At 45.8% G+C, this 71,327-nt stretch overlaps 2 protein-coding genes and 3 long non-coding RNA genes across 5 annotated transcripts in view; 1 reads left to right on the top strand and 4 right to left on the bottom strand.

Annotated features, from left to right (window-relative positions):
• The window catches only part of Apold1 (apolipoprotein L domain containing 1), a 6,127-nt gene extending 4,622 nt beyond the window's left edge, over positions 1-1,505 (bottom strand). The window contains exon 1 of the mRNA XM_005072873.4: positions 749-1,505. The gene's annotated coding sequence lies outside the window, so the exon portion shown is untranslated. The remainder of the gene's footprint in view (positions 1-748) is intronic.
• Positions 1,506-16,407: 14,902 nt separating this feature from the next.
• LOC121139677 lies at positions 16,408-23,304 on the bottom strand. The gene is made up of 2 exons (XR_005876574.1): positions 23,120-23,304; positions 16,408-21,466 (listed from the first exon to the last, which is right to left on the bottom strand). It is a non-coding gene; the product is annotated as an uncharacterized LOC121139677 (long non-coding RNA).
• Positions 23,305-25,462: 2,158 nt separating this feature from the next.
• Positions 25,463-49,077, bottom strand: LOC121139675. Its single transcript, XR_005876572.1, has 3 exons — positions 48,944-49,077; positions 26,130-26,280; positions 25,463-25,896 (listed from the first exon to the last, which is right to left on the bottom strand). It is a non-coding gene; the product is annotated as an uncharacterized LOC121139675 (long non-coding RNA).
• A 38-nt stretch (positions 49,078-49,115) lies between these two features.
• On the top strand, positions 49,116-50,409 carry LOC121139676. Its single transcript, XR_005876573.1, has 2 exons — positions 49,116-49,211; positions 50,208-50,409. It is a non-coding gene; the product is annotated as an uncharacterized LOC121139676 (long non-coding RNA).
• A 2,443-nt stretch (positions 50,410-52,852) lies between these two features.
• On the bottom strand, positions 52,853-57,789 carry Cdkn1b (cyclin dependent kinase inhibitor 1B). The gene is made up of 3 exons (XM_040743427.1): positions 56,797-57,789; positions 56,150-56,280; positions 52,853-54,139 (listed from the first exon to the last, which is right to left on the bottom strand). Exons 1-2 carry the CDS (start codon positions 57,269-57,271, stop codon positions 56,159-56,161), a joined length of 597 nt encoding a protein of 198 aa, XP_040599361.1. The 5' UTR covers positions 57,272-57,789; the 3' UTR covers positions 52,853-54,139; positions 56,150-56,158.
• Between the last annotated feature and the right edge of the window lie 13,538 nt (positions 57,790-71,327).

Below are 71,327 nucleotides of genomic sequence, written 5' to 3'. Positions count from 1 at the left end.
CACATCTCTAACCCCAGTACTTGGGAGACAGAAGCCACCAGGTCCTTGAGAGGCCAACCTGGTCTAAATATTGAGCTCTAGGCCATCCAAGGCTACATAAAAAGTGCCTGTCTCAAAGCAAAGCAGGAAGGGGGTAAGGGGAATAGCAACTCCCTGAAGTCTTCCTTGGGCCAAGTCAAATTAAAGCCAATAAAAGGTAACTAATAGAGAAAGCTGGACATACCAGGGTAAAAGTTCATCTGTCCTGGTTGCCAGAGACCCCCATTTTCATACTCACTAGACTTTCTGCCATTCAGAATGTCTTAACAGTGTCAAATTGGTCACAGAAAGGGCATGTCAAAACTAAAATATCAGGACAGAAGTTACCAAATATTTTGATATCTCTCCATTTGTTGTTGTTTTTAAAGACAGGATTTATACAGTCCAAGTTAGCCTCAAACCCCTGATCCTCCAACTTCCACCTCCTGAGTGCTAGGATCCCAGGCTTGCCTCCGCTGGACTTGCACAGCCAGAACTCAGTTAGGATGGAGGATTTTAGAGACAGGCTGCGGATCCAGCTCATGCTTCCCAGGGCCCTGGGAAGAGCCCTGGTCTCCTGACTCAGGGGTCCTTGTTGACCTCCATGAGCCATCTGGCCAGTAAGAAGTTTTCAGGTAAAAAGAAACGAAGGGGCAAAAGTCGCTCCAAAAGAGTTGACCCCCATGTCACCAGTCCATTACAGACACATCCCCTTGAACTCCCCACTTACCCTTCACTCTGGACTCCAGGAAGAAGAGTAGGAGGCCGTTTCTGGATGAGCGTGCTTTATAGTCCCTGGGAACCAATGACCGCTCTGGGAAAGCCTTGTTTCATTCTGAGAAGCTGCCATTTCCTGCCCTGACCCCTGGTGCCTTCAACCAGGAAATGACATGTTGGAAAATGAACCGCTAGCAAAGCACACCCCGTGTTTAGGAAATGAACATTGTGTGTTCGCTTTCCCCTCCAAACGCAGGAAGAGAACCACAGGCTCTTCCCCAACTTGAAACAAGTGCTGTCATCTCCCAGGGGGGATACCCTGCCTTTCCTCTCCTGAGAATAGCTACTGACGCCATCGGCAGGCTTTCCCACATGCCCCAGGCTGCCCAATTATAGTATGTCTTTGAGAAGACTCCATCAGAGAATCATTTTTTAAAAAAGAAATAGGAGGGACTGGAGAACTCAAACTACAATTGATAGAGTCACTCATGGTTCATTTCAAAGAGCTTTGTGACTCTATGAGTAGCTGAAACATGTGACCCACTTAAGAAAGGCTGCCAGTACCGAGGAGTGCCTAAGAATCCAAGGCCACACCCACAGGAAGTGCTGCGTGCAGTTTGGGGCATCTCCAGCTGTGGAGAAGACACAGGAGGTCTCAGAAAGGGCACACACGAAGGCCAAGTGCGTCAGAAAAATCACTGGGGTCAAGCTGCACACCGATCTAATTATACACTTTCCATGCAGCGGAGAGACGATGGCTTCCGGGGTTTTCATCCGAAGCACGGACGGTAGCTCACATGACAGTTCAATAAGTGGATTCTATCTGCAGGCTCCGCAGCAAGGCCTAAAGGGCAGTTATCTGTTATAGATAATGTGGGCAGGAAAATGAAGGCATCTCCTGTGCGTTTGCCCAGCACCAGATTGTGGAGATACACCATATCTATCCCTGAAGCAGTCAGAGGTGGGTGGACCTTAACCGGGAAACTAGTCATAAGGCGGGGGGCCCCAATACAGGATCCTTTGTCTGACACTGTCGATTTCAGATTAGGAAGGCCAAACTGGTTTTCACTTAATGACTCATGTCTCCGGCTGGGGTTATAGTGGATTGGCTGGAGTTGTAATGTATTAGCGTGCAGGGGCCCCTGGATTTTACTACCCGCACCTCATAAACTCATCGTGGTGGCCCACACCTGTAATCCCAGCACCAGAAGGTAAAAGCATGAGGGTTAGACATTCAGGATCACCCTCAGATACATAACTAGTTGGAATCCAGCCTGGGCTATGTGAGACCCTGCTTCCAAAAAAAAATCCCAAAACCTTCCTGGTTCCTGAAGTCTTTGGTTTTGTTTCTGTGAAGTGGGGTCCCACTATGGAGCCCTGGCTGGTCTAGAACTCATTAAGTAGACCAGGTTGTCGTTAAACTTGTGTTGATCCTCTTGCTTCTGCCTCATTCGGAAAATTTCAATAGCTCTATCATAGAGGAACAAGTTTAAGCCCCTTGCTTTCATGTCAACAATCTGTGTCAGAGCAATGCCCCTTGTTTTTACCCTCTGCTGCTCTTGAACTTGATCAGTGTGAATCTAGTCCATGTCCGAGCATTCTTGTTATAGCTCCTAACAGAGTAAACATAACCTCAAGAGAGGTGACCTCAGTGTCTGCTTGTATTTTTGAAATAAGAGGCAGGACGGCTGGGCATGGCGGCACAAGCCTGTAATCCCAGCACCAGGAAATCTGAAACATCATAGTTGCTAAGAATTCAAGGTCAGCCCAGGCTGTAGAGTGGAACTCAGAAGCACTGGGGACCTGAGTCCAAGCCTCAGAAGCAAATGTCACCGGCAGCCTGCTTCATGAGCTCTGTCTCCTCCAACAGCAAGTTGTTCCCTTGCCTACACACACACACACACACACACACACACACACACACACACACACACACACGCACGCACACGCACACACACGCGCACACACGCACACACACGCACACACACGCGCGCACACACGCGCACACACACGCGCACACACACGCACGCACACACGCACACACACGGTGGGGGGAGGCTCGTTTTCCTGTTAGCCCCATTGCTTTGGGCAGCACCTCAGGGCAGGGGTGTGCTCAGACCTTGGAAAAGCAAACCACAGAGGATAAAGAGGAGCTGGGGTCCTATGATAATCGCCTTCGATGGCGTGTCCCCACACACACCAGACAAGCACAGCCCTCTCATTAGACCCAGCCCCTAAAAGCTCCACCCCCCTGCAACAGTGCCATGCTGGAGACCATGGACCTTTAACTCAGGGGCCATAGAAAATCAGCTATGCAGTGAGGCCCCATCAGACTGGCCTACACAGAGTTCCAGGCCAGCTTTAGGCTGTGATATGTGATCCTGCCTCAAAGAACCAAGAAGAGGAGGAGGAAGAGGAGAAAAATAAAGGGTTCTAGAAGCAGCTGGGCATGCCTTTAATCCCAGAGGACTCAGGAGGCTGAAGCAAGTGGATCTCTATGAGTTTGAGGCCGGCCTGTTCTGCGTATCAAGTACTAGGCCTGATAGCACAACACACACTCTCTCTCTCTCTCTCTCTCTCTCTCTCTCTCTCTCTCTCTCTCTCTCTCTCTCTCTCTCTCTCACACACACACACACACACACACACACACTTTGCCCATACACATAAATTCATCCTGGTTAGGTTTTTGTCAACTTGACACCACACAGGCTCGTCTGGGAAGAAGGAACTCAGACGGTGGGTGGGGCACTGTCTTGTGTAGTGATTGATGGAGAAGGCTCAGCTCACTGTGAGTGGGTACCATTCCTGTTCAGGTTCCTGGTCCTGGAGTGCATAAGAAAGAAATGTGGCAAGCAGGGGAGCCAGTGAACCTCATTCCTGTGTGGCTACTGCATCGACTGCTGCCTTGAGTTCCTGCCCGGACATCCCTGGGTAGCAGAGGACAAGAGGCTAGAAACCCGGTCCCCTTTATTGTCTTTGGTCATGGTATTGCATCATAGCAATAGAAACTCTAACTAAGACATTCATATACACACAAGCACACACACAAAATAGAAACCCTAACTAAGACAGTCACATACACACAAGCACACACACAAAATAGAAACCCTAACTAAGACAGTCATATACACACAAGCACACACACAAAATAGAAACCCTAACTAAGACAGTCATATACACACAAGCACACACACAAAATAGAAACCCTAACTAAGACAGTCACATACACACAAGCACACACACAAAATAGAGTGCTGGAACACATCTGTAGTTGTGCACTCAGGAGGCAGAGGCAGAAGAATATCAAATCTGAGACCATTCTGGTTTCATAGTTAAGATCTGGGTAGAGTGGGGGAAGAAGACAAAGATGAAAATGGAGAAGAAGGAGGAGGAGGAGGATGAGGAGGGGATGAGACAAAGATGAAAATGAAGAAGGAGGAGGAGGAGGAAGAGGAGGGGATATGGCTATTTTCGTAACAATGTTAACGAGAAGTTGACTTAAATATCTCTTTGGAATATGCTACCTGGTAGATAACATAGAGTACTTATTTTAAAGGCTTTTTTTTATATTGTGTGTGTGTTTGTCTGTGTCTTTACAGGTCTGTGCATATGAGTACAGCACCTTTGGAATCCAGAAGACGTCAGATCCCCCTGGAACTGGAGTTACAGGCTGTTGTGAAGCAGATGCTAGGTACCAAACCCAGGTCCTCTGCAAGAGCAACATATACACCTGAGCACTGAGTTGTCTCTCCTCACCCCCTGAAAACAGATGTGGGTTTAAAAAAAAAAAAAGGATTTATTTATTATTTATACAGTGTTCTGCCTGCAGGTTTGCCTGCAGGCCAGAAGAGGGCACCAGATCTCATCATAGATGGTTGTGAGCCACCATGTGGATGTTGGGAATTGAACTCAGGACCTCTGGAAGAGCCAGTACTCTTAATCTCTGAGCCATCTCTCCAGCCCAGTGATGTTTTATTTTGTTGTTGTTTTCTAAGACAGGGACTCACTATGTAGCCCTGTCTGGTTTCAGACAGAGATCTGCCTGCCCCTGCCCCTGCCTCTATTGGGACTAAAGATGTAAGGTACAATGTCCAACGTTTGCTTTGTTTTTCCGAGTCCAGGTCTCAAGCAACTCAGGCCAGGCTCAAACTTACTGTATAGCAGAGGATAGCCTTGAAATCCTGATCCTCCTGCTTCTACCTCCTAAATGCTCGGATTCCACGCCTGTGCCGTCACACCTCCTTCTGCACAATAATACTTCAGGGTAGGTGGATTTCATGAGATCGCAACTGTTGCTGTCATAAAGGGATGGAATCTTACAGGTCCCAAAACACCCAGAGAACTGAACTGCAGTCATTTTCATTTTTTCCATACTGGCCTCTGATCTTTATTACTGTGCACACACACATCCTTAAATGCTAGTGTGGGTTCTTTTTTCCACTTAACGTTCCTGCCAGTACATAACTCTCCATGTTGACAGTTCTCACCTCTGTCATTTTTAATAGCTATATAATAATCCCATTGTTTGCTCAGTCACTTCCCTGTTAGACACTTGAACTGCTTCCAGCTTTTCACTGTTATAACTACAGTTGCCAGGACATCTGTGTACATTTTCCTCTTTGAATTTTTTTTTCATCTAGGGGAGTATTCACAAAGGGGAAAGCCGGGAGGGAGGGTGGATGTCCGTCACATGTTACTGTATTTCTGTTCAAAAGAGCCAATCACTGTGTGATCTGCCTTGCAACGGGAGGCTTTGACAACTCACAATTTTCTTTTGTTGATGTTTGATCTGGTTTATTTCAACTCCTCTAATGTGGATAGAGCACCCCCTGTAGGCCAGACATAATTCTAGATTCTGCGCTTGAAATGTTAAGTAAGATATGGCCCCTGCTTTCTTTTCTAAGAGACAGACACAAACCAGATCATTACAATTTGGCATGAAAAGTACCAGAGATGTGTGCAGGAGAAAAATAAAATAAAAATAAAACAAAAAACCCATGGAAAAAGTGGGCACTGTCTAGAAGCTCTGGTATAGAGCTGAGCCTGGACAAAAAGTAGTTGGAGGAGGGGACCAGCTCCTGGAGGAAAAGACAGCAGAGGAGTGCCCAGGGCATTACAGGTGTTAAATCCTGCTGAGCATAGAGGCGGAGCTGGGAACGCAAAGGGAATGGAGTTGATGGTCTCAACAGAAGCCAGGTTGTGATGCCTTGCTGGATGAAAAGTCACCAAAGGTGCCTCAGCTGTGGCCTTGAGTTGCCTTTGACATCTTTGTCAACTGTGTGGACATAACTAAAAGCCAGAAGGCAAGCTAAAAGCGTCTTGACTGTTGAAGCAGCTGGGACAGACTCTCTGGATTGGATAGCGCTGATAAGATGCAGCAGAAAGGACAAAGGACCTGGCATGTGTTAGGTCAGATGTGGTGGCAGACACTTGTTGTCCCAGTACTTGAGAGAGGTGGAGGCAGATGGACTGGGAGTTTGAAATCTTCCTCAAGATACACACATGCGCAGGCATGCACATGCGTGTGCATGCACACACACACACACACACACATGCACACACATGAATGCAAAGTTGACTACCCGGGACTGGGAGTGGAATTCAGTGGGTACAGCGCTTGCCTAGCATGCACGAGGCCCTGGATTCTACCCCAGCACCGTACGCACTGGCCTTGATGCACACCTGCAATTCCAGCAATGGGGAGTAAGGAGGATCAGCAGTTCAAGGCCAGCACTCGTTATACAGTGGATTTGAGGCCAGCTTGGGATACATGGGAACCTGTTCCCCTTGCCCATCTCTTATTTCAGGAATCTCACTTGGGTCATATGTAAAGCCTGTGTTCACTTGCAGCACCCATCTACTTGCACTGTATGGGTCAATAAAGCCATATGGCTACTAAAACGTAAAAGGGACAGGAAGCTATCTTCCTCCTATGGCGAGAGGTAAGCAAGGGAAGTCCCTCTGCCGAGTGCCTGCCTGATAGACAACAACCCCAAGACGAACACAAGACCACCACGCGCCACCACCGTCTTGTGGGCACACCTCCTCTTCAGGCATTTCTTCCGAATCTCAGCCTTTATGTGGATACAGCAAGAAGCTCACTCTGGCTAATGAAAGTGAAGTACACTGGTGTCTAAAGGCATAGTCAAGAACGGAAAAGCTGAGTGTAGTGGCCCATACCTTTAACCCCAGCACCTGGGAGGCAGAGGTAAGAGGATCTCTGTGAGTTCAAGGCCAGCCTGGTCTACAGAACAAGTTCCAAGGCAGCCAGGGCTACACAGAGAGACCCTGTCTCAAAAAAAAACAAAAACACACACACAAAGAAATGAAGGAAGGAAGGGAGACAGGGAGGGAGGGAGGGAGGGAGGGAGGGAAGAAGGAAGGAAGAAAGGAAGGAAGGAAGGAAGGAAGGAAGGAAGGAAGGAAGGAAGGAAGAAGGGAATGTACCAGAGTCATGGAGACTCCAGAAGCTGGAGGACAGTCTGTATGGGTTCCACTGACCAGCTGTCGTCAGTCTTGTCCTCAAATTAGTATAAAAATCCAGGTTCTTGGGGGCTGGAGAGGTGGCTCAGAGGTTAAAAGCACTGGCTGCTCTTGCAGAGGTCCTGAGTTCAAGTACCAGCAACCACATGGTGGCTCCCAACAATCTGTAATGAGATCTGGTGTCATACAGGCAAACAGAACACTACACTGTGTACATAAATAACAAATAAATAAACAAATAATCCAGGTTCTCAGAGTGACTACTGGGTCTGTGCTCGGCAGGGTGAAGAAGAAAATTACAGTGAGGGTCATACATTAGAGAAAGGCAAAACGACAATTACAGAAACTATCCAGTGTTTTTTACACTAATTTGACTCACCTGGATCTTATCCAATTCTTCTCCAAGCTGATTATCATTTTCACCACTTTTTATATAAAAATGCTCTGTATACATTTTATTGTCAGGTTTTGATTTGTTGCAATTATTCATTACTTGGTTTATGTTTATTTATATTGTCTTGAGGTTTTGCTTTGTTATAATATGGTTTTATTTTTTCTTTTCTTTTTAAGGATTGATGTTTTTTATTTTAAAATTTGTGCATATGTAGGGGGACCATATGTGCTTGTCAGTGCAAGTTCCTGTGGTGTCCAGAAGAGGACTGAACTTCAATTGGGTTGGACAGCCTGGAGCTGAAGTTACAGACCACTTGACATAGGTACTTGGAATGAGACGGGTCCTCTGCAAGATTAGTACTCGCTCTCAACAGTGAGCCACCACTCCAGTCCCTGGTTTTGATTTCAGTTTGTTTTTGTTTTGAGACAGGGTCTCATGTAGCTCAGGTTGGCCTTGAACTGGATAGCCAAGACAGACCTCAAGGACCTCACTTTATACAGTGCTGATGACCAAATCATGGACCTCTTACAGGATGTGTAAGCCGTCTACCAACTAAGCTACACCCTCAACCCTTTATTTTGGTTTGTGGAGACAGAATTTTGCTATACAGCCCTAGCTGTACTCAAACCAGAGACAATCATACTACCTCAGCCTACTGAGTACGGGGATTATAGGCATGCACCATCAAATCTCTGCAATTCATCTATTTTAAATTCCATGATGCATTTTGGAAATCACTGCTCCAGAGCCAGGGTTGGTGGGACACAACTGTAATTCCAGCATTCCAGGAGGCTATGGCACGAGAATAACTCGAAGTTGAAGGCAAGCATAGGCTACAGGGGCTTGTCTCAAAAAGCAAAGAAAACTAAGCATGCCAGGATTTGTAGTTTTAAAGCAAGAGTGTACCGTCATTGAGGTGTGTGTGTGTGTGTGAGAGAGAGAGAGAGAGAGAGAGAGAGAGAGCTGAGAGCTCTGGTATACATGCACGTGCCTGCACACACATCTTTTTTTTTTCTTTAGGGAAATCTGACCCCCAGGGTAATTCAGTTGTCCCAGGCTCCCTAACGTAATCAAGGGAAGGCAGTTTAAGTTTACCTCCCTCCCTCTCAGGTGTGCACAGCTGCACAGAACACCTGGGAGCCTGTCGAGGAAGCACACATTTTATCATTAGTAAACCAGCGTGCCCCATGGGCTGAGCTGCAGCATATGGAGTTTGCCACGCCCCTCCCCCCCCCAGGTGCCAGAAAGACTCCAGCTGAGGGCACAGCCCTCCCCGCCCATAACAAGCCTCTTATCTCCCGGGACACTGAGAAAAAATTAATTGTGTCTCTTGGTTTCCCAGGCTCACATTATCTTGCAAGTTCACAGACACATGCAGTAGTCATTGCTCCTATAACACCTGCTTGTCTTGTATCTACAGAGGCATCATAAATCTTCAACTGTCCCTCAATGTGTAGACTCTTTAAATAGTTTCATTTATTGCCTGTCTCTTAGGGGTGAGATAACATTGGATACTGGTTTTCTATTGTAACTTTGCTAAGCCTATTATTTTTTAGACAGGGTCTCACCATGTGGACTTCTTTTCTTTCTTTTTTTCTTTTTCTTTTGGCTTGTTTTTGAGACAGGGTTTCTCTGTGTAGCCCTGGTTGTCCTGGAACCCACTCTATAGACCAGCTTGGCCTCAATTCACAGAGATCCGCCTGCCTCTGCCTCCTGAGTGCTGGGATTAAAGGTGTGAACCGCCACCTCCCGGCTGGAACCAATTTTTAATACAGGGATTAATTTGCTTTTCTTATGTATAGGAGCAGTTGTTTAGGATTGGTTGGGTTTTGGTTTATATATTTCATTTTTTTGAGACAAGGTCTCTGGTAGCAAAGACTGGCCTCAGGCTAGCCTCAAACTCACTGTGTGGGTGGAGATGACCTTAAACTCCCGATTGGCTCCTCTACCTTCCAAGTGCTAGGATGACAGGGTGTTCATGTCTATAAAGTGCTGGAATGCAGCCAGGACCATGTGTCTGCTAGACAGGCATCTACCAACTAAACTGCACCCATGGGTCTCTTTGGTTTTGTTTGGCTTTTTTGAGAGAGAATCTCCTGTAACCTGGGCTAGTCTGAACTTGCTGAGTGGCTTCTGGCAGCCCAGAGCTCACGGTCCCAGGCTGACAGCCCTCATCAGCCGTTACAGCTTCACTCCTCCTTCTGCTCCCTGTCCCGTTACCATCTAAACACTGATCTAGGTAGGCTTCCTTCACCAAGCATACCTCCTCCTGGCTCCTCCCTACCTCCAGTGCCGGCTTCTGGAGTCCCTCTTGGGATAACCCCAGCCACAACCCCACTACTTATGCCTCCTGGGGCTATAAGACACACACACACCCTCCTCTGCTTGCCCCAAGCAGCAGGAACTCAAGTCTCTGGACATCCTCATTTTCACCTATTCCCACCAGCTGCAATGTCCTACCGAGGGGCTTCTGAGACGCAGCTGCCTCACAATGGCCTGCATGGTTTAGGACTCTCCCCTGCTGGTCCTCCAGGCTGGAACTCTTTGGAGTCAAGGGGGTGGTCAGCCATCATCTGGACAGACTCCTGGGATGTCTCATACTGGGCCTTTTCCAGTGGACAACCCCGCCGGGATCTCCCATGGTCACCCATGTCCCACCCCTTCATGCTGTACCAGTGGACCTTCTCTGCTGATGCCTTCTCGAGGATACACTGGCCTTTCATGACCCCTTCCTAGAACTATAGCCCAGTACCCGTCTGTCTACCCAGACTCACTCCACGTTCCTCAATCCTGCCTCGTGGCCAAGTTCAGGGCCCCATTGCTGAGTGAATGGTCACCTTTCTCTCCCTCTTATATCCTCCCTGTATCATCTTCATTTCTTGGGCTAAATTAAAAGAAGAATGTTGTTGAGTGTTTTGGAAGTTCATTGAGAAAATACAATTATACTTCTTATTTACAAGACAAACAAATCAAGGGCTGTCTCAGAGGTCAAGATCACGTGTTATTCTTGGAGAGGACCCAGGTTGGGTCACCGGCACCCACGGTGGCTCACAACTGTCTGTGACTCCAGTTGCAGGGGTTCAGTGCCCTTCTCTGGCCTCCACAGCCCCCAGTCATACGTGTGGTACGAATGTAGTACATACATACATACATACAGGCAAAATACTCACATGAATAAAGTAAAATAAGTAAAATCTTTGTTTTTTCCTGAGATGAGGTTTTACTGTGTAGCCCTGGCTGTCCTGGAACTCACTCTGTGGACCAGGCTAACCTCCAACTTAGACATCCCCCTGCCTCTACCTCCCAAGTGCTGGGATTAAAGACATGCACCATCACTGCCTGGCTAAATAAAAATTTTTAAGAAACAAATGTTTGTTTCCTGGGATACTAGTGAAAAAAAAAAGAAAGAAAGAAATGCAACAACAAAAACCCAAACAAACCAGACTGTTGTGGAATATTATTTTAAGATATGTTACCTTTGTGTATGCTGTGGACCATTTACTTTAATGGTGCAAAAGATGTGTTGCTTTTTTTTTTTCAAGACAGGGTTTCTCTGTATTGTTTTGCAGGCTATCCTGGAACACACTCTGCAGATCAGGCTGGCCTCGAACTCACAGAGATCCGCCTGCCTCTGCTTCCAGAGAGCTGGGATTAAAGGCGTGCGCCACCAATGCCCGGCTGTGCTGCATTATCTTGCATTAGTTTAACCCTGTGAAACTGTGCTACTTTGCCTGTCCAAAACACCTGATTGGCCTAATAAAGAGCTGAAAGGCCGACCGCTGGGCAAGGAAAAGGATGGGTGGGGCTCGTAGACAGAATAAATAGAAGGAAAAATCTGGGAAGAGAGGATCAAGGAGCAAGAAAAGAAGGAAAGAGGACACCAGGGGCCAGCCACCCAGCCACCCAGCCACCCAGCCACCCAGCCACCCAGCCACCCAGCCACAGAGTAACAGTGAAAGTAAGATATGCAGAAGTAAGGAAAGGAAACGTCCAGAGGCAAAAAGTAGACTGGGCGTTTAATAAGTAATAATAAGCCTCCGTGTGATTTATTTGGGAGCTGGGTAGTGGGCCCCCAAAAAGCCAAAGAGTAAAAAGTAAATCCAACCAGCTCCACCAGACAAAACAAACAACAACAAAAGCCCCACACCCAAACCAAGGTAGAAGAGGAGTGACACTGGAGGTTGACCTCTGGACTCCATACATGCTTGTGACATGCACGCGTGCACATGGACAGTCCGGCGTGATGGTATACTGTTTGTCTCTAAGCACCTGGGAATTGAAAAGAAGAGGACCAGGAATTCAGGGCCATCCTGATGACCTGAGCTAGATCCCCTGAACACTTGGCATTGTGTTCACCCTCTGAGTCCTGGAAAGCAGTTCATGAGAGTTGGTTCTCTCCATTCTCCATTTGGTCATCAGGCTTGGCAACAAACACATTTACCCAATGAGTCATCTCACCGATCTCATAAGTATGTGTATTTCAAGTGTTACTGTTATTTTTCCTTTATGAAAATAACACATTACACATTCATATGTGATTTTTTTTCCACAAAAAGTATATGGCACAGTACTGGGGGGGTGTGGCTTGGTGGTAGCACGCTTGCTCAGCATGTGGGAGAACCTGGGCTGAACCCCAAACTCTGAGAAAAAAGTGGAGGGGGAGACATTGCAATAAGCAAGTTTGGAGCCAACCTGAGCTACATAGTGAGACCCTGTCTCAAAAACAAAGAAATAGAAATATGTTCATTTGAACCATTTCTGAAAGGGGCCCTTTTTGTTAAGACAGTAGTTCAGGTTAGCCTTGAACCCTCAACCATCTTCCTGTCTCAGCCTCCCAAGGGTTGAAGTTACAAGTGCAATCTACCAGACCACATAATTGCTAGCATCTTCTCTTTTGAACAGTATTCCAAAACGATACTTGTCTCTGTTGCTCATAATAGGGACTGGGTTATGATTCATTTGTCCAGGCCTTTATTGAGAAACAAATATCACATTTTCAATTGCTTTACTACAAATAATAGTTCAAGGATATCCTTTTGTGTGGATTCTCATGTTTTGCTTGCATGCATGTGGGAGTACCACATGCATGCCTGGTGCCCAAGGAAATCAGTAGAGGAAGTTGGATTCAAGCCAGCTAGGATTATATTAGCAACACCTAGCCTCAAAACAAAACACACAGAGAGAGAAATATCTAAAATTTAAATTCATTAATGTAACTCAACTTAATAGAGATTCAGCAATTTCCTCTCCTGGGGACACAGAACTAATGAGCAAGAAGCAAGCTTCAGCTACAGCCAAACATTCATATTTAAGCCATTAATCCAAAAGAAATCATGGATATTTTTAACCCCAAAATAAATGTGTCTTTATGAGAGTTTCTGAATCTTATAGCTATTCAGACAGTGTAATCCTTCAACCAGCTTTCTGTCAAGCAGAGAGAACAATCGCTAACTGTTTGAACTAATCTGACCAGAAAAGGTTACAGTGGTTTCTAACTGTGTTGGATTAAGCACATGATTAAAAATAAAACCTAAAGAATATCCTGATGATAAGTTTTAGAGAGTGTTCATATAATAGACAACTTCTGTTTGGGACCCAGATGCCAAGACATTTGCCACCATAATTCTAACTTTAAGTTTACAGGTTTAGTAACTCAAAAGTGCCTTCCAAAAGGACTGGGCAGGATTGCTGTCTTTAGCATTGTTTGTAAGAAACGGAAAGCGATCTAAATTCCCGTTGCTCAGAAGAGGGCCTGGGGGGCATCCAAAACATGGAATGTTGTGTTGCTCACTGTTTAATGTGAGTGTGTATGCACACTCACACATGTGTGGGCAGGTGCTGTGTGCCTGTGGAGGTCAGCAGGTGACAGTCAAGGTCCTAGTTTCCTGTCTGTTGCTGTGAGAAAATAAAATACCTTGACGAGATGTAACTTAAAGGAGAAACTTATCTCCCCAGAGTTTAGTTTAGCTCACAATTCCATGTTCTAGTCCATCTCAGCAGGGCGTCGAGGGGTGGGGGACCTAAAACATCTGGTGATGTGGAATCCACCGGGAGAGTAGAGGAAGCTGCATGCATGGATGCTTACTGCTCAGCTACCTTGGTCTAACTCGGTATCGAGGGCTCATAGCCCCGAATGATGTAGTCCACACTAAGGTGGGATCCTCCCACAAACACGCCCACAGACCAGCCTGGTCTAGACATCCCGCAGGGAGACTTCCTCCCCACGTGATCCTAGGCTGTGTCCTGATGGCAGTGAAAGCTGCCAACACAACATATGTCTTCCTCAGTTTCTCTCCACCTTAGTTGTTGAGACAGGGTCTCCTCCTGAACCTGACACTTTTGTCTGGTGAACCCCGAGGCTCCTCTTGTCTCCACCTGAGCAGGGCTTGAAGTTCTGGCGCGCCCTTTAAGGGGCTGGGCATTAAGATCGGGTCTTCGTGCTTTCCTGGCAAGCGTTGTGCAGATTAAGCGATGCCTACAGCTTTGTTGTCGCTGTTCTGAGACAGGACCACGTGTAGCACAGGCTAGCTTCGAACTTAAGGATGGCCTTAAGCTTCTATTCCTGCCTACAATCTCCCAAAGGCTGGATTTATACTTCCAATTTTAATATTTTTTAATTTTTATTTTATGTACATTGGTGTTTCGCCTGCATGTATGTCTGTGTGAGGATGTCAGATCCTGTGGAACTGAAGTTACAGACAGTTGTGAGCTGCCTTGTAGGTGCTGGGAATTGAACCTGGGTCCTCTGGAAGAACAACCAATGCTCTTAACTGCTGAGCCGCCTCTCCAGTCCGTGTGTGTGTGTGTGTGTGTGTGTGTGTGTGTGTGTGTGTGTGTGTGTGTTGCATATGTAGCTTCAAGTAGAACCCAGAAGTGTCAGCAGATACCCTGGAGCTGGGGTGGTTGTGAGCTGCCCAGTGTGGGTGTTGGGAATCAAATTTAAAAAAAAAAATTGGGTTGGGGAGGTGAGTCATGAGTAAGAAAGTGTACTGTATACATGTGGGTACCTGAAGTTGAATTCCTGGCACCCACATAAGAAAAGTGAAGTATAACCACATAACCTCAGCATTGTGGGACAGAGAAAAGCAGATCCCAACAGCTACCTGGCCAGTCAGCCTAGCCAAAATAATAAGCTTATAGTTCAGTGAGAAACTGTCTCAAAGCACCAAGGCAAAGAGCAATAGGGAAAGTATCCAGATATATACCTCTGGCCTCCACATTGTGTGCCTATGAACATGTACATATTCATACACACACAGACACACAGACACAGACACACACACACACACACACACACAGATGGGGGGTAACTATGAATTAAAATGTAAATCACATTAAAAAAAAACTTCAGTATTTAACTGACACCTGTACCTAGCCAAGCCATGCTAACACATCACATAGCTCATTCTCCATGATTCAAAGTTCCATTGTTCATGGATCCAAGGGGACTTTTTGTATTTCCTGTTTCCCCTAGAAGACATGTATAGATTGTCCAGAATACCTCCTCCTCTGCCTAGCACATCTAGTGGTTCCAGGTGGCTAGTCCTGTCTCAGAATCTTCTTTTTCACTTGGTTTGTCTGAGAGTGATGGGAAGCAGTTCTTACTTCCGGGGAAGGAGAAATTTAGTGAATCTGGTCAGTTTCAAGGATGCCCCTGAAGTTATTTAGAGTTTAGTTCCTGTCTTAATGTGTTTCCCTGTAGGGTAAAGTGTTTCACCTCCCTGTAACCACCTTGTTTAAAATATCCTATTGTTTCACCTCCCTTTTTATATAGCCTTTGCCTTTAAGGAATTTCCCTCCAAAATGGAAGGCTTTAACTAGGAGGAAATTGCTACACTGTAGGCCATCACTTGGTGTCCTGCTTTGTCACTCACGGTCTTTACACCTCTCTCGCTGAACATGGAGCTTGTCATTTTCCAGTTAGGCTGGCTGGCCAACAAGCCCCAGAAATCCTCTTATCAACCTCCCATCCCAGTGCAGAGGTAACAGGCATACATGACCTCACCCAGCTTTTATGTAGGTGCTGAGAATTCAGATTCAGGTCCTCACAAGAGTGCAACAAATGCTCTTGTTCTTTTTTGAAACATGTCTCCAGCCTTCATTCATTTATCTAATGCCCATTTTTATTATAAGTATCCATGATGGGTGTTGGTGGCTCAGGCCTTTAATCACAGCTCTCGGGAGGCAGAGACAGGCAGTTCTCTGTGAGTTCGAGGCCAGCCTGGTCTACAGAGCGAGTTCCAGGACAGAGAAACCCTGTCTCGAAAAACCAAAAAGAAAAAAAAAAAAAGAAAAGAAAAGAAAGAAAGAAAGAAAAAAAAGGGATCCACATAATTCATGTAGCATACCAGAGGATCAGCACTGAGATAAAAACAACAAAAGCATGCTACTTCTATGTCGTGCACTGAAAAAAAGAAAAGGGTATGGTGGTGTATACATTTAATCCCAGCACTCAGGAGGCAGAGACAGGCAAATCTCTGTGAGTGTGAGGCTAGCCTGGTCTACAAAGTGAGTTCCAGAACAGCTAGGGCTACCCAGTGAAAGCCTGTCTTGGGGTTGGGGGAAGAAACTTCAATAACACAATGTCAATCTTGTTGAGAAACTTTAACACAAAGTTACTCTTTCCAAGAATGCAGGTGATACTCTACACTTCTGGTTAGAAGGCTAAGGATAGTAAAACTTACAGCTCTGAAGGGGATGGCTTCCCCAAGGCAAGTGTTGCAGCTCTGAAAGGGATAGGTATCTTGGCAGTCCAGAGTCAAGGAATACCACAAAGTCACACAGCACAACAAACCTCACAAAATACATTTATTGGGGAAAACACAGGAAAGTAGCTGCCTCTGCTCTGGCAAGATTCTGCAGGGAAACTGAGTGAGAGGCAGGCTTATATATGACTTCTTGGGGGTGGAATTTTCCAGGGTGGGGATTGGTGAGATTTCAAGTCCTGAGCTTGGGTGAACACAGGGATTGGTGGGTTTTCAAGCCCAGGGATTGAGCTCAGGCTTTTAACCCTACAAGTAGTGGCTGTGAGGGTTCACTGGGGTGCTTTGATTCTCAAGGCTGTATAAGGATTTAACCACAGATACATCAAGCAAGAAAGCAAAGGCCTCCACGTAGAAGACATACTAGTCATTTGTATCACGTTCCTAGGAAGACTGTAATAGGCAAGACATGATTATGGTGGCACACACTAGCAGGATGTGCTGAAGGCGTGAAGGGGGATCATGCATTCAGGGGGATCATGCATTCAGGACTCCCCTGGGCTCCACTCTGTCGACAGGCAGGGCACATCCTTGGAACTCACATAAAGGTGGAAGGAGAGATTTGATTCCACAAAGTTGTCCTCCACACAAGTGGTCAATGGCGTGTGCACCCACATGAACACACAGTGACAAAACTTTTTAAAGAAAAAAATATCAAAAATTTGAACCAGTGAGATGTCTCAGTGGATTAAGTAAAGGTACATGTTACTAAGCCTGGACACTTATAGTGGAAGGAGATAACTCACACCTGCAAGATGGCCTCTGATCTACACACACACACACACACACACACACACACACACACACACACACACACAGTTTAGCACATGAGTGCCCCTACATATGAAGGAACACAAATAAATATAAATAAATATGATTGTTTAAAAATTTTAAGTATAGGAATGGTGGGTGGTGCATACCTTTAACATCAGCATTCTGAAGGCAGAGGCAAGCAGATCTCTGTAAGTTCCATGCTAACATGATCTACATATTAAGTTCCAAACTAGCCAGGAATACATCGTGAGATCCTTCCTAAAACAGAGAAACAATTCCTAGGAAGGAGCTCAAGCAAAACCATGTATGCAGGCGACATGGGGCAATGGTTCAACAGTTTAGAGCATTTGCTGCATGATCACAAGGACTGGAGTTTGGATCCCAGGACTCACATAGCAAGTGGTAACTCCAGATCTAAGAGACCCATGCATGCAAAGGCACATATACCACCCCCCCTACATGCACACATACACATGCACGTACACACACACACACACACACACACACACACACACGAATAAATAAAATGTTAGAGTGTAACTCAACCTTAAAATTTTCTTTTAAATCACATACACAGATTCAAGGGGCCTAGCTTAGAAGTTTACTCCTGCAATCCAAGAGCTAGGTGTAGACAGATAATTTGTTTAGTCCCAAATAAAAACACAGAGGCATATATTAATTATAAACTGTTTGGCTGATGGCTCAGGCTTCTTATTGGTCAGCTCTCTCTTAATTATTAACCATTTCTATTAATCTGTATATCTCCATGTGGTCTTGGCTTACCTGTGATGCTTAGGTCTCTTGCTTCCTTGGCAGCTACTTGGTATCTCCCTGACTCTACCTACTACCGTTCTTTATCCCTCTTTGGATTTCCCGTCTGACTAAATCCTGCCTCTCCATTGGCTGAAACAGCTTTATTTATCAACCAATAAGAGAAACATATATTCACAGCATACAAAAGGAGACGCCATGTAACTGCCAAGGAAGCAAGAGGCCCCGGGTATCACTGGTAAGTTAAGACACGTGGAGATACACAGATGAATAGATAACGGGCTAATAATTAAGAGAGAGCTAGCAAATAAGAAGCCTGAGCCAATGGCCAAACAGTTTATAATTAATACAAGCTTCTGTGTGTTTATTTGGGACTAAATGGCTGCAGGACTAGGCAGGACAGAAACTTCCATCTACAGCTAGGGGAGGAAAAGCAGAAGAATTTCTGTAAAATCTGAGACCAGCCTGGGGTACACCCACAGAATCAATATCAAACTGTCAAAGTCAGTTGCAAAAATTGTGAACTCACCAAGACGCTGGCTGACCGGCATCCTGAAAGTATTACCTGTGAGTGCAATTCCAGTTCATGGAGATACGCTAACCAATGAGTTAATTTCAGGACTGTGGCACTGTGCATGCTTCTCTGAGAGAGATCCATTAGAGTCTGTGACAGAAGGTCTTCTTGCCAAGTTCAGAAATGTCCAACGGCAGCATCCTCCAGCAACACACCTCATCTGAGGGGATGCTCTTCTCCACCTCTTCATTCCCATGCTCCTGCCGAACCCTGGGAGCCAGTACCACACTGCCACAACCCGTGTGAACTCTGCCTGGCAAGGCCTCCACAGTTGTCTTGAGGGTTGTTATTCCTGTGCCTGCGAGCCCCACACACTGCCGTGGGGTTACAGATGTGCCTAGCTTTTTAAGCAGGTGCTTGAGATTCAAACTCTGGTCTCCACAATTGTACAGCTTTCCCACGGAAACATCTTCCCAGCTCCCAGGGCAGTTGATTCTTGAGCCTTGTGAATTCGAATTCAATCCATCCACCCCCACTCTTCTGTCCTTGAGGGTAACTCAAGACAACATAAAAGAAAATTTAAAATGAGGGCTGTGTGTTTACTTATCTGGACCTAGCACTTGCTCATTGAAAGTGAATTCTTGTGATTGCTCTGTGGTCCATGAAGAGCCAAACTGTCCCACAGTTAAACAAACAACAAAAACTCCAGCAAGTTTCCTTCTCCCTAATATCTAAAAAGGCAACACATGAAAAGACGCCCCCCATAATTAAACCCCTGTCCAAGCTGGAATAGATTATAAGGCTTCCCCCAACCCTGCTAACCCCTGCTAAGGCCCTAGCAGGATCCCACTGCCCTTGCCAAGGTCCTCCAAGGTCTTTTCCCCAGGCCACAGCTGTCACAAGCTGACAGCACCATCATAAAAACCTACCTGGCCCAAGATAAGCCTATACAAACTGCCAGCCTGAGATAAATACCCCTCACATGAAAGGGAAGGCACCAGGACCAAGGCCAATTTCTGGCCTCTCCAGAACCCTTGGTCTCTCTGTGTTTATCCTCTTGCTTCTCCCTAATTGTGTTTATTTCTTACTTATCAATTTTCTGACCAATGCACCAAACACTGGAACGCTGACAGGGTGCCCAGGGAACTAATTACACCCCTCCTCAGAGTTCTAAACAAAGCCAAACAAGACAGAGGAATGGAAGGAGACGCCAGAACACTGTTTATCCCTGACAGGGCTGGGTTGCAGTTTGATGTGAGAATCAGAAGTTTCCCAACATCGTACTGATAAGTAAGACTCAGTGGTCTGAAGCCCTATTGGGGAAGAGCCCCAAATCTGCCAATTAAGCCACCGGTCCAAGGGCAAAGTTAGGAAAGGCTTCCACTAACATAACACAAACTCACTTTACCTAGGACGGTCTCTTGGTTTGTTTTGATTTGTTTTGTTTTTTGAGACAAGGACTAGTGTAGATCACAGTCTGGCCTTAAACTTGTTTGTAGCTGAGAGTGGCCTTGAACTTCTGATCCTCCTGCCTCCACCTCCTGAGTGCGGAGACCACAGCTTGGAGCCACTGCATGGTGTATGGGGTTTCTCTCGACCAATCCCAGGGCTTACTGCTTGCAAGGCAAGTCCTCTAGTAGGGGAGCCATGTCCCCAGCTTTGGTTCGGTTTCGCCTTTATATTACTGTGCTGGATGTGTGGATGTGTGTGTAGACACTAACGTGCCATGGCACATGTGTGGAGGTCAGAGGTCAGCTTTGTGCAGTGGGTGCTCTCCTCCACCTTTCCCGGGGCTCTGGGGCTAGAATGCAGGTCATGAGGGTCACTCCACCAGGACTTTACCCACTGAGCAGTCTGCTTGGCCTTTGGTTGGTATTTTGGGTTTTGCTGTTTGAAACAGGGTCTTACTGTGTCCTGAGGCTGGTCTAGAATTATATATAGGCTGGACTGATTGTTCTATCTCTCGCTGAAAAACAGTTTTTTTTTAATATCCCATGCCCCTCCATGGCTATCAAACCCTGCGTATTCTAAATAAACATTTTACCACTGAGGTATAGCACCACCACACAGAAGGCGTTTTACTTATAATAGATGCGTTTGTATTATCTCACTATAGTTAAATCTGTTTTAACCAGCCAGACATGGCTGCAGTGGCCTGTAATCTCGGAAAGAGCAGGATGGACAGGAGAAGCATGGAGAGGGAAAAAGAGAAGGAAAGGTTTGCTTGAGGCCACCCTGGGCTCCACAGTGAGACACTATCTCAATCCATCAATTCTTCCTCAACCAGTCAATTAGTTAGAAGAGAATTTCCTGAACGATCATGGAGCGGCCAGCTGTACCCAGGCAGGCATTGAACTCGTGGTAATCCTCCTGCCCCAGCCTCCTGAGTTCTGAGATTGCAGGTGTGCACCAACCAAAAAAAAAAAAAAAAAAAAAAAACGGTGTAGCTAGCTCATCCCTGTTTCCTCCTCTAACCCATCACTTCATCCCCTTCTCAAGCTTCCTGTACCTTTCCCTTCTAAGCACCACCCTCTTTCTGTGTTGGGAAGAGCCTTTTGGACTCCTCTCAGCATTTTATTTCTCCTCACTGCCAATGACCCTGCCTAATGTAACAAAGGTGCTCTAGCGAGCACATGGTGCAAAGCTCCAACTCTTCTTATAGACAAGAGGAGGTGTTGGCAGTGCACGGTTTTAATGCATGTCTCCTCCGTCACGCAGGCATAACATGAAATTCCAAGCAGGCCACATCCCAGTGGGGAAGAAAAGGCAATGCCAGCCAGGGCCACTCAGGAACAGGATCTAGGCAAACACAAGTTTGTCGTGATAACAGTAGAGAGGTACCAGAAATGGGAACCTTGAGTTGAGGCAGGCATTGCCTAAAACCAGATTCCCAGCTTGGCCAGGTTGACTCTGCTGGCTGTAGCTGGGGAGGGATCTCCAGAGTTGCTGGGCGTGGCACAAGGTGAAGAGTGAGGAGGACAGGCAGTCCATAAATACACAAGCAAGCATGGATCCCACTGATGGTGACAGACTCTGGAAAGGACAAGAGAGACAGCACCACTAATCAACCCACCAAGCCAGAGCTGAAGAGTCAGGAATCTAAACAGCTCCCAACTCTTGACACGTTTCATTCACATTTAAGAATATCATCAGCCCTCTCCATCTGTAAAATCCACAAGTGTGGGGTTCAGCCAACTGTTGGTGGGAAACATTTGAAAATATCTGCATCTGCACTGAACTGCATAGATTTTAATTCTTGTTAAATCCAGTGTAGGATGACTGAATAGCATTTACATTATGGTATTACACAAACATAAACACGTAAGTAAGATAAAAATGCATCTTTAAAAAAACACAAACAAAGGACTGGAGAGATGACTCAGCGCTTAAGAGCACTGACTGTTCTTCCAGAGGACCTGAGTTCAATTCCCAGCACCCACGTGGCAGTTTGCAACTGTCTGTAACTCCAGTTCCAGGGGATCTGATACCTTCACACCAAAGCACATAAAAATACATAAAAAATCCGGGCGTTGGTGGCGCACACCTTTAATCCCAGCTCTCAGGAGGAAGAGACAGGTGGATCTCTGTGAATTCAAGACCTGTTCTACAGAGCGAGTTCCAGGACAGCCTCCAAAACAATACAGAGAAACCCTGTCTCGAAAAACCAAAAATAAAATAAAATAATTAAAAACAATAAACAAGCTTCTTACTCTTTTTCAGGAAACACCAGACTACAGATGACAGGTGCAGAGGGAGGGTCTGGAGGACACGGGGTAGGGGGGTGGGGAAACACGGACTAGGAGGCCAAACAAGAGTTAGGGGCTGTGGTGTGGTTGAAGCCTCGGCGTTCCTGGGGGTAAAGCCCAAGACAAGGAGTGGATCTCCATCACCAAGCTGGGCCTCCTTGTTAAAGACAAGAAGATCAAGTCCCTGGAGGAAATCTACCTGTTCTCCCTGTCCACTAAGGAATTCAAGATTATTAGAGGTTTTTTTTTCTGAGCGCATCCCTAAAGGAGATTTAAAGATCATGCCAGTGCAGAAGCAGACTCTTGGCCAGTGGACTAACCAGGTTCAAGGTTTTTGTAGCTATTGGGAATTACAATGGACGTGTTGGTCTTGGTGTTAAGTGCTCCAAGGAGACAGCCACTGCCATCTGAGGGGCCATCATCTTGGCCGAGCTTTCCATTGTCCCTGTATGGAGAGGCTATGGGGGAACAGGGCTGGCAAGACTCACACCGTTCCATACAAAGTGACTCTGTGTTGGTGCGTCTCATCCCTGCCCCCAGCGGCACTGGCATTTTCTCTGCCCAGGAGCCACTGATGACGGCTACACATCAGTCAGGAGCTGCACTGCCACCCTGGGCAACTTTGTCAAGGCCACCTTTGATCCATCTCTAAGACCTAGAGCTACCTGACAGCCCCCCCCCCACACCAATCTCTGGAAAGAGACTGTGTTCACCAAGTCTCCTTATCTGGGATTCAAAGGCCACCTTGTGAAAACCCACACCCGTGTCTCTGTTCAGGGAACCCAGGCTCCACATAAAGGTTTTTATACAAGTAAAGTGAATTTAGCCTGTTAACACACACACACACACACACACACACACACACACACACACACACACACACACGGTTTTCTATTAGCTTCCTGAGTGTTTGTCTGTGTGGTTTTTTGCTTTTTTTCACCTCTTGTCGTAGAAGTCAAACCAAGGTTCTGGATAATTCTGCCAGCGCAAGTGTCTTAGGTTTCCATTGCAGTAGTTGAACGCCATGACCCAAAGCAACGCAGAGAGTTGAGGGTTTGTTTCAGCTCACAGTCCCACATCACAGTCGTCATCAAAGGAAGTCAGGGCAGGGGTCTGGAATCGGGAGCTGAAGCAGAAGCCGTGGAGGATGCTGCTTACTGGCTTGCTCCCCATGGCTTGCTCAGCCTGCTTTCTTATAGAACCGAGGACCCCCAGCCCAGGGGTGGTACCATCCACAGTGTCTGGACCCCTTCCACATCAATCATTAATCAGGAAAACGCACCATGGCTTGCCTACCGGCTTTAGCAGATTCACATGATCTGGGCCTCTTTGCCTTAGAGAAAGGCGATGTTTGAGAAACACCAACACCAATGTTGACTCAGAGCTTGAAAGGGGCAAGTCTTATTTGAGAAATCCACACCCTGGTTCTTGGTTGTGTTTCACTTTGTTCCTGCACACCTTCCTTCCTCCTACTCTTGGGTTCCAATTCCACATTAAAATCTTCTAAGAAACTCCCAACCCTGCTCTAAAAACCTCTAAAAAAAAAAAACCCAAAAACATTCAGACCAAAATTCTGTGAGCCCAGCATGCTTCTCTTACAGCAAAATGTCCTTCATCCTTTGAGAAGGGAGTTTCCAAGCCGGGGGTCACAGAAGCTTGCTCCTTCCTCCCTTCCTAAGGAAAATGACAACCACCATTTTTCTTCTCCTCACAGTCACCTTGTAAAGGGATGTCATTTTTATCAGCCTCAGGAGAGACTGGGACACAGAGATAAAGATGTGCCCTGTAGTCATTTAAACATGGCAGGGCTGTGAGTTTATTGTTTTTCATTATGTTTATTATTACTGTTGCTGTGTGTGTGTGTGTGTGTGTGTGTGTGTGTGTGTGTGTGTGTGTGCACATGTGTAGTTCTCTCCCTCCACCACAGGGGTTCCAAGGACTGAACTCAGGTTATTAGCTTTAGCTGCAACCACCTCTACCAACTGAGCCTCTCATCAGTCCTCTGTTTCATCTGCTTTTGTTTTTGTGGGGGGGGGTTGTGTGTGTGTGGTTTGTCGTTTGTTTGATTTATTGCTGTGTGACATTCAGAAACAGGCCCTGCATGGCGCAGAGCCCTGTCCATTCAGTAAGAGACAGTGTAAGGAGTGGACCCTCCACACTGCGTGCTCGATGAGCTACGGCGCTTGGGGCTTGTGCAGCACTGCCCCCTCTCTGGACAGATGGTGCTGGTATGGAACGTTTGTTTCTATGGAAACAATTATTGGGCTGGAGTTCAGTTAGTAGAGTGTCACCCAGCATGCACAAAGCCCTTGGTCTGATAAACTGGGCACACTTAGAAGGCGGAGGGAGGGGGATCAGAAATTAAAGGTTCTCCTCCATGCACAATGAATTTCAGACTGGCCTGGACTGTGTGAGACCCTGTCTCAACAACAAAGAGGCTATAAAAGATATCAGTGTATCATTTTTCAATAAAATGGCAGGGCATTGCTGGCCAGAAATATTTAATCACCATAAGGCCTTTCAGTTTGGCAGCGTGAAAGGATAAATGTGGGATCGAGTGTCACCCAGAGACAGTCGGCCTTGTTCTCCTCCAGATTATTTATAAGAGTGACAAGTCCGCCTCTGAGCCACTCGGGAGTCACAAACGGGAGTCAGCAGGACCTGAAACTGCCCTCGTTCAGTCCTCGCTGTGACCCTGAGCCACAGCTCTGAAACCGTTTCCTTGTCGATGTGGCTGCTTCCCAGAATCTTCATCAGGGTTAGGATAGGGATCAGCAGCAGCTTAACTGCCTGCCTACAGCACCTCGTAGGTGGCGGCTACTGTTATCATTGGACTGGAGAAGAGAACGTGTGTGTAGCGGATTGCGTGCTCCAGTATACTTCTCCTGTGTGCAGATCTTAGCAAAGTGCAACCCAGGAACTCCAGAAGCATCATTTGAACACGAATATCTGAAACCCAGCATGGTGACACAAGCTTTGTAAACCTAGCTGATGCAGGAAGATCACCAAGAGTTATGGGCTACATAGTAAGTAGCAGGCTAACCAGCACTTCATAGTAAGACTGAATTTTAAAAAAAAAAGGAGGAGGAGGGGAGGAATGGAGGGAAGAAGGGAGGGAAGGACAGAAGGATGGAAGAGAACAAAAACAAGCAACAGCCATACCAAAAAAAAAAAAAGGAAAAGAAAGAAAAAAAGAAAATTTACCTTGAATAAATTGAAAGGTTAACTCATGTTACTATAAAATCCTTTAGTGTAGAAGTCTGCAACTGAATATGCAGTAGCATTTGAATTCTTGCATGTCATTTTAATGAAACCAAGGCAAAGGATGAGGAGACATGATTAATTAAAAAGATATTTCAGGTAGCATCTGTCTTTCCCTAAGCGACAAGAAAGGCTGAAGGGTAGTGCTTCAACAGACTTGAAATTTGAAGGTGGACTGAAGCTTCAAATTACTTGTCCATGTCAAGTTTGAGAGGAACTTTAGGGTCCCAACTCATATTTTTAAAAGACTCATGTATTTATTTTATTCACATGGGCGCTTTGTCTGCATGCGTATCCGTGCATCATGTTTGTGCCTGGTGCCCAGGGAGGCCAGGAGAGCTCTGAACTGGAGTTGGCTGGAAGCTGCCTGGGGGCTGGGAATCAAAGCTGGGTCTTCTGGAAGAGCAGCCTGTGCTCTTGGCTTCTGACTCATCTCTCCAGCCCCCAACTCAGGTTCTAAGAAAACAAAAAGATGGACTAGTAAGCTACCACATTTAGTTCACAATGTCCTGGCGTTAAGATTTATGTTTTTCATTTAATCTATTAGTAGCAGTAGTAGTAATAGTTGGTGGTGGTGTGCATGCGTGTGTGTGAGTGTGCACGAGAGAGAGAGAGAGAGAGAGAGAGAGAGAGAGAGAGAAGGAGAGAGAGAGGAGAGAGGAGGAGAGAGAAAGAGATGATGTGTGTACCTCCAGACGTGTGGGTACCAAAGGTACCAGTGAGGAAGGCGGAGATGGTCCTCAGGAGTCAGCTCCAGGGATCAAACACAGGTTGTCAAGCTTCATTGGAACCATTTTAGCCTGATGAGCCATTTCGCTGGCCCTGGATTTAGGTTTCTTACTGTTAGGACACAACAGAAAAAGGTGGTAAAATTACACCCTCTGTGTTGCTTTACTGTGTGTGCTGTGGAACTGAACTTTTTTTTTTTTTTTTTTTTTTTTTGTATCTCTTGAGAGCAGGGCCTAACACTGCCCTGGAACTCACCATGTCACCCTTGCTGACTTTAAACTCTTAGCCATCTTCCAGTCTCAACCTCCCAAGTGCTAGGTTCAGAGAATGAGCTAGAACCAGAGCATGGTCATGTTTTTACAGTCCATGTAAACAGTAAACGTCCAACGTAAAACGTCCTTCTTCACCTCACAATGGTGAGTTCACCATGAAGAGACAGCCGTTCTCAGTGTGATCAAATGTGCCTTAAAGCTAGTAAAATCCATGCCTCCCCCCTTTTAGAAATCCGTAGCATATGAATTCACTTTATAAATTACATCAGGGTATAGGTTTTGGACATTATTTACCGTTGCTACCCAGTTAAAAGCAATCTTCACTAGACTTCGAATGTATCTTCTTAGACAATCGCATGTAACAAAACTTCCTTTCCCTAGAGCTGCCTCCAGGGAGTCGGCTTGACTTTCCTGTAACGCCGATACCCCTTTCCTGTAACGCTGATGCCCCTTTCCTGTAACGCCGATGCCCCTTTCCTGCTCCGTCCTTCATCTGCTGCTTCTTTGGGCACAAAGAGCACCCATCTACTCAATGGCCCAGCTTTGAGGACAGTCGACAATAGCAGCAGACTTCAAATTACTCCATCAATAGACATTTAAAGAGCCACTGTGTAACAGTACTTCAGCGGAGGTGTCCTGGGGGAAAGGGAAATCGGTAACCCTTGGGAGGCGTATTCTCACTGTGTGCCCCACCTGCCAAGCCATCTTTACGTCCGGGCGCTCTCCAGGATGCTTCACTCCCCCAAATCCACCCTTGCAGAGCCACCAAATGGGCAGAATCCCGTCCCAAGCTCAAGTCCGTCAAGGACTTCCCTATCAGTTAAGATTTGCATTTGGCAGCTAGTAACAGAGCCCAGAAACAGTAGTGGCGTAAACCAGATAAAAGTTTATTTTTCTTTTCTGTAAAAGAATTCTGGAGATAAGAGATGCAGGGCTGGTAGGGCCTCGCCTATATAGCTCCTGTATCTCCTCCACAATGAGCCTTCTATCCTTACAGACAAAGACGCCTCCTCAGGTTGCTTCTGCCGCCTTCTCCATCTTGTGGACAGCAGCAGGAGACAGATGGGCCCAAGGCAAGCTTCTTTTGTGACCACCTCAGGGCTCACTATGGTCCAGCATACATTGTGAGCAGCCCCTAAGTAACCAAAAATGAAAAGTTTTTTCCCATTTATTATTTGCATATGTGTGTGGGTGCAGGCGTGCCAAGGCATGTGTGTGGAGGTCAGAGGGAAACCTACAAGACTCAGTTCCCCTTCTACCACGTAGGTCCTGAGAACTGAACCCCATCCATCTTGCTGAGCTATCTCATCTGCCCCAAAATATAATTGTGTGGCAACAACAGAGGGAGACATTTATCACTCATAAACTCCAGCAAACATCAACAGTGTAGCCCAGCATGGTACCCTAACCCTGCAATCCCAGACCCCTGCAAGCAGATGTAGAAAAAGAGTATGATTTCAAGCAGTCTACATAGAGAGTTCCAGGCCACCCTAAGCTACATAGCAAGACCCTGTCGCAAAACAACAATGAAGCTGGGAGAGTTGGCACCAACCTGTTAGCCTAGCACTTTAGAGGTGGAAGCAGGAGGATCAGGAGTTCAAGGTCATCCTTGGCTACATGAGTTTAAGGCCAGCCTGGACCATATGAGATCCTGTTCATAAACAAATAAATGGTATACAAACAGTATTGAAATATTGAAAACTGCAGGATGTAGTTTGAAACTCTTACAAGGACGCTTTGTTTTTATAAAACTGTATAATTATGGGCTGGTTATATAGGTGATCAGTACCAAATGTTTACCTAGTTTGTGTAAGGCCCAAAGTCTGATCCCCAGCATGGAGGGGAGGATAATAAAGTAAAATGTAAAATGTGGCTCACTATAGTATCTGAAATCCCTAGAATTAAATATTTCACCTGTTGGATTAAGAGATTGTACCTGCAGTAAAATGTACCATATTACACCAAGAAAGTAAGGACAGGTACAGTAAGAGGCAACTTTTGATACGTTCAAAGTTAAGGTAAACCCACAAAACTTTTACTTTGCAGTGTGTGTGTGTGTGTGTGTGTGTGTGTGTGTGTGTGTGTGTGTGTTGTCTTCCTCAGTCATGCCCACCTTACATTTGTATATATTTCTAAACTGCGCTCATGACTACTGTAATAGTAATGTGCATGATGTGTGTGAGCTCCACGGCACTCCTGTGAAACCCAAAGGAGATCTTCATGGAATTCTCCCCTTGCACATGTATGTGGGATTCTCCCCTTGCACATGTATGTGGGATTCTCCCCTTGCACATGTATGTGGGATTCTCCCCTTGCACATGTATGTGGGATTCTCCCCTTGCACATGTATGTGGGATTCTCCCCTTGCACATGTATGTGGGATTCTCCCCTTGCACATGTATGTGGGATTCTCCCCTTGCACATGTATGTGGGATTCTCCCCTTGCACATGTATGTGGGATTCTCTCCTTACACATGTATGTGGGATTCTCCCCTTGCACATGTATGTGGGATTCTCTCCTTGCACATGTATGTGGGTTCCCAGGACTGAACTCCAGCCAGCAAGCTTACTCAGCAAGCTTCTCTACCTACTGAGCCATCTTGCCAGCCCTCCATCTTAGTTTTTGAGACAGTCTCTCTGAACCTGGAGCCCACCGATTCTGTTAGGCTGGCAAGCCAGTAAATTCTAGAGATCTGCCTGTTTCTGCCTCCCTAGCAGGGGAATTTCAGGCGCATGCCAGGGAGCCCAGTTTTTCACTTGAGTGTTGGGAATCCAAATTCCAGCGTTTGTGCTTATGGGACAGCTGTTTTACTCACTGAGCCATTTCCCAGCCCTTTATTAGTTTTGAAACAGGATCTCATGACCCCGGCTGACCTTGACCCTCACCTCCTAAGTGTTGGGAGCAGCGGTGTATTAGCCATGCCCAGCTAATTTAGAGTAATTTAGAGGATGGAGAAAAATCGCTTAGGTTGGTGCAGATGCTGCCAGGCGGCTGATGCATGAACCCAGGTGCTTGTATGGGGCACACAGCCATGGGGGCTTCCCAGAAGGACGTGGGACAACCTCTGGAGAGGAAGTACAAGTTGAAGCTATCTGCACAGAGCATTGACATGAACTACTTGTCACAGGCAGTGCTGCTTCTGGGCTGGGGACACAGCTCAGCTGGCAGAGGGATTGCCAGTGTACATGGAGTCCTGGGCTTGATGCCCTGTGACATCTTTATGTATGGTGAAGCACACCTGTAATCTCAGCGTGCAGAGACAGGAGGATCCCATGGCTCACTGGCCGGCCCTTCTAGACAGTTGGAGAGTTCTGGGCTCAATGGGAGGCCATGGTTTAAAAAGTGTAGAGCAATGGTTCTCAACCTTCCTAAGCTATGACCCTTTAATACAGTTCCTCATGTTGTGGTGACCCCAATCATAAAATGATTTTTGTTGTTACTTCATAACTGTAGTGTTGCTACTGTCATGAGTCACAATGTAAATGTTTTTGGAGGTGGACGTTAGCCAGCCAGGTAGCGGTCCACAGGTTGAGAACCACTGGTATAGAGCAATAAAGGAAGACTCCTGCTAGCCACCTCTGACCCCCACAAAAGTACACACACACACACACACACACACACACACACACACACACACACACACACACAGGCCCTCTGCTCCTGGGTAGACAGTGTATCATATCCTACAGAAACAATGTAATAAAATACTGACATAACTATTATTTCATGTAGGACTTTTACTTAGCTCTTCATTTCACATGTATTAATTTTTTCCAGAAAAAAAAAAGATGCTTTTAAGCAGAGAGCCAGGCAGCCAGGCATGGTGGTGCACATCTTTAATCCCAGCTGTAAGGGTGCAGAGGCAAGTGGGTCTCTGTGAGTTCAAGTACAGCCTGGTCTACATAGCAAGTTTCAGGACAGTGAGAGCTACATAGTGAGATCCTGTCTCAAATAATAATAATAATAAAGATTATTCAGAGAGACACCAGTTAGGAGTGAGGGGTAGCATATGCCTATCGTCTTTAGAAGCAGGAGGATCAAGAGTTCCAGGCCAGCCTTATCTATATAAGATTTTTGTTTCAGGGAAAAAAATGTAATTGGGTCAAGTTCTCAGTCCAAGTACATAAGAGAAACTCATTGTTATCAAGGCTCCACCGAAGGTCCCAGTAGAGCCCCTTTTCTCCTGTAGATAACCAACCCATCACTCCTCCATTGTGCGCCCTGTTTCCCACGGTCCACGAGGCAGCCAGGGCCACCAGCAGGAAGTATGTGTGGCACCAATGGGCGCCAGCCCTGGCATTCAGCTCGGGATCCCGGAGATAAGCAGCCACTAACCTCCGGCTCACTTTGCATCAGCACCACTCTTTTGAATGAAGGTTGGTTTTATTTTGTCTTCTTTAGGAAGGGAGGCAGGGCTGTGGTGCGGGTGCGGGGTGAGGGGACAGGGACACGGGGAAACGGAGCCACGGACACAGGGCAGTGGGGGCAACGCAGTGGGGGGGAGGCAGGGCAGTGGCGGGGGTGGGGGTGGAGGGGTGGGGAGACAGGGACGTGGGGACATGGGACCACAAACACAGGACCGTGGAGGGGAGCAGAAAAGGGGAAGAAAGATAAGATGTGGGAGTTACTTCAGCGCAGAGCTGAGAGTTACTATTTTCAAGAAGTATGAGAGATGAGCCTTTTCACTTTTTTTCTTTCTCTCTTTTGGGAAAGATCTTGCGCTCACTGTGTAGCTGAGGCAAAGGTTAAGTATGTGCCCCACCACCACGATCAGCTCTTCTTTGGTACTTAGTTTGTTGTTGTTGTTGTTGTTGTTGTTTTGTTTTGGCGAGGGAGTCTTACTCTGTAGCCCAGGCTGGCTAATAACTCACTGTGTTGCCCAGGCTGGCCTCAAATCCATAGCAACCCTCCATATCAAAGAGGATGGAACTACAGGTGTGAGCTCCCATATCCAATGAGAACCACCTACCCCCAGAAATATTTAAAAAAAAGCAATGGGAGACTGAGTATGCAGCCCCATTAGTAGCGGGCTCGCCTAGCACGGTCTAAGACTGGAGTGGGGGTGCTCACCTGGAACCCTAACCCTTGGAGGCAGAGGCAGGGAGATGGGAAGTTCGGGGCCATCTTCAGCTACACAAGAATGGCCAGGGAGACTGGGTTGGGGGTTACGGATTACTTTCACAAGCTCCAAACAAACCTGAGTTGAAAGCCGGAGAAATAAACAGGACAGCGTCAATTTGCTAAATGAAAAACCCAAGGATGGGTAACACCCATGGTGGCCTTTGGCCTGGCCACGGACCAACTCTAGTACTATGCCACTTTAGCCAGCAGGGGGCTCTCTTTGCTAATCTTCAAGTTCCAAAATAACAAAACAACAACAAAAATCCTCGCGTAGCTGCTCCTCTTTATTGTGCCCCATCTGAAGACTCTTACAAAGTTAAAGAAATAAAGAAACAGCAGAAGGTGGGAGCAAACACCTTCAATCGCAGCGTTCCGGGAGGCTGAACCAAGAGGAGCAAAGTGCAAGGCTAGCCAGGGTAGCAAACGGTCTAAAGACGGATAACGCTAATAATTTTAAGGCGATATAAAATTAGGAGAAAAAATGGCCGCGGATGTGATGGCACGAGCCCACAATTCCAGCCTCTGAGAGACTGAGACAGGAGGATCAGGATTTCAAGGACAGCCTCTGCTTCATAGGTAATTTAGAACCAACCTGAGCTTCATTAGACCTTAACTCAGAAAACACAAGAAATAGTGGTTAAGAGCACTTGTAGCTCCTTCCAGGGACCTGGATTTGATTCCCAGCACCCATGTGGTAACTCACAACCGTCCATAACTCTGGTTCCAGGGTGTCCTGCACCCTTTTCTGACCTCCACATGCATGTGGTACACATAACATGCGTGTAGGCAAACACATACATAAATAAAAACAATGTAAAACAACACAGAAAAAACAAACAACAACGACAAAATGCTGAGAGCCTACAGGATGGCTCAATAGTTAGAGCGGCTTGCTGCCAAGCCTGACAACGTGAGTTCAAACCCTAGAGCTGGACAGGCTGGAAGAAAAGAACTGATTCCCAATGTTGTCCTCTGACCTTTACACATTTGCTCATAAGCACACTCGAGTGCGCGCATGCGCACACATACACATTAATTAACCAATTAAGTTTTTGTTTTGGTTTTGGTTTGGTTTTTGGCTTTTCATGACAGGGTTTCTCTGTGTAGCTTTGAAACCTATCCTGGAGCTCACTCTGTAGACCAGGCTGGCTTTGAACTCACAGAGATCCACCTGCCTCTGCCTCCCGAGTGCTGGGATTAAAGCATGGCCACCACTGCCTTCCTTAATTTTTTTAATGCTGAGTTCTTTTTTTTTTTTTCCCATGGGAAGGTGATTTGCTTACACAGTCAAAGAGAAAAACACCAATTGAACCTAAAATAGCACAAGCGGCCACTTATTATGACAATAAAAAAGGAACTCCAGCTAAAACCAGTAACCGGGTGGAGCAGTAGCCACTACGGGGTCCACCCCCTGAGGCCTCTGACTCAGCATACTGACTCTAGAAGGAGTCTATGTAACCCAAGCCGGCCTTTCTCTCTCCCTTCCACGCTGGTGCGGAACCTAGGGTTTATTATGCATGCTAAGCAAGCCCTCTACCACTGAACTGCCCTCCCAGCCTCTGGCCCTGCATGCCTAGCTCTCGCTGGGGTATCACTCTACAAAAACCTAAATCACATCACTGTGACTGCTGTGTGTTTGATGGTCCAAGCACGCCATCCTGTATCTGTTTCACTCCATGAAGCTATAGTTTTTCTTTTAATATTTTGTGAGTGTGTGTGTGTGTGTGTGTGTGTGTGTGTGTGTGTGTGCACGCTGAGCAACATATTGAGGAAAGATAAAGAAAGACGCTCAGCTGAGCTGGGTGTGGCGGCATATGCTCATTATCTTATGCTTGGGAGGTGAGGGAAGAAGGATCAGAAGTTCGAGGTCTGGGGCCTGGAGAGATGGCTCAATAATTAAGAACACAAAAATGCTCTTACAAAGGACCCAGCACCCACTCACATGAGACAGCTCCCACCACCTATAACTCTATCTCCAGGGGTTCTGACACAGTCTTTTGACCTCTGAGGGCCCAACATACACATGAGCAAATATACACATACACAGACATATTTTTTTGTTTGTTTTTCTAGACAGGGTTTCTCTGAGTAGCTCTCGCTGTCCTGGAACTCACTCTGTAGACCAGGCTGATCTTGAACTCATAAAGATCCACCTACTTCTGTCTCTCAGTGCTGGAATTAAAGGCATGCGCCACCACCTCCTGGCTAAAAAATAAAAATAGAGGTTTTGGACTGGAGAGATGGCTCAGTGGTTAAGATCCCTTGTTGCTATTACAGAGGACCCAGGTCCCAGCACCCACATGGTAGCTAACAACATAGGTAACTCCAGTTCCAAAGGATTCTGATACCCCTTTCAGGTCCCCAGGGACACGGCACACATGTGGTGTGCAGACATACATGTGGCCAAAACACTCACCCACATGAAAACATAAATAAATCTTTAAAGAAAAAGCTCAAGATGCTCATCTGCCGAGCAGTTCCAGACTCAGAGGACGACGGTCTCAGAAATAAGCTGGAGAGTGAGTGAGGAAGACACTCAGCCTCAACCTCTGGCTTCCATATGTGTGCACAAGTATACACACAAACAAATACGCACATAGTAATTAATATCACCGTTTCCTTCCAAACCATTTACTCCATTCGCTTCTTTATTGGGTATGGGTAGCACATGTTAATACGCACACGCGCCACAGCCGGGCATGCGGCAGGCAGAGGACAGCTTGCAGGACTCAGTGTTCTCTTTCTACATGTGGGTTCCAGGGAGCAAACTCTGCTTGTCGGGGTTGGCAGCAGCCTTTACCTGCTGAGCAATCTCCACGGCCCTGTTTTAGTTTCTTGAGACAAGGTCTCATGAAGCCCCCGTTGGTTTCAAACTCCTTGTGTAGCTCAGGCTGACTTTACCCCTGCCTCTCCTGTCCCATTTGGAGCAAGCTCAGGGCTTTTCTAGATTCTCTTTTCTTCGTTTTTCTATGTAACATCTGCAGATGAGTTAAGAGGGGTGTGCCGTGTGTTTGGTTTCCATGGCACATAAGGGAGGTATAACTGTCGTGCCGTTAACTCAGGGATGCCTTAACAAACCACAGGAAACCGAGCACCTTCCATCTTTTCACCACAGGGGATCTTACCAGGAACATTATCCCCAAACTCATATTCCTTGATCTTTGGCAGCCCGGAGATGCAGCCTGCGAGACTAGCTCCTGCCTCTGTGAGTTTCTCAGATTTCCATTAGCTGGCCAGTCTTTTTTTTTTTTTTTTTTTTTTTTTTTTTTTTGGTTTTTACGAGACAGGGTTTCTCTGTATTGTTTTGGAGGTTGTCTGTCCAGCCCGGCCTCGAACTCAGAGATCTGCCTGCCTCTGCCTCCCGAGTGCTGGGATTAAAGGCGTGCACCACCACCGCCCGGCAGCTGGCCAGTCTTTAGCTGCCACTCTGTACTTGGCTGACCTGAGCTAGGTCACAGAGTTTTGGGTGCACGAGGTCACTCACCCAATCTTTCCATTTGCAGATGAGAAAAGTCTAATTTGTGATTTCCTGCAGGGACATTAGACAAGATGACTTATAGGTTCCTTCCGGCTACAGTCCCGGGGTTCCAATTTCCTCATCCGCATCATGCATTCCACTGCCATAGATCAGGTTATTTTCCAAGAAAACTAAGTTCCTAATTTTGTGGCCACAAGCCACATATCCACAGGAGTCAAAGGAAAAACAATAGTGCCACCGTGTAGGATGAGCAATTAACGCATATGATCTTATTAGAAAAAGAAAATCACGTGACACTATAACTTGATGCCTTAAAAGAGCCAAACAAACACTGCCTCGTTTTGTAACCACTCTCAGGTCAGACTGTTATCGTCAACATGACTAGTGTATTGTGCTCACAGGCTCCAGTCTGCTGCACGAGAGGGACAGGAATGCAATTACTACAGAGGATTAGGTAAGACTTCCAAAGGCTAAATGCTATGAAGGGGCCTCAGAACTTCAGTTTTACGCTTTGACAGTTTGAGGCCCAAATGATGGTGTCTAACTGAGCAAAGATGTAGGAGCTAAAATCTAAAATCTTTCTCCAGGTCAAACTGTGTTAGCAATAAATAAATAAATTTTTTTAAAAAACAGGGACTTTAAAAGAAATCCATCCCCAAGGTCTAGGTATGATGGTACCCTCCTTTAATCCCAGAATTGGAGAGAAGAAGAGGAAGTTTGAAGTCAGCCTGATGTATATAGCAAATTCCAGGTCAACTAGCACTATGTAGTGAAAAGACCCTGTGTAGAAAAAAAAATCAGTTCCTAAGAGCAGACATGGTAATACCTACCTGTAATCCCAGAATTTGGGGGTTAAGGCAGGATGATCAGGAGTTCAAGGTCATCTTTGGCTATGTGGTGAGTTTGAGACTTTGTTTAATAGTTAATACTGTCAACTTCAGGGCCATTGAGAGAGCTCAGAGGGTAAAGGCACTGACCACTAAGCCTGACCTTCTGAGTTTGATCCCTGGTACTCACCTGGTGAAAAGAGAGAAATGACTCCTGAAAGTTGGCCTCTAATCTTCCTGTATGTGCACACACAGAGAAATAAATGTTTGAAAATTACATATGAAGTCAGGAGTAGTAGTGCACACCTTTAATCCCAATGCTCAGGGGGCAGAGAGAAATGGATTTCTGTGAGTGACAGGCCAGTTTAGTCTACATAGAAAGTTCCAGGCCAGCCAAGGCCATGTACAGAGAGACTTTGTTTCTATTTAAAAATAAATAAGTCAATAAGTACAATATGTATATACATATGTACACACATGTATATACACTGCCAATTAGACAAGTTGTAGAATCACTTTGTCTTAGTTTACTTCCTGTTGTTATGATAAAATATTGTAACTAAAGCAACTTGAAGGAGAAATGATTTTTGTTTAGCTCACAGTTCCAAGCTTTATAGAATATCATAAAAGGGAAGTCTCAAAGGCAAGAGACAGGCTGCTGGTCACACTCCATTCAGTCAGGAACAGACAGCAATGAATGCATGTGCACTGGTGCTGAGATCTGTTTCTTTACTCTTACACAGCCCAAGATCCTCCGCCAAGGGAACGGTGCCTTGTCATCCCACACCAATTAACATAGAAGATAATTACCCAGAGGCATGCCCAGAAGTCCATCTCTCAGGTTCTAGATTCTGTCAAGCTATTAAGAGGAACCATTACATACCTAAGAGTCTCTCTCTCTCTCTCTCTCTCTCTCTCTCTCTCTGGTTCTCACGGAGATTAAAATATTCCATCATGCAAGGAAGCTTTTTTTTTTTAAAGAAGGAATACAAACAACTCAAAAGAGCTTCAGGAAGTCCCTGAAACCAACAAGATTCACTGGGCCCCTCCCTGCCAGAATAGTAAGTAATAATTGCCTGAAGCAATAAAAGCTGAGACTCCCTCTCAGAACCACAAAGAAGGCTCTGAGAACAGACCAGCTGCCTGGAAGCAGCAGATGCCAGCTGGCCTGCCTGGAAGGGGTTTAGACAATGAGGCACCTGGAAGGACACTCTCCAACCTGATGAGCCTCCTGCAGCTGTGCAGTGTGCTCCAGGTTTCCAGCTTTGTGAGCTGTCACCAGTGCTGGGGTGAGATTTTGCTGATGCAGCTGTCTTTGAGTCATTTCTGCTCCTGTAAGTGACCCCCTTCATCTATATTCCTGGAAGTAACCCCAATAAAACTCTCCAAGTTGGACTTGGGGTGGTGTCTGTACATTGTTCTGTTGTGTGTTCTCCATCCGGGGTGAGTAGATGTGTGTGTTGCATCTCCCCAGGAAAAGTTTTGTCACACAACACCATCCTAAATGCGCCCCATGGAGGACCAGAGTCCCGAACAGAAGGAGGAAGTGCGCCGAACACCATCATTCATTACCTGCCCTGTTTCCTGACTACAGAAGCAATGTCACCCGCTGCATCATGTTCCTGCCAACTAGTATACTAACCCTCCCGCCGGGTATCATCCCCTGTGCTACAGGGACAGCCCTGTAAGAGCTGTGCCTTTGAGGAAGTCTGCAAGAGTTGGAAGTGTTTCAAGAACCAGGGGCCTGCGATGTGTCACCAAAGCAGGAAGCAATGAACGACAAGCCTGCACCTAAGAATCAGAGGGCTGCTTCCAGAGAGAGAGAGAGACACGGGTCACCTGAGCCTGTGAAAATGAAACACCTGGGAATCATGTCAAACAGAACTGATCCCGGGGAAGAGCAGATTAGCAACATCATGAAAATGGAAATAAGTAGAAGCTGGCGTAAAAGATTCGGTCACTCCAGATCAGAGACGTCCCCCAATTCCAGATGCAGAAAGAACACCAATGAAGAACAGCCCAGACATCGGCAGAGAAGCCTGGGATAAAGGCGGATGAAGACAAGAAGGCCTCCGAGGAGACGGGGCTGCCGAACCCAAATGATGGAGCCAAGAAGTCTACGTCTAGGGGCAAAGTCAGTGGGAAGAGAACGTGCTCCAGGTCTGGAGGACAGAGCGAGATTCCCCAGCCTCATGCAGCGAAGAGAAAACAAGTGAGAAAAAGCTCTGAAAGGAGTCTCAGAAATTCCAGTGCGGGGCGCCTGAGGTCCAGAAAAACTGGACAGTGAACCTCAGCCAAGAGTAACTTGAGACAAAAAAAAAAAAAAAAAAAAAATCCAAAGAAAGATGAAGACATTGAAACAACGTGAAATCGGGAGAAGTCACCGGGACAGTGGAACAGTGGAAATATGTAGCAAGACATTTAAGAAGGAAAAATTGGCTTAGTGATAAATACCAGTGTGATTTTTACCTGCAGTGTAAAGGGGAACTGTAAATTCTGCTGCCTGTGTTTAAGGGAGGAAGCTGTAAGCTTTCCTGGTTGCACTCTCTTCAAACTGCATTGGAGGGCACCATGGGGGTCTCTAGGGGTCTCAGAGCAAATCCAATTTAAAAGTTTCAGACTGGGCAGGCAGAGTGTGGCCCTCTGTCCGGCACAATAAAGCTCTGAAGTTAAAAAAAAAACTATGCCTTTGAAAGGGGAAATAGAACAACCACCTCTCAGCTCCCCCACTCCCCCCACCCCGCCAATCACCTGGGAGTGAGGCGCAGGAAACAAAATGAGCTCCAGAAGCTGGACAGCTGCTGGAGCAGGAGGGTCTGGGCAGAGCAGGCTCAGGCACAAGTCAGGGAAGGCTTTGGGAGCAGAGCGTGGTTGGTGCCTTGTAACTATAATCCAAACACTTAGGGCTGAGGCAGGAGAATCGCTACTACCTTCAAAGTCATCTTGAGCTACGTAGGAATCTAGGTCAGGTTGGACTACAGAGTCAGAGCTGAGGAGTTGGGGAGGAAGAGAGAACACAGGGAAAGAGGGAAGTACTAACGTCTTAGGTAGTCATCTTCCAGGTTCTCAGCCTTGCTAAAGCCGTGGCCCTTTAATACAGCCTGTCTTGTTGTGGTGACCCCCGACCATGAAATCATTTTCGTTGCTACTTCATAACTGTGATTTTACTCTATCATGAATCGTAATCTAAATAATCTCTGGAGATAGAGGTTTGCCAAAGGGGCGGAGACTCACAGGTTTAGAAGCCCAGTTCTAGGCAATTTTAAGCATGCATATGCACCCTAAGTTTCCCGCCAGAGTGTTTTCCATAAACATGGCTCTGACTGCTTTTTGTGCTCAGACAACAGAGCCAAATTCTAATAAATCAAAACTGCTAAGGGTGTGCTTCATGTTTTTGGTCCTCCCATTGCTGGAGATTAAATTCACACACCAGAGCCCCTCTCCCCACTGAGCATATACCCCAGTCCTAGAGGCGTGTTTAGTGTCTACACTACCATTCTGTACATACTGTAATCTTAAATCCAGCGGAGTCTTGGAGCTAGAAAACAGCCCCGTGGTGGAGTCTTCACTGCTCTCCAGGGCGTCCAGTACTTTCTTCCTAGCACCCCTGACAAGGGGCTCACAACCACCTGTAACCCAGCTGCAGAGTTACAGACACTCTCTTTTGTCCTCTACAGGCACCCATACACATGTGGCATACACTCTCACACAGACACATACACATGATGTTTTTAAAAAGTAAAGAAGACAGGGTCTTGTGATGACGCTTAGGCTAACCTCAAACACTTGGCAATCCCCCGTCTCTGTTTCCTAATTGGGAGGACTACAAGTGAGAAGCGCCATACCCAGGATAAAACGTTTTGCTCAGTGACTTTTTCGTCTCAAAAGAAATCTAATATGTAACAGTACAAGAGCATTCTAGAAAATACATCTGCTTATTTCCAAAAAGGGAAATTTGTAAAAAAAAAAAAAAGCAAAACAAAGAATATACATTCTAAACCAACAGTATATAAGAATGTGTATGCTATGTGTATATAAGCCTATATATTCGTGTATTTGTGTGTATGTGCATATATGTATATGTGTGCTGTGTGTTTATGTATATCCATGTATGTATATGTATGTGTGTGTAGTATGTGTGTTATGTGTCTGTATGTGTGGTGTTATGTATGTGGCGTGCATGTGTGTGTTGTATATATGTGTGTGGATATATGTATAAGTATGTATGTGGTGTGTATGTGTGTGTACATATATGTATATGTGTGTGGTATGTGTACATGTGTGAGTGGTATATGTATATGTGTGGGGGTTGAAGGGATTTAACATTTTCCTAAGTTTTGCTATCACCTATAATAGTATAATAGTCTTCTCCACTGATGTGACATTTCACATGTCATGAAATAAATGACAGATGACACTTTAGCTGAGTGTTGTGGCCTGAACCTGGGCAAATGCTTGAGAAAAAAAAAGCTACTTGCAACTTTAAGAACAGACTACAGTGTGAGGGCAAGTAACTCAGGTTCCTGGTAGGGAACGGCACTAGAAGCAGGGTGGCAGACCTGTGAGAGGCAGCTGAGGGACTGCAGGCCACCCGGGGCATCTACAGTAGAGTAGTGATGCCACTAGGACAAGGCTTAGCTCTTCTGAAGCCAGGGATCCTGTCCCGACTCTGACTCTGAATTATTCACAGATCCCACAGCCCAGTCTCCTTGCTTCCTTGGTCACCAGTGAAGCTGGAGAAGTCACTGAGCCTTGGAGAGAAGAAACAGCGAAACTCAAGAATAGCCATGCTCGCTTTGGGGTGCTGCTGTTTCTGACTCAACTTACTTAAACTTTATGGTGTGTGTGTGTGTGTGTGTACAGTCTTTTGTTAGTGGGGGGGGTTGGCTTGGTTGAGATTTCTCTGTTTTTTGTTGGTGTTGTTTTGGGGGTGGTTTTAATTTTCTGTTGGTGATTGTAGAGTAAGACATGGCCGTGTGGATACTGGCCTCCAACTCAATGTTGCGGAAACTGGCCTGTAACTGAACCCCTGCCTTCACCTCTGGGGTTCTGGGATTCCTAGCAGGCACTACCACACACAGCAATGGTCTTTCTGTTCCTTTGTTTGTCTGAGCGAGGATATCACTGTGTAGCAAAAAGTTGTCTCAAATCCATCGTCCTTCTGCTCCAATCTCTCGGTGTTGGGATTACAGGCAGGAATGACTGTTACCAGCTAATAAATTACCACTTTGATATAAGGATCCCAATCCTTTCTACTTCAATATTGTCTTTGTATGTGGGTGAATTACTGAGTTACTCATTACTACAAATAAACCTATGCTAGATCATTTCAGAAATCACTAGGGATAAGCTTAAATCCAACAAATGCCATATTTTTAAAGTTGTGTTAATCTCAGAAAAAAAACATAAAATTTGCCATTTTAGCCATTTTGTATATTGATTCTGTTTACTGAATGTCAATTTTAAACATTTGTTTTTCAGCCAGGCATGATGGAAGCTAAGGCAAGAGGATCACCTTGATTTCAGAGTGCACTACAGAGCCTCAAGGCTCTTTCTCAACACAAATAGAGAAACAGAGCTAACCTAATAAAAAAGCTAGATGTGGTGGCCTACACTGCGATCCAAACACTCTGGAGGCTAAGACAAGGGAACCATGGTTCAAGGCCAGCATAGTGAATTCTAGGCCAGCAAAGGTTACATAGCAAGACCCACCAGCATTGAAACAAAGCAACAACCAACAATAAAGTGGAATAATAACAGCAAAATTTTGTTTTTCTTAAGGATAATAAAGGCAATTATAAAAACTATAAAATAGACATGGGCAAGGTGGCCCACATCTCTAACCCAGCATTCAGAAGATAGAAGCAGAAGTGTCACCGTGAGTTTGGGGGCATCGGGGACCCTGTCTCAAAACCAAAAGGAGAAAGAGAGGGAGGGAATGAAGGAGAGAGAGAGACAGAGAGATGGAGAGGGAGAGAATATGAAAATGAATCCTGGGCATAGAGACATAGGCCCATAATCCAAGTACTTGGAGACAGACACATGAAGGATCAGTAATTCAAGGCCTGTCTACCCTACATGAGACCATCCTTTAAAAAAAGGAAGGAAGAAAGGAAGAAAGAGAGAAAGAGAGACAAAAGATGTACAACATTAGCAGAGTTCTGACTATGGGTACTGTAAGAAAATAATTTTTAAAAAGACAAAAGAAGATCAGGGGAGTGCCATTGTTTATATTATTTATAAATACCTAACTGTTAGTATTTCTCTATCCCAGGTGCTGCGCTAAGTACTGCACACATATTCATTAGTCCGTTGTCTGGAGACAGTGAGATAAGGTCTCACACAGACAAGCTGGCCCAAAACTGGACACACAGCCAAGGATGCCCTCACACTCCTGATCCTACATCCCCACCTCCCCAGGGCCAGGACTACAGACATTTTCCACTGCACAGCCTCAAAATGGTTGCTTGAAGTTAGGTGGTAGAGGCAATCCTCAGCTACGTAGTGGGCTTGAGGTCAGCCTGAGCTACTTGAGACTCAATTACAAAACAAAACAAAACAACCCCCCCCCAAAGTTAAGTAACTGGGACTCAAACCCAAGCAGTCAGAGCTTGAAATCAAACCACTGTTCCAGTTATCTGAGTACTGTGACGGTGCAAAATTCTTTTTTAGATAGAACATGAACAAACTTTAATTTTCTAATACAATTTGTGGATTTGCTTTTCTAATGTTTAATTTATTTTTAGTTATGTCTGCATGTGTGTCTCAATGTGCACGGGTGAACACGGGTATCTGAGGAGGCTAAAAGGGCCTAGAGCTGTCTGACACGGGTGTGAGGATCTCAACTCTTGCCCTCTTGCAAGAGCAGCAAGTGCTCTTAACCACTGAGCCATCTCCCCATCCTTGCCTCTGTGGGTTTTATTTTTTGAGTGTGTCATTAAAGACACGTAACTTGAATTTAACCATTTAAAATTATTTTTACGCGCGCAGGTCATTGGCGTTAAGTACATTTACATTATTGAGACTGGAGAGACGTTTCAGCAGTTAAGAGCATTTGCAGCTCTTACAGAGGACCCAAGTTCTGTTCCCAGCTCCTACACGGGGGCTTACAAACTTCAGTAAGTTCAATTCCAGGAGAACTAATGAGGTCTTCTCACCTGAGGGTACCAGGAATGTACTTAGTGAACATACATGCAAGAGGGCAAAATAGGCCGGTCATTGGTGGTGCACGCCTTTAATCCCAGCACTCGGGAGGCAGAAGCAGGCAGATCTCTGAGTTGAGGCCAGCCTGGTCTACAAAAGCTAGTTCTAGGACAGCCTCCAAAGCCACAGAGAAACCCTGTCTCGGAAAAAAAAAAAAAAGAAGGCAAAACAGTTATCCACCTGCCGATCTATAAAAATTTTTTTCTCATTCACATTACTGTGCAATCACCATAATCTTATTTTTTAACTTTGCTCAAGGGTGCATTCTACACTTAAAAATTAATTTTATGTCATCAAATTTCTTGTGATTTTATTTTATGAATTTTATGTTTTTCTGTCATACTTAGAAATATCTCCCCCATTCTGATATTTAATTTTTAAAGTTTTCCCTGGGGGCTTGGCTGATGGCTCAGTTTGAAAAGTGCCTGTAAAAACGGGCAAGAAGACTTTCGTTGGATCCCCAGGAGCCATGCAAAAGCAAGGTCCAAGCTGGGCAGATCCCTGGAAGGCAATGACCAGCCAGCCTATCCACACTGCTGAGTTTCAGATTCAGTATGAGAGCTTGTCTGAAAAAAAAAAAGGTGGAAAATGATGAATGAAAGACGCCTGACCTCAACCTCTGGCCTACACACACACAGAGACACACAGACACAGAGACACATACACAGACACACACACACACACACACAAGTACATATGCCACACACGGCACAACACACAATTTTTAAAAATTCTCTCAGGTTTTCTTGTGTATATTTATGATGTTATATTTTTCTACTCCATTCTTTTCTTTCAATTCTAAATAATTGTGTGTGTGTGTGTGTGTGTGTGTGTGTGTGTGGTGTATAGAGGGAAAGAGACAGACAGAGAGAGAGAGAGAGAAAGAGAGAGAGAGAGAGAGGTTGAAGACACGACACGTGTGGAAGACAGAAGACAAGTGTGTAAATTTGGTTCTCTCCTTCCACCTGTACAGGGGTTTCAGAATTGAACTCAGGTTACCAGCTTTTGCTCAGTAAATCTCTTTACCTACTCGGCTAATTTGCCGGCCCCTCTACTACATTCTTTCTTATTCTTCAAGAATTTATCCCAGTGAAAAATGTGAGGTAAGGATCCCATTTTATTATCATTACTTCTGCTGGGCTTCAGATCCAGAAGCTTGTGCGTGGATGATTCTTCCATCGTTACTGCCTGGCCCTTTCTTTTCTTCCTATTTTCCTTTTCTCTTTCTTTTTTCTTTTATTTTCAAAACAGAGTCTCATGTGGCTTGGACTGGGCTCAAACTCACTGCAAAGCTGAGGATGACCTTGAACTCCTGACCCTCCTGGTTCTGCCTCAAATGTGCTAGAACCACAGGTGTGTGCCACACACATCTGGCCTCTCCTGTTATTTCTTTAAAGGCAACAATAATTAAAATCAGAAAATTTAAATCCATATAGGACAAAGGAAGCTGGGAAATTTCTGGCAGGGGGGTAAGAAAACAGAGCAAAAGGATTGCTCTCACCAGAAATGAAACCATAGTCTGCATTTATATAAATAATGTGGCTCTGGGTACATCAGAGACTGGAGGAAAACAATAAAACAAATAAGGATAGAGCAAGGGAGGAAGAAACAATGAGAGAGGGGGGATGGGATATGACTCAGGGGTAGGGCACTTGCCCAGCATGCCCAAGGCTCGGGGTTGGGTCCCTAGCTCCGGAGGATCATGGAGAGGATACAAGATAGTCAAAGTTTATCGTGAGGTGAGGATTATCATCTTAATCATGGTCAGTATTCCTGTCAAAGAATACAGTTCCCTTTTCCATCAGTCTGGGTCGCCCGTCAGAGACCCCCCCACCCTAGAATGAGAATTCCACATCTTCCCACCACATCTAGTCCCTTAGGCAGTAAGTAGCAAATGTGACATTCAGTTCCCTTAATTATTCCTAATATGCTGGACTTCCCTGTCTCTCCTCACACAACAGGAGAGCTACGGTGATCGAGTCTGGTTCCATCAGATACACAGTCATGTGTTGCTGATCACAGGGACACCTGACCAACGTGTTGTGACCGTGTGTGCACCACGGAGCTGACTACAGAGCCTAGCACATCTAGACTTCAGGACAGAGGCTGCAGCTCCTAGCCTTCAATCTGAACAGCTTGCCCTAAATTGAATGGTTTAAGTGATTGTAACAATAATATTTGTGTATCCAAACATGTAAGCCCAGAAAAGTAAAAATATTGCAGAATAGCTTACACGGTATATGAATCAGTGAGTAAAAATACTACAGAAGAGATACGAGATGGAAGCTTTTGTGTCAGCCCTGAGAGTCAGACAGGAACACCAAGTGTAAGGCCATGTCGACTACATAGTAGTTTGAGGGTCACTCTGCTGTCTCAAAATAAACAAACACAAATACAAAATGCTGTAGCTGTATAGGACTCTGACCAGGACCAGAACATGCCTGTCTGAGAGTTGCCCTGGGGTACTCAGTGTGGAATAGGCAATGAATGAGACCACTGACACACATTATTGCACACTCGATACATATTGGACTAAATGGCATTCATTTTAAACAGTTCCTTTCTTAAATAATAAATTAACTTCTACGATGTACTGGCTTTTTTATAACATTAAATTTTTTATACTTTTCCCTTTTTTTTCCCTCCAACTATGTGACCCAGGCTGCCCTCAGATTCATTGTGAAGCCAAGAATGACTTTGAGCCTCACCTCGAAAGTGCTAGGTTTACCGGCATGTGCTACTATGCCTGCTTTAAAAAAAAAAAAAAAAAAAAAAAAAAAGAAAGAAAGAAAGAAAAAGAAAAAGAAAAAACAAAACAAAAAAACCCAAAACCTTTTCAAACTCTAGCAGTAAGATCTCGCTTAGAACACATTGTATAGATATTTAAAAATATTTTCTTTATGTGCTTAATCTGTGAGGTCATTTTTGTTTGTTGTCTGGGGGTTGTTTTGTTTCATTTTGGGATAGTCTCTACAGACCAGGCTGGCTTCAAAACTTGCTTTGTAGCTGAGGATGACCTTGAATGTCTGCTCCTCCTGCCTCTGCCTCCTGAGTGCCGGGATTACAGGCATGCATCAGGTTTATGTGGCACTGGGGATCACAGTTAGAGCCTGCTCATGCTAGATAAGCACTCTACCTATATCACCAGCCCTTCTGTTTTAATTTTCTTACTTTAAAAAAACATTTGGGACTGGGGAGATGGCTCAGTGGTTAAGAGCACTGACTGCTCTTCCAGAGGACCCAGGTTCAATTCCCAGTAACCACATGGCTGCTCACAACTGTCTGTAATTCCAGTTCCAGGGGGACCTGACGCCCATGGCAAAACACCAATACACATAAAACAAAAAAACAAAAAACCCAAACAAAACAAAAAACCACTTTAAAAACATTTTTTTGCTATTGTTCAAAGCCAAGTTCCAAACACAGGCATTAGTCTACAAAGGATCAAGTTCAGCATTATTTGAACCAGGTGTGGTGGTGTACATCTGTAATACAAGTGTGTGGGAGGCTGAGGAAGGGAGATTGCTTCAAGCTGTAGGTCAGCTACTCGCTAAGTTCAAGGCCAGCCTAAGATCCACTGAATTTTAGTATGCCTGCCTACCATACACAAGGCTCTGGCTTCTATCCAGGCACTAAAAAATGTAATGACAACTAAAAAATAATGACATCTTTTGCCTCCACCTTTCATCTGGTCTTCCAGGAAGATGGTTAGGGGTAGTGACATGCCTAGAACAGTTGTCTCTAATGATGACAATAATGCATTCTGAAGGACTAACTTGAGACTCTTTTACAGTTAACTTTATACACATATCTAAGTAGGAATACACCCTAGGATGATAGCAGAAAGCATACAATAGAAAGTTCACTATGATAAGTGCACAAGCCAGAAACAGTCATTTATTATTTTCAGATACTGGACATAATTGTATGGCAGTATATTTGGCTGCACACTTGGCTTGTTTATACCAGTAGCACCACAAATGTGAATAAGGCACAGTGCTATGATATTAGAACAGTTACGACATTAACATGCAGTACTTTTTCTACTCCATTCCTGTCCTCCGGGACCTCTGTCGGCAGCGACATATCCCAATAATTTGGCTCAAACCTAATACTGTTTAAAGATTAAATGGTAGGTGTTCATTCACTAGTAGAATCTTTTGTGTGTATACATGTGTCCTGTGTGCATGCATCCATGCATGTCCACATGGAGGTCAGAGATCATCACTGGCATCTTTTATTGCCTGTCCTCTCAATGAACCTGGAGCTCACTATGTTAGCTGGCATGGATGTCACTGTGATCCAAGAATCTACTTTTCTCTGTCCACTCACCAGCTCTGGGATTAAAAATGTGCACTGTCAATGCCGGCTCTTAAAACAGGTTCTGGAAATCCAAATTCAGGTACTCATACTCTTGGAGCAAGCATTTAACCCACCAAGTTCAGCAGGGAGGGCATTGCTTGGTAGATTCCTGCTTAGCTGTTCCAGAGCCTGAGTTTAAGGCCTCCCTTTAACCAAAAAGTTAGGGTAGGTGCAGTTGCACAAGCCTGTGGACCCACCTAGACAGTAGATTAAAGTCAGAGATTTATTGAGCCCAGGAGTTCAAAGCCAGCAAGACTTCATCTAGGAGGTGGAGGTAAAGAGCAAGAGACTTTTTAAAATTATTTTTTATTTTTGGCCTGAACCTCATAGAGATCCACCTGCCTCATGAGCACTAGGATTAAAGGTATGTGTCACCATGCCTCGTGGAGTATAATTGATGACCGTTTTTGTTTGGGAGTCACTGTGCAGCCCAGGCTGACCTCAAAGTCTCTGTGTGAGCAAGGCTGGCCTTCAACTCCCCATCCTCCGGCCTCCCCCTACCAAGTGCTCAGATTACAGGTGTGCTCCACCATGCCAAGCTCAAACTTCAGAACCACTTTACACAGTCATTTGCTATCTGAATTTTATCTAGAAAACCCCACTAGGAGAACATCCAGAGTTTGATTCGCACTCAAGATAGAGAACTGTTTCCTGAGACCAGATGGTCCTTACACTGTAAAGTTCCTCCTTATGTTGACACATTTTCCCTTTTGGATGGCCCACTCTAATTAGGTGGGTCCTTTAGCAGAAGTGACCAGTGCACCTCTGGCAGAGTCAGTGAATACAGCCTAGAGAAAACCTCAGGCAGGTTGGTTTATGATGGGGGTCACAGAACTTAGTGGACTGGGAGAATTAAGGGGTTTGTCTGGCCAGTACAGAATGGGTAGCTAAAAACTTAAAACAAGGTACACTGGTTTAGGATCTGTGGAGAGACCAGGGCTAGGCATCTGGCTAAAACAGCCTTAAGAAGTCATCGGGAAATTTTTTTAAAGGAGGAAAAGCAAAGCAAAGAAGGTATGTGTATGCTGACTTCATTCATTGAAAGACTGATGTGGGATACCTTTTAATTATTATAAACGTTTAAAAGCTTCACTGCAAAGAGAAACATAGCTGGATGCTGATTTTAAAAGGTCATCACTTGTATTAGACCTGTGCTACCAAACAAATCGTCCTAAATTTTAACACACTCTTGCCAATGAGTTTTCAGACCCAGAAATCAAAGGGATTTTTTTATCCCCTATCTCATTCTTGCTCAAAAACACAAAATAAGAGTTTGTTGGTGTTTGTTTTTTGTTTTTTCTTTAAAGTAAAAAAAAGAAAGAAAGAAAAGAAAGAAGAAAATGACACCGACTGCCTTTATCATGATGAACTTTGACATTCTATTGCCTGGAAAAAACACCCTCTTTGCTCCATATATAGTCTATAGACACACCTTGTATTTGGCTTATTTCCTTGATGGGGAAATATTCATTTCCAGGATACCTACCCACTCCCACCCTCTCCAATCTACCTTTCCAAGGCAGGGGAAGGTGCATCCTCGTCGGGCTCCCGCCTGTGCCTTCCTAGTACCTCTGGCCAGCAGCGTGTGAGCCCGCGCTCCCTGGACATCCATGAATGCTTGATGTTACATCTCTACCCCAGCCGAAGCTTCCCGCCTGCACTCTGTCAACGGCACTTGCGGGGGGGGGGGGTAACTTTTGGAACAGAAAGCTCCACCCATCCTGCTCCTTACTGCCTTCAACCAAACCAGCTAAAGCACCCCACCTCAGGCTGCCCGGGTAAGTCTCATCACATGATCTCGGTACTGTAATTTTTTTTTAACAAGAAAACAAGTAACCAAAAAAAAAAATTCAAACTGCACGCGCGGGCCAATGGGGAATCAGGGGAAGGTGGGCGGGGGAAGCGCGTTGGGCTGGGCGGGGACCCGCGGACCTGGGGACCGAAGGATTCGTAAAACGCATCGAGCGCACGGTTTAGGGTTTTTTTTTTTTTTCTTCCAAAACTAAATTAAGAGCGAGGCTCCGCCTGCAGCTGCAGCCTCTCAGATCCACCTTAAATCTTCAGTGGACTCGGTGCAGGGATCAGTGGGCGCAGCCAATGCCAATCAAGTTTACAACCACCAGCTCCGGACCCGGAGTTGGGGGGGGTGGGGGAAGGGGGCGGTGGACGGGGACGGGGGGGAGGGGGAGAGAGAGAGAGGGAGAGAGAGGGAGAGAGAGGGAGAGAGAGAGAGAGAGAGGAGAGAGAGGGAGAGAGAGAGAGAGAGAGAGAGAGAGAGAGAGAGAGAGAGAGAGAGAGAGAGAGAGAGAGAGAGAGAGAGAGAGAGAGAGAGAGAGAGAGAGAGAGAGAGAGAGAGAGAGAGAGAGAGAGAGAGAGAAACTTCTCCCTGCACACATGACACACGCGTACTGACAAATACACGTACGCACGCTCATGCACACGCACACAAAGGGAAGGAGGGGGGAGAGACCGGCGCTCCGCGGCCAGGGAACATATCTTGCAAACGCTTCTATCGAAGCTCACTGGCCACGGCCTGGACGCTCCGGGACTCGGGAAGCGCGGCCAGACCTGAGCGCCATGATGGTGGCTGCGGTTCGCAGCCCGTGTCCTGGAGGGGGAGCTGCAAATGATGCAATCCCCCGGCCGGCGCCCGAACCGCGCTCCCTTCTCCCGGCCTTTCTCTTAACGTTCTTTTTAGAGGCGCGTCGAGGTTTCGCGCCCAAAACATGGATAAGGATTTAATTTTATTTTTGTTAACATTTTCTATTTTCTAGTTCCTGTCTCTGCTCAGAGTACCCACGCATGACAAGTCTGGGACTTGGATGGAGGCCTGAGGGACTTGAGACTTGAGTTTACGTGGAAATAAATGCACTTTCGGTTCTCCCAGATCCGTCTGTGGAAGACCCCACCCTTTCCCAAGCCCACGCGAGTGGAATCAGGGAGGCGACCCAATACATTTCTAAGTAGGCTCCTGGACCTCTTTCTCCCGCAGCGTTGTTTGAAAGATTTTTTTTTTTGCCTTATTTTTTTAGCCAGGAAGGAGGGGGTGGCAGGCATAGGGTGTGGCTCAGGTGAAAGATGGCAAATGAGAAGGAATCCGTACTTTGAAAAACAGATCAGGGATCCTAAATGAACTTCTAAACAAAACACCTTTTAGTCCAAAGCGCTAGAATAGCAACCGGTGTCTTCTGGCGAGGATGGTGCAATGGCGAAGGCAGAGTTCCCTGGCGCCTAGGAAAGGTCGTTCGGTGCGGCCAGGGCGGTGGGCACACACAGTGGCCTGAAACGCCGACTACCTGCTCCGTCCCACTGAAGAATGTCCACGGCCCCCCACTCTAACCCATCACGCCCCCCATCCACATTTCCCCCAGTTCCTCCCTGTCTGGGTCTGCGGTTCTGGACAGCCAAAGATTCAGTGGTGGGGGGCACTTTGCAAGGCGGGGGCGATCCCCGAAAGTGGCAGTGGCTCTCCACAGTTCCGCGCGCTCCGGTGACGGTCCCTTAGCCGCCGGCGAGCCGGGGAGGCTTTCGAAATGCGCGGGGCTGCGGATCATTGGAGCCCTGCGGTAGGGGTGGGAGCCGGCTGCTGCCCCGGAGGGTCCACGAACTCGGGGAACTTGGTCCCTTCGGGAAAGTGCCCTAGAGCTCTGGGAGCGGCGGGGTGTCCTCTAGGAAGGATCTCGGGCCTTCCTTAGCGATTTTCTTGGTCCGCAGGATGGATGGTGAAGGAGAAAGGTTTTTGAAAAGTAGCCCTGCCCGGCTGCGCGGACAGAGGCGCGGCCGCTTTCCGCGGCCTGCGGGCGCCCGGGGCGCGGGAACTGCGCGCGGCGACCCAGGCAGTGCGGGACTTGCAAGACGCCGGCTACGTTAGAGACTTTTGGTCCACAGGCCCCAGCCAGACCGACTACGGAGTTGCCACAGCGGCCGGGTGGGATCGGGGCTGCGGGACAGTTCAGGAGACTACCGCGCCGTGGCGGGAGTGGTGGGGTAGAGGGTGGCTGACGCCGGCGGCCGCAAACCCGCAAAGGGACGTTCGCGGCGGGCACAAGAGTCCAGGTCCTGGGAAAAAGGACCGTTTGAACCATCAGATTGTATGTGGAGGCTTGACACAGACATTCGGAGGATGGAGGACACAGTGACCTGGGCGGGGGTGGCGTTGGGGGGGTGCGTTCCCGTGGACTTGCCTGACGAGGAGCATCTTCCCGGCCCAGCATTCCTAAAATGCAATCTCTCAAAACACACACTTTAAAAGAAAAGGAAAAAAAGCTTTATGAAAGGAAAACGAGATCTGTGCTGCAATAGAGAGGTGCTTTCCCATTTTTGACATGATTTTCTGACTCTTGGTCCTCCTGCAAGTCACCCTTTATGTTTTAAACAGAACCACAAAAACACCTTTAGTCTTTAATGAAAATAATACCTACTTGGCCCAGAGTCCAAAAGATCTATTTTCCCATCTGTCACAGGAAGAAAAACCAACTCTTGCCTTATTTAAAAAAGAAAAAGGAAGAAAAAGAAAGAAAAATCTTTCATTCAAAAATGCTAGTTTTATAACCCTTTTTGGTGTGGTGATGTAAGTGGTAGTATTTCAATGAATAGTTTAACCCAAATTTAGATTTCTCACAACTTACCCATAAATTTTCTTATAATTTACTTTTATACTTTAACCACATTTTTAAAATGCAAGTATGGTGTTTCAAGAATTATTTTGATGAACCTGGCTTTAAAATGCTGTGTTTATATTTTTAAGTAGAAAACAAGCACCTCTGCTGAGCAGATAGTACACAAGACTTAGTTTTTAGTATTTTAACTATTTTTCTGATGTGTTAACTATAATATGAACACTCAAATTGCGGGATTTGTGTATGGCGAATTTCATTTATCAAGTAGTATAGAACACACATGAGCCTCTTAAGGACTTGTATGTTTGGATGTTGTGGGCCAGACTGGTCGGCTGGGATCTGGACATTGATTTTCATCACTCACACCACTTCAAACGTGTAAATAGAGAATCTAGAGAAGTCGTTATATCACTTTCATTTTCAATACTGCAGATGTGATCAGACTACACTTATGCAAGGGATCCCCCCTTTTGGTTCTCACACACTCATATCCTAGAAGACACAAATATTTGAACTAACTGGGGACTGCTGACAGTCCTACATGAAACTGGCGCTTTTCCTCTTTCCACTGAAGCTTTGTCTACCCAGACAGCACTAGGAAAAAATGGCCACTGCTTAGTACATTCAGGACCCCCCCCACACACACACACACAGTACACACCAAAAAGTCATCTGAGTGAAACGCAAGCCTAAATTTTCTAGATGTTTGTCACTTGGCATTGTATTTGTGTAATTATCAGGGGCATGCCAGGCTGAATACCTCCAGCTCAGGAAAGCACAAGACAGTTGCACTCAGTGAATAGCTATGGAAGTTATCTTTATTGATTGCTTGATGTGTAACAATAATTGGCATCTTTTTCACACATTACAAAAATTATACTTGGCTCAGTATGCAACCTTTTAAGCATAGCCATATTATTTAACAAAGGGGTCGGGGGCTAGTCTACCCAATACAGCATTTACAAATGCACAAAACCTGCCACTTTGGCTTGTATATCGTCTAGATTTTAACATAAATAAGTTAGTATAATTTTCAGTGTCTTTACAGAGTTATATACACAGGCACACTTCAAGGTTCTCATACACAGGCAATGAAGAAACACTGTTTAAAGATGTAGTACCCATTTCACTTATTCTACAAGTATGCTTTTTCTACTAGCATACCCCCGTTTTCCTTTAAAAACAGTGCTTTCCTTGGGGCAAATTAACAAGTAGGATGAGAAACTTTTAATTAAAAATTATTTCATTATTTGTGTAAAGTTATAGACTTCTAAAGATATCCAGGGATTTAAGATTATTTTCACTGTCTCTACACAGCTCAAGTGAAAACAGCAATTTTCTCAACAAATCTGGTGTGAAATGGTCAATTCTAAGAATTCAGAATTTCCTGTCATGCACACCAGATTTTTGCCCATTATTACCTGGATTGATTACTGCTGAACAATTAACTGGTAAGTTCCAATTTTAAGGGTGGGGTGGAAGGATAGTTTTTTTTTTTTTAAAGTCATTTGTTGCTACATAACAGAATCTTCAGAACTCCCAAATAAGAATAAGCTTCATGTAAAAATAAATAGCAACTATATGTAGCAATTATTCAAATTTTGATTATTTTAAAGTAAAGGATCAGTTCTTACTGAAAGGGACACTACATCTTTAAAGAAAGCAATTCAAACCCTTCCCCCCCACCCAAGTTGCTTCTCTTCATGCAAGTCAAACATTTTTCTCCTTGCTACAAACTGAAGCAAGTTCTTCACATCCCCCCATCCATGCTGATGCCTCGGCCCCACCCTGCCCCCCATTCCTAATGTTTATGTGCTACATAGTAAAAGATAAAAACTATATACACAGGTAGTACAATGAAGCAAATAAGGAAAAACCTAATTGCACAATGCTACATCCAATGCTTTTAGAGGCAGATGGTTTAAGAGTGCCTAAATTTTTAGTGTTATCATGTTGTTGCTTTCTCAGTGCTTATACAGGATGTCCATTCCATGGAGTCAGCGATATGTATTTAAATTTTTTCATGTATATCTTCCTTGCTTCATAAAGCAGTGATGTATCTAATAAACAAGGAAATATTCTTAATTCTGCAAAAGAAACAAAAGAATTAGGAAGAAGACACTAGAGTAACATTGCCAAAGTACAGAAATTATTTTGTTACTATCTTAGTAGACAAATACTTCAGCAATGGGGGATTAATACAGGCGCTAAAGCCCTGATGACTACAACCATCTCTAATGCTGTCTTCCCTGAATTTGTGCTCTGCTCCGTATGGTGTTAAGAGTCAAGGTTCCTAACAAGTGGGCAATTTTGTGCAGCCCTCCCATGCCCCAGGGGACATTTGGAAATCTGTAGGAACATTCTGACTGCCACAACTTCGGGAAGAGGATTGCTACTGGCATCTGGTGGGAGAGGCCGGAGATAATGCCAAACATTCTAAAATGTACAGGACAGCCTCCCACAACAAAGAATAATCTGGCCCAAAATGTCAACAGTACAAGGGTTGAGAAACTCACTCTAAAGAATCTGGGTCAAAGAGAGTGAGAAAGAAAAGAAATTCAGGAACCATGACACTTCAGAGTAGTTTAATTTCTTAAACTTGAAAAATACCTGAAAATGCAATTTCAAAAGGCCCCCAGAGGGGAGGATGTACAAATGCTTTTAAAACTGTAATTTATCTATATGCATAATATTTGCATGAATGCTTTCAACTAGGGCCTTATGGCTGTCTGGTCGGCTCTAAGCTGGTAATATGACTAACAATTGCCTCTTGATGAGGATGGGCCAGGTAAAAATCTAGAAGATTCATCTGAAGAGCTAGGCCACAAGTCCTACAAGGCAACTAAAGCTACAGGTGTGACAGCTATTTAGAAAGAGCTCCTATCCAATTTTCCCACTTTACAGAGGGAATAACATAGAAAGCGGTTCTAATGTTCCATTTTCCATGTGCTCTGAAAAAACGCTAGATCTATAGGAGAAAGTGTATTATGTCATTATGATCTACAAACACAATAAACTGGAACCCTACTTTATCTCTATATTCTTTAAATTTTTTTAAAATTTCTATAGATGAGGACCTGACAAGTTAACAATAAGTTGTTAAGGTCTCTTTACATGCTGGGTTATGAGTGGACTTTGGAAATGGAGATCACAGTCTTTGTTTATAAGGAGCTTATAAACTACTTATATATGTAGTCAGATATTATGAATAGTCAATCTATGTAAATTTGGGGCTGGGTTACTCTAATTAGGTAATCAGGCTGATGAGATTTTGATACATGGTAAAATCCACACTGTGCTGGCCCTCCTGGTCCTCATGTCTACCATCCATTTCCCCTACAAACATCCAAACAATCCTGTTTCAGAACAATTAGCATCCACAGCTGAGGATAGCTTCCCCTGGCTGTTCATTTAACTTCTGCTCTGTAACCCCAGGGTTAAAATGAGAAATTCTGTGGGAGCTATAGTACTTCTGAACTTTCCATTCTAGCCTTTTTTTTTTTTAATACAAAGTTCCCATCCCTCTCTCCCAAACTCACCAGCATATAAAGAAAGTGACAGCTTATAAAAATGATACAAAGAAGGCAGGGCCCGGCAGCCCTCTTCACACTCCCAATCAAATGTGAACTGTGAGCGCCTAACTTTAAGTTTTTTAATGTAACTGTATATTTGTCACTTCTCTCTTAGTCAAAATAGGTTCTATTAGCTCAAAAATAGATTACTGGCTCAACAAGAACCTCTGGGAAATGGATTTTCATGAAGTGAGACTAGGGGGTGCCTCAGTACTTGTTTAGATGTGGAAGAAAATTGTCATTCCCGGCCCAAGTTTTCCTGAGAATCATAAGAATAGGACCTTCCTATTCTTCTGGGGCCTTGGTGACAAGTACTTGACTCAGAAAAGACCTCAGGATACAAACACTTTGCCTTACGATCCCCCACCAAATGATTCCAGCCTCCCCCACTGTTAATTTTTTGACCTAGGAAAATGATTCCTCCTGGCAGGCAACTAATCTGCCAGCAGGGCTGGGGTCTGCAGGCCCCCCAGGGAGCGCAGCCCAGCTGGGGTGTCAGTTTCGTGCTCTTCCTCATTAACCCACCGGAGCTGTTTACGTCTGGTGTCTTCGGAGGCCGGGCTTCTTGGGCGTCTGCTCCACAGAGCCAGCGTTCAGGGAACCGTCTGAAACATTTTCTTCTGTTCTGTTGGCCCTTTTGTTTTGCGAAGAAGAATCTAAGAGGGGGACAAGGGGAAATTTTTTAAAGAACATACACAAACCATCTTTATGAGCGAGAACAATGGCTGACAGAAGTTGGCCCAATAGTCAAGGGATGAAAAACCCACCACCTCCACCCACGACCCCTGGACCGGTCATCCCCGGTAGCCTCCAACGACACAAAATGAGGCTGTTTCCACTAACAGAAGGCATATTCTACACCCCACATCTTTCTCGCCCTAGCCAAGGAGGAGGCAGTTGGTAAACATCCCAACTTTTGTCACATACCTACAGCTGGCTAGCGGGGAGGAACTGCGATGTGTTAGTCTGGGGAAGTTATCAGATCTTACGATCTCCGGGTTCTGACTTCAAAATCATAAACAGGCCAAGCAGTCGACTAAGGGGCATTTCAAATCTAAGCTTCGCACAAGCTCCCAGATCTAAGCAGCGCAGGCTGGAAAAGCCAACTGAATCGGGTCTGGCAAAGGGGCGCCACAGGGACAGACATTTTACGTTTCTCAAAGGGTCATTACCGTCTGCGGCAGGTCGCTTCCTCATCCCTGGGCACTGCTCCGCTAACCCCGCTGCATTGTCCGACGGATCGGGCATTTGCTCCACCAAATGCCGGTCCTCAGAGTTTGCCTGGGACCCAATTAAAGGCAGCGCCTGGCGGCTCCCGCTGACATCCTGGCTCTCCTGCGCCGGCACCTTGCAGGCGCCCTTGGGGGGGCGCGGGGGTCTGTAGTAGAACTCCGGCAAGCTGCCCTTCTCGACCTCCTGCCACTCGTATCTGCCTTCCAGGGGCTGGTGATTCTGAAAGTCGAAATTCCACTTGCGCTGACTCGCTTCTTCCATATCTCGGCAGTGCTTCTCCAAGTCCCGGGTTAGCTCTTCGTGATTGACCGGGCCGAAGAGGTTTCTGCAGGCGGAGGGTTTGGGGTGCTCCGCTTGTCTGGCGTCCATCCTCTCCAGGCTCGGGCTCCCGTTAGACACTCGTACGTTTGACATCTTCCTCCCCGGGCGGGTGTGGACCACCGCCTCGGCTCGCGTTCTCCGAAAAAAAAATAATAATAGTAAAATGAAATAAACAACAAAACCGAACAAAAGCGCCCCGGCCGCAGCGCGAACCTCTCTTCGAAGTTCTGCGACTGCACACGGGGAGTCAAGTGGAGCAGAGTCGGGCGAGCGACCGCCGGAGCCGCAGGAGCGCGCAGGTCTGGGGGAGAGAGCGCAGGGACGCCCCAGCAGCGCTGCTCGAGGCTCAGTGATCAAGTGTACTGGAGGGCGGGGAAGGGAGGGGAGGAGGCAGGAGGAGGTGGCGAACAGTCCGAGTGTAGGCTGGGGCGAGCCCGTGGGTCGCGCGAACGCAGCCCCTCTCCAAACCTTGCTGCCGCGCGAGTCCGGGAGCCGCGAGTGAGTGGGAACAAGGGATGAGGGGAGAAAAACACCCCGAAAGCACGAGCCCCCCCTTTTTTTAGTTGCCCAATATGGCGATGGAAGGGAGGCTGACGAAGAAGAAGATGATTGACACTGCAAGTCTATTTAAACAGAGGAGGAGCTCCATTGGTCGCGGCGCCGGTTGCCGCTCCGCCCAGGCTGGCGAGCGCGCTCTTAAGGTGGCCCCGGGCGCGGCGCCGCCGCCTCTCCGCGTTCCCGAGCGCGCCGCCTCCCCGTAGCGCCGCCAGGACATTGGCTGGTCGCGTGACTGCTCGGAGGTGTACGACTGCCAACAAACCTGCTCTGGCTGGCCCCTGAGAAATTAAAAATAAGACAAACAAACTAGCCAAACGGCTGGGGAGCTGGGGAGGGGCCTGCGCGGCGGCCAGGCGGGGACCTGGGGATCTAGGTCCGGGAGCTGCAAAGCTGCGCTGGCTGGCGCGCCACCGCTCCCGACTGCGACCTCCAGGTCTTCGCCCGCGAAACCCAGGGCCCGGGCCAGTGGGCTCCAAAGTCTCTGGGGCTTATTAGGCGCCTCGGTGGCTAGTTCAGTCCGCCTGCATTCGCCGAGGTGGGAATGCGGGAGGGTGTGCGGGAGACCGGAGAAACTTTGGCTCAGCGCCTGGGGCCACCCCTCGCCCCCACCCCCCTTGGCAGGGTGCCTTTGCAGGGGTGCAGGAATCGGCCGCGTAGTCTGACCCCTGAAGTCTCTGCTTTGCTAGGACTAGCCGAGGTCTTCAGGAGGGAGCCAGGACTGATGATGGCTCCTGAGTTATCAGGGGGTTTCTGAATCCAAGCAGTCCCTCCATAGGGATCTCGAGATTGAAAAGCCCCGGTGCTCTCTCAAGCCTCTTCATCTGACTTGTAGCCATCCCAGACACTAATTTTGTAAAAGCCAAGTTACACCCCCGGATCTGACTTTCTTGTTTCCCCAAGCACAGCGAAGGCCATCGCCATAGGCTGCGTGTGGGAACTCGCCTCTACTTTTCAATTCTTTCCCGGGCTGAAGCCGTTTCCTCCACCTGAGTCCAGACGCCAACTACAACAGCTCCTTCCTTCCTCCCCTCTTCTCGCCCACCAGCCTGTTGCTCCCAGTCCACTCAGCAATATCCAAAGGCAAGCAAATGCTTTTAGAGAGAATTGCAGCCTGTTAAGAGGGAAAATTCTTCCCTTAAGGATCTGATTGTCCGTTAGCAAGTGATTTGTAACACCACCATCACCGTATTACTAACTCTAGTAATATTGCTTGGGCATTTCTTTGCTCCTTGTGGCAACTTCACATTTCTCTCTCACTGTTGAGCACAGCGATGGACGTTAAAACAGAATATGCAGGCCTGTCATAGCTCAAACAGTTCAGTGGGACCTTAAATTTAAGTTTACCCACTGGTATTCCCAAGATAGTGTTGGTTTGTTCTGAACACAATACATTTCATTGAAAATTAAGTTTGTTTTAGTATCACACAGCCGCTATAGGTGAGATTGAATGTTGGCTTGTTTTCTTAGCCACATCTTGTCTGTCAGTGTGTGTGTGTGTGTGTGTGTGTGTGTGTGTGTCCTAAATTCAAAATGTAACAGTCCAGCAGGCCCTTAGCGACCCTGTGGTTTTAGCCTCTTTTTTTTTTTTTTTAACCAATGAGGAAATTGAAACTCAGGTTTCCTGTCTGGGGACTTCCATTCAGTTGGTGGCAAAGCCAGGACTAGATGCAGGTCTCCTTATTCGCAGGCAGGTTCATTTTCTGTCCTTTCCTTCCTGGTGGTCGTCGTGTTCCGGGTTTTGTCTGGATTTGCATGGACTGCATTTTGCAGGCCCTCCTCTATTTACAAGGATCCAAAATGGCCCTTTCCAGGCCTGGGCTGCCTGCAGATGTTTCCTTGATATCACTTATTATTTAGTGCAGCTGTCACTGGCCTTTGGCATCACCATCTACTAGTTCAACTGAAATACAGAGTCCAAAAAGATGGGTGATGCCCAGGGAGTAGTGAACAGGGCAGCATCCAGGGCGACCATCAAAGTCAGGCCCTCTGAATTAACACACACGGAAGACTTCAGCTGGATCAAGGTGGGAAGCTGCATCTTCTGTGGTGTTTTATTTCAGGTGTTTTATTTTTGCACCTCATCAGGCTGGCCTTGAACCGCTGGACTCTGCCCCAGCTTCCCCAGTAGCTAGAGTTGCTGTACCAGGTGCCATGGTGCCTCATCAAGACGAGAGAACCACATAGTTGAGTTGGGGGTTAGAATGTGATACCTGAGACACTATCTCAAAAAACAAAAACCCAGTAGCTGAGACTACAGGCCCATTCATTCCACTGTGCCCAGGTTGGTTGGTTGTTTTCTATTTTAGATTTGGGCCGTAAGATGGCTCAGCAGGTAAAGGAACTTGCCAAAATATCTGACAAGCTAAGTTCAGTTTTCTGAATCTACGTGGTGGGTAGAGTTGACTCCTGTAAGGTGTACTATGACCTCTGACCTACACACACACTATAATAAAATAATTGAACATTTTAAATTATTACTGCATATGTTGTACACGATGTCATGATGGTCAGAAGACAACTTTGTGGGGTCATTTCCCTACCTGCTCCTACCTTTCCGTGGGTTCTGCAGATCACACTCAGGTTGTCAAGCTTTCATGGCATGTGACTAACCCACCGAACCATCCTACTAGTCCCCCCACTACCCCACACACACATTTAACATTCCCACTTAATATACTGAACCGGGGGAGAAGGCACAGTAAAATTGGGGTAGACCTTATGTCTGCAATATATGTCCATCCTTGACACCAATACGATAAAAATTTTAAATTTCTAGAGATCCCAGCACTGTGGAGGTAAAGGCAAGAAGACCAGGAGCTCAAAGTCATCTTCAGCTACACAGAGTTCAAGGCCATCCTGAGCTGCGTGAAACCGGGCCTCAAACTTAAACTAGAATAAAACATGATTACTAGACTGCAGGGAGCTCCTCTCTGTCTCTCTATGTGAACTTCAGCTCTTACGTTTTTTTTAGCTCGTGACAGTAATATCCGTATGAAAGCAGAAACTTAATACTTCTGTCCCTGCATGGCAGGACTCTTTAAGCATTCAGTAGGAGCAGTGTTTTGTTGATGTGTTAATCTCACGGAAAGCAGTCCGGGCCACTCCACCTTAAGAAATCTGACTGCCAGCAGAAAGGCTGAGCTTAGCCGCCCTCACTACGGATCTAAAGTGTTTTGTTTACAATCAAGGCACCCAAGATCGTAAGGCAAATACTGAGAAGGCAGGAGTCCGCTGTAGTAGCGGCGAAGCGTGAAAAAAAAAAATACTATGGAGTCGTGAAGGAAGAGGCGGAGAGCAGAGGGCAGTCCCTTGTAGAAAGTTAGGGACCTGCAGAAAAGTGAACGGGGGGGGGGGGATTTTCACACGGGTAGAATAAAGTTCCACGGCACATTGCTCTTCAGTGGGGCTTGCTTCGAAGACCCCTTAGCCCTTCGTGAAGCTTGGTCATATTTTCCACTCTGGGTGCTTTCTTAGCGTTGAGAAGAGTCACTCACCCCGCCCCCCACCTCCCTCCAACCCCAGTTCTGACTTTCACGAGCTTAGCCAAAAAAAGCTAAGACCAAAACGATTTAAAACACCTGTGTGGAAGGTTCGTGTCCCAAAAGGGTGGTTGGGCAAGCAGTTCCCGGCTCCCAGGTGCGATCCTCGCGGGGCAATTATGAGCCTCAATTGTGTGTGTGAGAAACAGCCCCGCTGCTGTCCTCCCACCGCAAACGTATACAACAAGACAGCTTTCACTCAACATCACCAACCATTCAACAGCTTTCTTCTTAGAGCTGGGAAAGTTGTGCCTGCTTTCTGACACTTTTAACTCATCTTAGCAAATATTTACTGAGCTCCTTCGGTTAACGTGCTGTTTCTTTCATGTTCCTCAGCTTTCGGCGGCGGCGTCTCCCCCACCCCCACCCCTACCTCCACCCCCCAGTCCCCGTAGGCTACCTCAGCAGGCCTCCTTTCCTGCCTGGCTTCTGCCTGTGCCTCTACTCCTCTCGTGTGATATGATTATGGGAGGGGTACCACCCTGCCCAATAGGGGTTAATGCCATTGTTGTTCCTGCTTGCTTCTTTGTGTGTGTGGGGGGGGTGTTGGTGTGGGGTTGTTTTGGTTTTCTTTGGATGGCTTTTTTGTTTGTTTGTGAAAATGTTTCATTGTGTAATCCAATCTGGCCTTAAACTTGCTGCACTCCTCCTGCTTCGGCCTCTGGGTTACAGGCATGTGCTACTACATAACTTGCTCGTCTTTTTCACACATTTCTTGGCATCTCCTGTAAATGAGGCATCACCCTGGCACTTGGGGTATAGAAATGCAGAGTTTAAAATTAGACTGAGGCTTACACTCTAGGCAGAAGATAAGCACAGTCGGTAAAACTCAGGGTGGCACAGAGGTGATACACCACCGAAAAGCAGCAATGAGGGAAGGGAAAGAGATGGACAATGTGGAGAGGGCGCCCAGGGAAAGCGGCCTTCCAGAGAGGCCTGAGGACTTGAGGAAACAGGCATGCCAGGTGTCAGAGAAGAGAGTATGTCCCGGTAACAAGAGCAAACACAAAGGCTCTGGGGGAGCCTTGCAGGGTGCATTCGTTCAAGGCCACCTGTGCTATGGACCGGGCAGAACAAGGGGAGAGGGTCAGCTGGATCACTGGCTCACACGGGACCACAGGGGCCCCAGAGTACAGCTGTTCACAGCAAGTGATAAGGGAAGGCACCAGGCATCAGGAGGCTTAAGTAGCAGAAAGATGTGACCTTACCATGTGTGAAGAAATCCCCAGGGCATCTGTTTCAGCAGCACTGAGGGATAAAGAAATGAATAAGTCATAGTTTTCTCCTGTGGGGAGCATAGATCCTTGACAGGCAGACTACCACATACACAAATAACTACAGACAGAAGGAAAACACAGACAAACAGGGTTCAATGAAGAGCTAACATGTGTACGTGCATTAGGGTCTTGAAGGATAAGGAAAATTTGGGCGTCAAGATAGCTCCCACAATGGGAGGAGAGAAACAATTCCTACCAGCTGTCCTGTGAGCCCCATGGTACGTGTGCGCCACATACATATACACAAATAGATACATAAACAAATGCCATTACATATTTTGCTTTATTTTTCGACAGGGTTACTCTGTGTAGCTTTGGAGTCTGTCCTAGAATTCGCTCTGCAGAACAGGCTAGGCCTCAAACTCACAGAGATCTAACTGCCTCTGCCTTCCTAGTGCTGGGATTAAAGGTATGTGCCGCTACCACCACCAAAAAAAAATGTTTTAAAGAAGACATTAGCTAGGTATGGTGTAATGTGCCTGTAACTCCATTGAGAGGGAAAAGGCGAGAGGATCAAGAGTTTAAGGCCAGCCTTAACTACCTAAAGGGTTTGAGGCCAGGCCAGCCTGGGTACTTGAAACTCTTGTCTTCTGAGAGGGAAGAAGTTGGACATAGTGGTGTACATCACAGCACCCAGGAGATGGAGGTAGAAGGTAGAAGGAGTCAAGAGCAGCCTTGGTTACATAGAGAGAGGTGGAGGCCAGTCTGGATTATATCAGATGTCAAAAACGCAAGAAAAGAAGAAAACCCCAATAAAATCATAAGCACAGACCAGGAGGGACGGTAATAGGGGGCTGAGATCAGACAGTCACAGGCCACAGAAGGCAAGCAAAACCAAAATCTGTCTTCTGTGTTCAGTAATGGGTACTGCTGGAACTTCTGGTGAAGAGAATGACATGACTGCTGTCCAAACCTGTCCCCTGAATGAAAGCAAGCCTGGGCCTGGGCCTGGGCCTGTGTTAGAGTTGTATGTTAGGGTTCGGGTTTATCAGACAAAAGCGGTTTCCAGAGGTTGAAACTGAGGGGCATCTAAGAGTCAGTGGCTAAGGCTGGAGCTAGCTGAAAAGCTGGGCAGACAGTCCTTATGTAGAATGGAACCTGGGGGGCAGGAGAACAGTTGGGAAGCAGCCTGGCACGATCTCCTCAACCTCAAAGGCATGGCTGCACTTGCTCTCTGGTGCCTCTGGCCTTGCCTGTGCACAGGGAAGTAACTGTTCAGGGGCCCAAGCTGTCTTGGACAATGAGATCTTTGTCTTAGGAAGTGGAGTCTGACAGCAAAGGAAAGGTTGGGTGTGATGAGCCTGGAGAGTCTCCACGGGGAGGTAATTTGGGAGGCTGCTGCACATGCCAGCAACAGATCATGGTAAGTCAAAGACTAATAAGGCAATGTGGACTTGGGATGAGAAGTGCTCTTTTAAGAACACCATCTTCAGCTGGTGTGTGATGGAGATGCTGATAATGGCTGTCTGCCAAGTGTCAGAAGAGAAGAAAAAGAACACTCGATGATGGTCAGAGAACAGAGGCTGTGGCGCTGTAGACCTGACTCCTTGTAGCTAGTTTCAAAGTCATAGTCCTGTTAGTAAAACCATTATCCTCTTTTGCTCCAAACACTGTGTTACAGGCTTCTCTCTGTGGAATCTGACATTCACAGTTAACACAGTACTTTCCAGAACTGAAGCAGCTTCCTCTGGCTTTGTCACAGATTAGCCTGCGCTGGCCATAGTCCTGATGAGGACACTATGACCACCTTATGCACATGAAACTCTGAGATAAGGACTAAGTGTTCCAAAGGCTCTCAGGATGACGGTACCCCTCTTCTGGATGTGACTAAGGAGTTCATTTTAGGAGGTGCAATAACTTGATACATTACACCCCTTCAAAGGCCTCACTGGCTTAATTAATAGGGAACTAGTCATAAAAAGAAGGTTCTGGAGCTGGGAGATGGCTCAGTAAGTAGACACACTTGCCTTGTAAGCCTAATGGACTGAGTTCTATCTCTAGGATCCACATAAAGGCTGAAAGACAGAGCCAACTCCACAGAGCTGTCCTCTGACCTCACAATACATCCTGGCATATGTTCCCACACATACATTACACATGTACACACAAATAATTTTTCAGATACTGAGAAAAAAACCAGTGGAATCTTTGGATGAAAGCTAGATGTAAGAAGAGGTTAGCAGGGTGTGGTGGCTCGTGATTGTAATTCTAACACTTGGGGGGGATGGAACAGTAGAAATGCCCAGGAGTCTGAGCTCTCTGCCTGGACTACATAGCAAGTTACAAGCCAGTTTGGGATTACAGAGTGAGACCCTGTCTGAAAAACAAAACAGAAGGGGCGAGAAAGAGTTATCTCATTTGTTCAGAGTGCTCTCTGCTCTTGCAGAGTACTGCAGTTTGGTTGCCAGATGCTACTTGGCAGCTTACAACCATCTGTAACTGTAGCTTCAAGGGATCCTACACGTTCTTAGCTCTGTAGGTGTCAGACATGAGCATGGTGCACTTACATATATGAAGACAAAGCAGTCATACACATAAAATTAGATAAGTACAAAAATGTTTTTAAAATAAAATTTTTAGGCCAGGTACACTTTTAATCCCAGCACTCAGGAGGCAGAAGCAGGCAGATCTCTGGGCTACCAAGTAAGTTCAGGCAGCCAGAGGTATTACACAGAGAAACCCTATCTCGAAAAATAAAAAGACCAAAAAAATTAATAATAATAATAATAATTTAAATCTGAAAAGGTCAGGAATTTTAAAAATCGGCCATTTTTAGCTAGAGGAAAAATATTTTCAAGGAAAATGTAGTAAACAAAGGTAAGCTAAGTGGTATTGTTGGTGTCCTATGGATAAGAAAAAACATAAAAACCTGAATTCAAAACCATGAACACAATTCACTTTTTACTTCTCTTCGTGAGACATAACTAACATCCTTGCCACTGACCCCACCTTTTTCAACTATATTTTCTTCTTCAGATTGAGAAAACATGAAGAAAAATTCCAAGATTCTAGCCTCAACCTTCGGTTTATTCAAAGTTATACCTAAAAAAAAAAAAAAGCAAAAAAAAAAAAAACCAACCAACAACAAAATCTGGAAACTCCCCACTCTGTTTCTGATTAGTCTCTCTTAATAATCATTCACATGATTATTTGTTCATTTCTTCATTCATTAAATTTTTAATGAGCCCGTAGCAGATGCCAGACTCTCTGGGGACACAGCAGAGAACAAAAGTAACCAAAGTCCCTGCTGTCATGGAATGGTGCTTACACTCCAGTGTGGAAGGCACACAATACACAAATAAATAAGCGTAGTACGTCATGTTGTTGTGAGTGCCAACAAAGACAAAAAGACAAGTTGGGGGAGGGGAGATGACGGAGGCCCATGCTGCATCAACAGGAAAGGATTCGTCAATAAAATGGCACCTGAGTAGAGACCTGAATGGGGAGGACATAGACCATGGAGGTTCCTGTGTTCCAGGCACAGGAAACAGCAAATCTAAAGTCTCAGAGGTTCACAATGTCCTTGGGATGGTTGCAGGACAAGGGAGCCAATAAGCCAGAAACATAGTGATGGGGGCTGGGTGGTAGACGGTGAGATCAGAGAAGAAAGAGTTCAGATGATGTACGATTCATAACCCTTGATAAAGAATCAACTTTATCCCTATAGAAGTCTTTGGCCAGAGTTTTGATCTGACTGGCCAACTTCAATTCCTTTGACTGTTGACTGGGAAGTACTTTTAAACAGGCAAGAGAGATGTGGGGAGACCAGCTAACAGACTCTACAGCACCCTAGGTTTGAAGGCTTAGCCCAGGGCAGCAGTGGGGGATGTGAAGAGAAGGAGAGAGCTGATGAGATTTGCCAAATATCTGTGTATGAGGGAGAGGAGACCATAATGATGGAAGTTTTGGCCAAAACCAAGACAGAAGCTGTTAGCTGAAGGAAGAACAAAATTTTGCCTTAAATGTACTAGGTTTGAGCCAAGCAGAGAAGCATACACTTGGAATTCTAGTACTTGGGAAGAAGTAGAAGGATTGCTTCAAGTTAAAAATTTTTTTTAAATGGCTGGGAGTTGGTGGCAGATACCTTTAATCCCAGCACTCGAGAGGCAGAGGCAGGCGAACTCTGTGAGTTCGAGGCCAGCCTGGTCTACAGAGTGAGTTCCAGGACAACCTACAAAACAATACAGAGAAACCCTGTCTCAAATTTTTAAAAAAATTTTTTTAATGTTGAATTTGAAATGCCTATGACACCCAGAAGGACGTTTGAATAGGGACTTGGTTGATTTCAAGGGAGAGAGATCTGTGTTGGAAATATGAATTTGGAAATTTTGAACACATAAGTGATATTAACACCATAGGACTAGTCAGACCCACAGCTTTTGGGAAGTGAATGAGAGTGGGCCAGTAGTTCAAGTTCATTCTCCATCTTCAGCAATATAGCAAGTTCAAGGCCAGCCCAGGCAAATGAGATCCTGGTGTTTTGGTTTTGGTTTTTTAAAGCTACAGGATGAAGTTAGACAGATGAGTTAAAACACCTAAGCAGTAAGCACTAGGCCACTACAACTTTTAGAAGTGACTCAGAGACCACGTGAAAGTGTTTCGAGGCGGGAGAGAGAGCATTTAATCAAATGCAACTGACTCACACTTGTGCTTAGTTGATCTTGATAAGAGTCTTGGCAGTGTGCTGGTGCAGGCTTTAATACAAGCACTCTGGAGGCAGAGGCAGGAGGATCTCTGTGAGTTCCAGGACAGCCAACCAGAGGTACATAGACCCTGCCTTTAAACTAACTAACTAACTAAATAACTAAATAAATAAATAAATGGTTGAAGAAAGAGAGAGAGAGAGAGAAAGTATTGGGAGAGCGGAAGATATAGAAGTTTACTGAGGAAGGCTGAGAAGAAAGTTGTGGATATGCCCATGTGGTAAAATCAAAACAAAACAAAGCACACGCTCGTCGAGGCAGATGATAGACCTAATATCAGGAAGGCAATTTGGGAGCAGGCCGGATAGAAGGCAGCAGTGCGGTATGGCTGCCAGGGGAGCAAGAGTATTACAAAGTCACATAGGACTGATGTGCAGCTTAAGGAAAGATAGCATGTTTAGTGTGCTCAAGACTCTGGGTTCTGTTCCCGGCACTGAAGGAGAAGGAGACACAGAAGGAGTCTGTCCACAGTAGGTGTAGCTTGTAGACCTCAAAGCTCACCTTGACAGTGACACACCTACTCCAACAAGGCCACACCTCCTAATAGTGCCACTCCAGAATGAGCTTACGGGGGGGGGGAGGTCAATGACATTCAAACTACTACAGGTGTCAAAGACCTGTTTCTAAAAAAGAATTGAAAACAGATTTCTTTTTGAGACAGGTAGCCCTGGTTGACTTGGAACTCCCCACGTAGCTGAGACTGCCTTTAACTCCTGATCCTCCCGCTGATCTGAAACTTGGTGATCTTGAGTGCCGCCATGCCTGGCTGTGCTGATTTCTCACAGGAAGGCTTTACTAATCTGTGCTCATTGTGCTCCACACCTCAGTTGTCTGTCTCGGATCTTCCTATTTCAGTGGATTGAATATCTCCAAGGCCAAGCGCAACATCAACGTATAGCTTTCTGCCTTTCCCAATTTTGGAATTAGATTGTTTTTCTGACCTAGAATCTAACTCAGTTACTTCAGAGTAACTTCTTTGCCTTTCTTAACTGAAGGGGCAGAAATATCCACAACAGTCAGGTCCCCTGTGGCCACAGGACAGAAGATGGCTAGTAATAGGACAGAGTTCCCCACTCTGCCCAGGATGCAGGAGCTTACAACATGGAGGGCATCACGATGCCAGACCATCAGCTCCAATTCTGCAAATATTCCAAACCACAACTATATTTGTAATCTACTTTTATAACACACCTACAAGAATTTTAATCCTCAGGGCTAGAGAGATGGCTCAGTTGTTAAGAGCACTTCCTGTTCTTGCAGAAGACCTGGGTTTAGTTCCCAGCACCCATATAATAACATAATCATCCATAACTCCAGGGATCCAATACCCTCTTCTGACCTCAGCAGGCTTAAGGAATGCATGTGATGCACGTGAGCAAAACACTCACACACATAAGATAAATGCATCTAAAAATGTAAAGTTTTAATCCTTAGAATTTTGTTTATTATTATTATTGTTGTTGTTGTTTTGTTTTTTTGAGATGGGCTGTCTCTGTGTATCCCTGACTATGTGCTCTGCAGACCAGGCTGGGCTCAAACTCAAAAGTCCTCCTGCCTCTGTCTCCTGAGTACTGGGTTAAAGGTGTACACCATGAGGCCCAGCTTAATCCTTAGAAATTTAATTGAACTCCAAACCTGCCAACATTCTACCTGCTAAGCTTTCCCCCCACAGTGTAGCATAATAATATGAATTTAGCATTTAATTTATGGTAAGGTAAATAAATGTCTGTGTAGTCAGTATAACCCTTAAAAGTCCATGGCCATGGTGGGCCATGACAGTCACTCCAGCACTTAGGAGGCAGAGTCAGGAGAATCAAAAATTCAAGGTTAACTCAGCTACATGGTAAGTTCCAGGTCTGGGATACATGAGGAAGAGGAAGAGGAGGAGGAGGAGGAGAAGAAGAGGAAGAAGGAGAAGAAGAAGGAGACGAAGAAGAAGAAGAAGAAGGAGAAGAAGAAGAAGAAGAAGAAGAAGAAGAAGAAGAAGAAGAAGAAGAAGAAGAAGAAGAAGGAGGAGAAGAAGAAGAAGAAGAAGAAGAAGAAGAAGAAGAAGAAGAAGAAGAAGAAGAAGGAGGAGAAGAAGAAGAAGAAGAAGAAGAAGAAGAAGAAGAAGAAGAAGAAGAAGAAGAAGAAGAAGAAGAAGCAACGTAAAGAAAATCTAGAGTTCATAACAAGCATAGTTCCCATTACTTAAATGGTAGATTCTCTTTGGCATTCAAATTATTCTGACAGAGTTCCTATACCCATATACAGTTTATCAGTCATGATGAGGTTTGCGTCAGTAAACTGTTTAACCAAGTGAAAACACAAGGACAGGATTAAATCATAGCTCATAGCTCACCAGTGCCTTGATCACTGGTATGTGGAATGGCCTAACTAGATGGTCAGGATTCATAATGACGAAGTTCAATGTAACCATTGTTTACTTAACACAAGTGCATACTTGGCAGGATTTTAATGTGATACGATGTTTTAGACTTAAGTTATATATCCCTTAATGACTTCTTTTCTTCATTTGTTTTCTTTTGTTTGAGATAGTGTCTCTGTGTATAACACAGGCTGGCCTGGAAATCACTACAGATATTCAGAGCTGGCTTCAAACGCCAGATCCTCCTGCTTTAGCCTTCCAACTACTGGGTCTGCAGGTGTGTCTTAATTGATTATCAACAGAAGTAAACATAGGAAAAATGTTTAAAAATGAAGAAGTAAATACATGTTTAAAAAAGAGGAAGAAAGGGAGGGGCATTGAATAAAGAGAAAGGAAGATATTGACATCAAGTCTTGACTCATCACAGGGGCTGAAGAGATGGTTTAGTGGCTAAGAGCACTGGCTGCTCTTGCACAGGACCTGGGTTCACTTCCTAGCACCCACATGGTAGCTCACAACCATCTGTAACTTCAGTTCTGGGGGATCCCTGCTGACCTCCAATGGTACCAGGCCCACATGCATGAATGCATACATGCCCAAACATACATGCAGTACTTGTAGGTAGAAACTCATATCCATAAAATAAAAATAAATATCTTAAAAATATATATGTGACTCATCAATGTTTGGATCCAGATTTATCATAGGTCCCTGTAGTCATAACTGCTTAAAATAAAATTTGAAAACTCCCATGTGCCTGCCTACGCTAACGTTCAGTCTGACTTTTTAACACTACTCATTCTGAGAGCTCCGTCAGACTCTCTGACAGGGTGTGGAGATGTGAGTCAAATGCCACCAGTTCTTGAGGTGGGAGGACATCTCAATGGTACAACATGTACATAAAGTCCTCGGTTCAGCTGGCACAGTAATCCTTGTACAGGAGAACCTGGGGCAGGAGGATCACTACAAGTGATCCTCGTGGATCAGGTTGCACAGTGTGTTCCAGGACAGCCTGGGGTACAGAGTGCAACCCCACCAGAAAAAAAAAAAAGAGAGAAAAGGAAAAAAAAAAAAAGACAAGACAGCATTAGGTTCCCCAGCACCAAAACAATAAAAAGCTTTACTCATTTCACAACACTGAGTTATGTGGTAAAGCTGCGAAGTGTAAATGAAGGTGTGAAACCACTTTCTCCTGGGTATGCTGGGGTATAGACTGATGAAGAAAGCAATATCCAGCCAGACATGGTAGCACACCCATGTGACTCCGGCTACTTCTGAGGCCGAGGAAGGATTCCAAGTTCAAGGCCTGCCTGGTCAACTTTGGGAAAGCTTGTCCTAAAAAGCAAATAGACAAAACATGAGCATGATTCTAACACATGAAATCCAAGCACTGCAAAGGCCAAGATGGGAAGATCACTGAGAGTCTGAGACCAGCCTGGGCTACACAGTGAATTCGTAGGACTTTAAAGACAAAATAAGGCCAGGGAAGTACCTGCTGAGCATATGCAAGGCATGAGTGTGCATACATACACTTTGTTCGTTCGTTTGTTTGTTTGTTTTTTGAGAGACAAGGCTTCTTTGTAGTTTAGGAACCTGTCCTGGCCCTCACTCTGTAGACCAGGCTGGACTTAAACTCACAGAGATCCACCTGTCTCTGCCTCTCAAATGCTGGAATTAAAGGCGTGTGCCACTACCGTCCGGCTC

The sequence above is a fragment of the Mesocricetus auratus genome, unplaced genomic scaffold (assembly GCF_017639785.1).
Source record: "Mesocricetus auratus isolate SY011 unplaced genomic scaffold, BCM_Maur_2.0 Super-Scaffold_100001, whole genome shotgun sequence".
Classification (NCBI taxonomy): Eukaryota; Metazoa; Chordata; class Mammalia; order Rodentia; family Cricetidae; genus Mesocricetus; species Mesocricetus auratus.
Note: the sequence above shows the minus strand (reverse complement) of the source record. Positions and strands in the feature narration are given on the sequence as shown.

What these genes read in the sequence shown, in the direction of transcription:
- Cdkn1b (XM_040743427.1), bottom strand. Translation starts at nt 57,271, where the DNA reads ATGTCAAACGTACGAGTGTCTAACGGGAGCCCGAGCCTGGAGAGGATG. An exon ending in GAAGCGACCTGCCGCAGACG is followed by an intron (nt 56,281 to 56,796) that starts GTAATGACCCTT and finishes TCCCCCTCTTAG; the next exon opens with ATTCTTCTTCGCAAAACAAA.